This window comes from Arachis hypogaea, chromosome 14 (genome assembly GCF_003086295.3).
Source record: "Arachis hypogaea cultivar Tifrunner chromosome 14, arahy.Tifrunner.gnm2.J5K5, whole genome shotgun sequence".
In the NCBI taxonomy this organism is placed as follows: Eukaryota; Viridiplantae; Streptophyta; class Magnoliopsida; order Fabales; family Fabaceae; genus Arachis; species Arachis hypogaea.
The window spans coordinates 94,332,801-94,404,889 of NC_092049.1; the positions used below are offsets into that span (position 1 = coordinate 94,332,801).

At 38.6% G+C, this 72,089-nt stretch overlaps 1 protein-coding gene and 3 non-coding genes across 4 annotated transcripts; 3 read left to right on the top strand and 1 right to left on the bottom strand.

Moving 5' to 3' along the window:
* Nucleotides 1-15,222: 15,222 nt before the first annotated feature.
* On the top strand, nt 15,223-15,330 carry LOC112745219 (small nucleolar RNA R71). The gene has a single exon (XR_003173157.1). It is a non-coding gene; the product is annotated as a small nucleolar RNA R71 (small nucleolar RNA).
* Nucleotides 15,331-28,014: 12,684 nt separating this feature from the next.
* On the bottom strand, nt 28,015-28,122 carry LOC112746428 (small nucleolar RNA R71). Its single transcript, XR_003174314.1, has one exon. It is a non-coding gene; the product is annotated as a small nucleolar RNA R71 (small nucleolar RNA).
* A 12,606-nt stretch (nt 28,123-40,728) lies between these two features.
* Nucleotides 40,729-40,836, top strand: LOC112745468 (small nucleolar RNA R71). Its single transcript, XR_003173396.1, has one exon. It is a non-coding gene; the product is annotated as a small nucleolar RNA R71 (small nucleolar RNA).
* An 11,522-nt stretch (nt 40,837-52,358) lies between these two features.
* Nucleotides 52,359-54,979, top strand: LOC140178635 (uncharacterized). The gene is made up of 2 exons (XM_072215842.1): nt 52,359-53,275; nt 53,488-54,979. Exons 1-2 carry the CDS (start codon nt 52,359-52,361, stop codon nt 54,977-54,979), a joined length of 2,409 nt encoding a protein of 802 aa, XP_072071943.1.
* Nucleotides 54,980-72,089: the final 17,110 nt, after the last annotated feature.

Here is a 72,089-nt window from a genome sequence, read left to right on the forward strand (position 1 = left end):
ACCTTGGGCCACTAGTCTAGCCTTGTTACGAACAACTTGTCCATCCTCACCAAGTTTATTTTTAAACACCCACTTAGTACCCGTAACTTTCTTACCATCCGGATGAGGTACTAGTGTCCAAACCTCATTCTTGTCGAATTGAGCAAGCTCTTCTTGCATGGCTTTGACCAATGATGGATCTTCAAGAGCTTGTTTCACATTATTGGGCTCCATTTGTGACAAGAGTGCAAGGTTGCTTGGTTCGGATTGTCTTTTGGTTGAGGATCTTGTTGTCACTCCTTGGGAGGGATCACCAATGATGAAGTCATGAGGATAACCCCTCATTGACTTCCATTCTCTAGGCTTCCTTTGTGGTGTTGAGCTTTGATGAGTTTCTGTTGGTCTCACTGTTTCAGTTTCTCGTGCTGGTTCAGGAGACAAAATGGAAATGTCTCCTCCAATCTGACGAGACAAAATTGGACTGGCAGATTCTTCAATTTGGGTAGACTTGGGATTCTCTTTGCTTGTTCCAGCTTCTTCACAATCTGAATCATTATCTATCACAGTGCTGGGAATTAAATTAGAATCACAAAAAGTAACATGTATGGATTCCTCTATGGTTCTATGTTCTTTAAGGTAAATCCTATAGGCCTTGCTAGTGGTGGAGTATCCAACAAATATTCCTTCATAAGACTTTGGATCAAACTTACCAAGATTTTCTTTGTTGTTAAGCACAAAACATTTGCATCCAAAAACATGAAAATACTTAAGATTTGGAGGGGTTCCTTTCTATAGTTCATAAGGAGTTCTTTTCAACCCTTTTCTAATTATTGTCCTATTCAAAATATAGCATGCTGTATTTAAAGCTTCAGCCCATAGAAATTTAGGAACCTCATTCTCACATAACATAGCTCTTGTCATTTCTTGAAGGCTTCTATTCCTTCTTTCAACAATCCCATTTTGTTGAGGTGTTCTAGGACATGAAAAGTTATGAGAAATTCCTAAGTCATCACAGAATTTTTCAAAATCTTGGTTTTCAAATTCTCTTCCATGATCACTTCTCAAATGGAAAATTTTTAAATCCTTTTCATTTTGAATTTTCTTGCAAAGAGTTGAGAAGGCATGAAAAGCATCATTTTTATGAGCAAGGAAGAGTACCTAACCAAATCTAGAGTAATCATCTACCACCACAAGACCATAGTGTTTACCTCCTAAACTTTGAGTTCTTGTTGGGCCAAAAAGATCAATGTGCAACATCTCTAATGGCCTTTTGGTTGAGATTCCATCTTTAGGTTTAAAAGAGGATTTTACTTGTTTGCCCAATTGGCAAGCATCACAAGTGAGATCCTTATCAAATTTGATATTTGGAATTCCTCTAACCAAATTTTTCTTGACTAGCTTGGAAATTTGGTACATGCTTGCATGACCCAACTTTCTATGCCATAGCCATTTTTCAGATTCAAGAGATGTAAAACTTGTCACATTTTGTTCTTTCAAGTCCTCAAGAGTCAATCCATACACATTATTGCACCTTTTAGCTTCAAATAAAATATCTCCAATTTTCTCACAAACAACTAAACATACAGACTTCCTAAAAATAACTTCAAAGCCTAAATCACACAATTGACTAACACTAAGTAAATTATGTTTCAAACCATGTACAAGAAGAACATCATACAAGATGAAAAGCTTTTACCAACTTTTCCAACGGCCACTATCTTTCCTTTACCATCATCACCGAAAGTGACAAGTCCTCCATCATATTCATTAAGCTTTATGAAGAAGGTTGTCTTTCCGGTCATGTGCCTAGAGCATCCGCTGTCCATGTACCACATATTTTCCTTCCGTTTGGATGCTAGGCATACCTACAAAATAAGCTCAAGTGACCTTAGGTATCCAAATTTTCTTGGATCTTTTCACGTTAAACCATCTCCTATGTCTCAAACCATTATAATCAAAAACAACTTTGTAAACTTTATCACCAATCATTCTTTCACCAAAAAAACATTGAATGGGAAAGTGTCCATTTCGGTTGCATAGTCTACAAAACCTTGGAGTTGCTGATTTGTTAAAGTAGGTGGGATCTTGAAACCTTGTGTCATTAGAAGATGAAGCTTTATTTTCAAAAGAAGGTTTCTCATTTGATTTGTAAAACCCCAAACCAGCTTTATCAAAGAGTGGTTTTTGACTAGCCAATATTTGATTTAAATTTCCAGAACTTTGAGTAAACTTGGCTAAGTCATTTTCCAGATTTTTAACCTTTTTTAGCAACTCTTCATTCTCCTTAAAACAATTTACATATGCAACAACAGAATGGTTACTTTCACAACTTCTAAGTTGGGCTTTTAGCTGCTTATTTTCTTCAACAAGTTCACAAGTAGTTTCGGCCTCCCTTAGCTTTTCTTTAAGAAAACTGTTTTCAGTTTTAAGAATGATAATTTGTTGTTCAAGATCTTGGTTATCAAGCAGAAAACATCTTATTTTTTCAGAAAGGTGGTCTATCATAAGATGAAGATCTTCGGTGTTAGGATTGTGAAAGACTACCTGATCTATGTGATCCGCCATGAGACATGGTTGAGACTTGGTCTTGGATTCCTCATCATCATCATCTGAGTCATTTTCTAAATCCTCCCATGAAGCCATCAGCCCCTTCTTCTTTCCTCTTTTTGATTTTTCCTCCTTCTTTAACTTGGGACAATCGGATTTGAAGTGCCCCATTTCCTTGCAGTTGTAACAAGTTACTTTGCTAAGGTCTTTCTTCATTTTTCTTGAGCTGCTGCCTTTGCCTTTGAGCTTCACCATTTTCCTGAATTTTTCGGCAAACAACACAAATTCATTTTTAGAGGAGTTATCACTGGATTCATCATCCAAGGGGTTAGTTACAGAAGAAAAAGCAATTCCTTTCTTTTTTGACTCTTTTTTCAAATAAGTATTTTCAAAAGCAAGAAGGTTTCCTCTCAAATCATCAACTGTCATGGAATCAAGGCTACTGCTCTCAGAAATAATTAAAGCTTTTGTTTCCCACTCTTTAGTGAGACATCTCAGCACTCTTCTCACAAGCACAGAATCAGAATGTGTTATTCCCATAGCATCCAAGCCAACAATGATGGTGTTGAACCGTTCAAACAGTTCATCAATGGATTCTCCTTCCTTCATTGTAAACATTTCATACTCCCTGTTTAACATGTCTATCTGAGTCTTCTTTACAATGGTGGTTCCTTCATGAGTGATTTGCAATTTATCCCAGATTTTCTTTGCCATTGTGCATCGTGATACCCGTCGGTATTCCTCAAAGCTGATAGCACAATTGAGAAGATTTACAGCCTTGGCATTTAGCTCCACCTTCTTTCTATCTTCCTCGGTCCAACTTGCTTCTGGTTTAAGAGTGACTACTCCTTCAACATTTGTGTTAGTTGGAAACTGAGGACCCTCTAGGATGATCTTCCAAAGCCTGTAGTCTACTGCTTGCACAAAGATTTTCATTCTCTCCTTCCAATAGGTATAGTTTTTCCCATTGAAAAAAGGCGGTCTGTTGCTTGACTGTCCTTCTGTAAGGTTGTAGGACACTAGATTTGAGCCACTGCTTTCTACCATCTGGATCTTTTCTCCAAGCTGCAAAGCTTGATCTCTTTGAGACCAAGCTCTGATACCAATTGATGGTTTCAGTGGCTAAGAGAAGGGGGTTGAATCTTAGCCCCCTTTTTGCTTGATTACACTTGCTGATTTCTGGAGACCTTTTTTATTTTTGTCTCGTCCCTAACCACGAGACTTTTCTTTTTGTCTTATCACTTGGCACAAGATATTTTTTAGTTTTAGCTCCTGTGCAGTAGAAACAGAAATGGAGTAGAAGAGAGAGAAAATTACACCCAGATATATCCTGATTCAGCTGTTAAGTGCAGTGCAGCCTACATCCAGTCTCCGTCATAACAATGATGAAATTTCACTATAATCAACCTGATTACAAACTGTAAAGTGCTAACCCAACTTACAAGGGGATTCCCACAGAATCATGATACACAACACAAATGTACAAAGGAACTCTAAGGACATCTATGGCTTTTTCTTTTAATTTTGCACTCTCTGCCTTTTTCCGCTCTATGGATTTTTCATACAAACCTCACTGTTTGCCTTTTTCCATGAGACTCAAGACATGACAAAATTAAACAGAAAAATACTAAACAGAATACATTGAAGGAGAAGAAAATCTGTAAGCTTAGGTAGCTCTGAGAATCCTGTGTCTTGCACTCTCACTGCTTACTTCTAACTCCTTGCTCCAAACCGTGGCTGTTCACTCTTTTTATAGAAGAGAGAAGCCTCCACACTTGAAGCCAAAACCCAAGCCAACTTCTTCTTCCTTCAAGAAACAGATCCGGTTCGGCCATACAGAGAGAGAAGAGATAGCCATGCAATAACCAACATGCAATTACCTCTAGTCCTTCCTTAGTCATCACTCTTCATCAATCCGAGCTCTCCATCCTTGGCTTGCTCTCCAAGATGGATTTCTGGCCCTTGATGCTTCATGATGATGATGACTTCATCTGTTTCAATCTCTACCTCTACCATCACTTCGTCACTCTAGCTACTTCCTGTGGTGGTTGAGTAGAATCAAAGACAAGCCATGCCTCCAAGAATCTCTTCCTTGCTGGCCGAATCTTCTTCTTTCTTTTTGAGTATGAAGAGCTCGAGATTACCTCACCAAATCTTACCATATTTGGTGAAAATCTCAGCCACAGCATACTTTTATTTTATTTTTCGTGCCATTATTTTGATGGTCTTGTAGCGTGCTTCTTTTTCTCTTCGGTGGCTATGCTTAGCTTCCATGGTTTCTCTGTGTTATGACCGAAGGTTAGAAGCAAAAGAGAGAAGAAAGGAAGGTATGAACATTAACTAAAGGATTTAGACAAAATAAATTAAATGTCCACTTCCTTTTTGTTTCTTGGTAGCGTGCCTTCCATTAAAGGCCATCAATCAAATCAATGAAACTTTCTCTCTCATATTTCCCACGCATTTATTAGCTTTACTTAATAAAATTTTGAATTCCACTTCATGATGAGTAAAGAAGTTCCGTTGGAAGCAATGGAACTTTGCTTTCTATGCTTAGTGGATTCGGATCATGCATTGGGTCTTGTAGCATCAATATTAATTTGGGCTTGTAGCAATAATAACTTTAATTTGGCCCAAATAATATCACAACAATTCAGCCATACTTCTTTGAACATTTTTTGAATCAAAGCTGAATTAGAAATAAAATCACACTTGGGCTTGTAGCAATTATATTTTATTTTCGGCCTAATCATAAAACCTACAAAATTATTAATTAACATATGTTAAATGAAAATCAAATTAATTATTTTGTAATTAATTATTTTAATAATGTTTAGTCATCACAAATATTAATTTAGAGTTTTCTAAACTCATCATCTTGTATTAATAAATGCTAAAATAATCCAATAGTAAAATTAAGTAAATTAAGGAACATGGAAATGTAAGAGACAAGTAAAGAGAACGAACTTGAATTTCGAAGTCTTGATGAGGCAATAACTCTTCTCAATATCCCAATGCAAAATCAATGAACATAACAAATCCTAAAAACTATGAATGTGTAGAGAGAAAACCTAGAGGAGAGGAAAACTAGATCTAAAAACTTAAAACTATGCGGAATGAATGTCTCCCTTGGTTTCTGCATGTTCTCTGGCTCTAGTCTGCTTTTTTGGGCCAAAAACTGGGTCAAAATAAGGCCCGAAATCGCCCCCAGCGATTCTGCAGATTATGCAGATCGCGCATGTCACGCGGACGCGTCGCCCATGCGGCCGCGTCACTGCGATTTCCTCTCTTTCGTGCGGTCGCGTCATCCATGCGGCCGCGTCGCTTCTCGCTGGTCATTTCCTCAATTTCTTGTGTTCCTTCCATTTTGCAAGCTTCCTTTCCAATCTCTAACTCATTCATGCCTTATAATGCCTGAAACACTTAACACACATATCACGGCATCGAATGGAATAAAGGAAAAATAAAATACATAATTAAAAGTCTCTAGGAAGCAAGTTTTCAATCATGTAATAAATTTAGGAAGGAAATATAAATGCATGCTTATTTAATGAATAAGTGGGTAAAGATCATGATAAAACCACACAATTAAACGCAATATAAACCATAAAATAGTGGTTTATCAACCTCCCCACACTTAAACATTAGCATGTCCTCATGCTTAGTTGAAGGAGATAAAATAAATGAGTAAGAACATGTAAAACCTGTGCAATGCAATGCAACCTATATATATGAATGCAACTATATGATTTTTGTCCACTTGATCAAAAGTAAGTAAGCTCTTCAAAATAATTACAAATCAAATTCTACTAACTCAATTCTTATATAGTAAGAACAGATAAAAATGCAAGAAGATAGCTCATGAAAGCAGGGAACATAGAAATTCAAGCATGGAACCCTCACTGATGGTGTATGTACACTCTAGTCTCTCTAGTGTATAGGGTCATCACTCTATCTTTCTCTAATCATGCTCTCTAATTTTTGTTCTTCTCCTAACCAATCAACAACATTTAATATACCAATGCAAACATCATGAGGTCTTTTCAAGGTTGTAATGGGGCCAAGGTAAGGGTAAGGATGCATATATGGCTAAGTAAGCTTATAAATTGAATCTTTAATTAACCCAAGCTTTAACACAACCTATATATATTCTATATGACTTTAGAATTCATACCTAGCTACCCAGAAATCTCTTTCACATCCATACTCATGTATCAATCTTTTATTTTGATTTTATCATACATGCATTGATCTTTGAATGCTTGACTTAGCATTGGGGTAATTTTGTCTCCTTATTTATTTGTTGAATATTTTTGGATATATATATATATATTTTTTTTTTTTCATAGAAACATAAAAATAACATAGCTTATCAATGCACATAGAGTTTTAATTCTTATAGTTTCACATGAGTAGGTATCCAAATTCCCATTATATTATCATGACTCATTCCCTTATTATCCTTTGTTCCCACAATTTCCCATACTTGATTGACACACACAATTCTATCTTAAGCTAACCAAAGATTCAATTTGGGATATATACTTGTTTTTCCGCTTAAGGCTAGTAATGTGGTAAAATATAGAACAAATGGGATTTAAAGGCTCAAAGTGGCTAACAAAGATAATTGAAAGGGTAGGCTTAATTTGGATAAGTAAGCTCAACAAATAATGGCTTCAATCATGTGCAAACATATAAATATAATAAACATTGGACATATAGGATGAAACAAAATGTAGATTATAATCATAGAGAAGTAAACACACAAGAATAAAATAATTATGGTTAAATAATGTAACCATTCATAAAGGCTCAAATATCACAGGTTGTGTGTTCTTTAGCTCAAAAATCATGTTCCAAATACAACTTCAAGCAAATTTAACATAAAATTTTTAATTAAAATTAGTGAAATTTTGTTCCAAGGATAGAGTCTTAGAAGAAACTCATTGTCTTTTCAATCAAGCAGAACATGCATGCAACTAATCTATTACTATGCAATTTATCCTATTCTATAAAAGAAAAATCTAATTAAATATCCTAATTTATTGGTGCTAGGGAAGAGAAATTACCTCCGGAAGTCAGGTACTGACCGACCTCCCCACACTTAAGGCTTTGCACTGTCCTCGGTGCCATCTGTCAGGAATAAAGGTGTGCTGGTAGCAGTATCTCCATCGTCGGGGCCATTGTGGCTCCCTGTGCTGGTAAAGGAAGTGGAGTCCGGGGTGTCTGAGTCCTTGAATTTTTCCATGATCAGCTCCTTGAAGTATGTGAATCGGCGCTTGTTACGGCGCTCTCTCATCTTAGCTTTGTGTTCTTGCCGATCCAACCTTGCAAGTATCTGCTGGAGCAGTTGGTCTGTAGTAGGTGCTTGTGGTGTTGAAGAAGGAATATCTTCAACTGTTTCAGTAGGATGGCTGATAGTGGCTGCTGGAAGTCTAAGGTACTTCCTGTTAGGGATATACTGATCATCCCGGGAGAGCATGGCTTTGGTGTCCCCAGCTCTGTAGGAGACTCCGGCGGCTAAGATAAGATCTGAGACCAAGGCAGGGAAAGGTAAGTTGTCCGCAATTTGTACGTGTCCCATGGCATTCCGGATGTGTCTTGGTAGGTTCAGAGGCTGGTCTGTAAGGATGCACCATAGTAGAACGGCCATGTCCGCAGTGAAGGAGGATTCATGAGTGCTCGGAAAGACGTAATGGGACATGATCTGTGCCCATACGCGAGCCTCCAAGGTAAGTGCTGAAGCCAAAATTCCCTTAGGGCGGGTACGATGGTATCCGTAGTTCCAACGGCTGCCAGGTAGTGCGATAACTCTGAGAACAGCGTCCCAGTCAAATTGGTACATCTGGCGCTTGAGTACGGCTTCTTGAAAGGCATCCAATCCTTCTAGAACAAGGGGAAGACTTAGAACTTTTTGAATGGCCTCTTCTGTAATGGGGACTTGCTTCTGACGGACGTAGACAGACTGCAGGGTTGGTAGGTGGTAGTTGGAGTAGAACTCGACTACCCAAGAAAGATTGACCTGCCTTGGCTGTCTTTGTAGGAAACCCCATTGTCTTCGGGCAATCTGCGGCTCAACAAATGTAGCAATGTGGTTTGGGAGGAGAAGAAGGTATTCATTGTTGTAACTCCTTTCTACCAGGATGGAGAACTTCTGCTCACAGTAGCGATTGGGAAATCGCACAGTGTCCTTTGCTGGGAAGGCTCTTTCTTTATCATCAACCTTTATAATCCTCTTAATCTTTTTTGTTGAGGGCTTTACTGCGGTGGAAGAAGGCTCTGCCACTAATGCTCTCTTCGTTCCTCTCCTTGCTGTTGATTTGGGAATGGCTTTCTCTTTTCCTTTCTTGATGGCCATCCTAAAAAAGGGAAGAGAAAGTAAATTAAATTCAAAGAGATAGAGCAAGGAAGAGAATGAAAAAGGATGGTTATAGGTTCACATTAAAAGGTAAATGATGTTAACACACGCTCATGAGTACATGTGAAAACTCATTAATGGAAAATAGCTAGTGCATATGATGACAAGTGAATGCAAGGTGTTTATTGGCATGCCGGCAAAGGGCATGAGTAGCATAGATCAAGCATCACTCGTAACAAACCATCACGTTGGTATTGACAATTAAATTCAATAAATAAAATAGTAAAGGGAATTTGTGAAAAGCAAGCATTGAATATTAGAGTAGAAAAATGTAGAGAAGTTCATAATTCCATATGGCTTTTTCACAAACACATAGCATGCATGTAGAAGAAGCTTTTGAAAATAAGGATTTGAACATGCAAGTGATCCCTTAAAAAGCAATATATAATTGTCAAACAAATTTATAACAATCCACAAGCATATAGTAATAAATAAGGACTCACATAAATTGATAACACCAAGTAAAAAGGAAAAAAAAAAGAAAAAGAAAATATGAATAATGAAGGTAAAAAGAAAAGAAAAGAAGATGGCATATAAAAATAAGAAGAATAATAGAAAAGTAGGGAGAGGAGAAGAAAAGAAAACCTTGTTAATGGAGGTGAGAGAGAGAGTAGAAAGTGTAAAAAGTGAGAGAGAATAAAGAAGGAAGAAGGGGAAATTAAGGAGAGAAAAAAGAAAAATAGGATTTGGGGAGAAAAAGATAAGATAGTTGGCAAATCAGGGAAGCTGTGCGGCGCAATCGACGCGGTCGCATGGGGCATGCGGTCGCGCGACTTGCGCTGATACTAATTGACGCGGTCGCGTCGGTCACGCGATCGCGTGACCCGTTTTAGGCTAATGGCACGAGGGTAGCCTCGCACTCGCACAACTCTCTGTTCAAAATCATACAATGCCAAATTTTAAGTGACGCGATCGCGTGGGGCATGCGATCGCGTGAGTGGGCTTTCAGAAGGATGTGACGCAGACGCGTGAGGCACGCGATCGCGTGAGAGGGATTGCGCGTCCAGTGCCAGTCCAGCACCACTCTAGCACAACTTTCGGGTGTACACCACTTTGACGTCGAAATCCTAGTCAAGCGTGTCGCGTGGGAGGCCATTAGTCCCATATGACGCAGTCGCGTCAGCGACGCAGTCGCGTGGGGTGATTTGTGTCATTGGCACGCCTCCAGCCCTGCTTCTGCGTAACTCTCTGTTCATATTATTATTGTCTCCCATATCCTTGCGACGCGGACGCGTCAATGAGGCGGTCGCGTCGCATGATGATTTTTTTTTTTTTTTGAAAATAAAAGTATGTAAATGCAGATGCACGAAATGTACTAATGAAGAGAAGGGTTATTGAATAAGAAAACTAAGAATAAAGAAAAGAACGATCATACCATGGTGGGTTGTCTCCCACCTAGCACTTTGCTTTAACGTCCGTAAGTTGGACGCTCCACTAGCTCAGTCTTTGGCTATGTGGGGATCTTCCAAGAGGAAGATCTCAAGCTCCTTGTTTTTCTTCAGCTTCTCGTCATGGTACAGCTTTAAACGATGTCCATTAACTTTGATAAGTTTAGAGTTTGAAGGATAGCTTAGGTGATAAACTCCGTACGGTTCGGCCTTCTCTACTCTGTATGGACCTTCCCATCTCGATCTCAACTTACCTGGCATGAGCCTTAGTCGAGACTTGTAAAGGAGGACTAAGTCCCCAGGTTGGAACTCTTTCCTCTTGATGTGCTGATCATGTAAAGCCTTCATCTTCTCCTTGTATAGTCTTGAGTTCTCATAAGCTTCTAGGCAAAGGCTCTCCAGTTCCTGCAGTTGCAACTTCCTTTCAGCTCCGGCTTTGTCAATTCCCATGTTGCATTCCTTTACTGCCCAGAAGGCTTTGTGCTCTACTTCAACAGGGAGATGACAAGCTTTTCCATAAACTAAGCGGAAAGGACTCATCCCAATGGGTGTTTTGTATGCTGTTCTGTATGCCCAGAGTGCATCTTGTAGCCTGGTGCTCCAATCTCTTCTATGAGGTTTGACTATCTTCTGCAAGATACGCTTTATCTCTCTATTTGACACCTCGGCTTTCCCATTAGTCTGAGGATGGTAGGCTGTTGCAACTTTATGAATTATCCTATGCTTCTTCATTAGTCCTGTTAGTCTCCTGTTACAAAAATGGGTGCCTTGATCGCTCACGATTGCTCGTGGGGATCCAAAGCGACAAATAATATGGTTTCTCACAAAGGAAACAACAATGTTAGCATCATCATTGCGGGTAGGAATTGCTTCCACCCATTTGGAAACGTAATACACAGCTAACAATATATAGAGATAACCATTAGAATTCGGAAATGGACCCATGAAGTCAATGCCCCAAACATAAAAAATTTCACAAAAAAGCATAATTTGTTGAGGCATCTCATCCCTCCTGGATATATTACCAAATTTCTGGGATGGGAAACAAGATCTACAAAATTCAGCAGCGTCTCTAAAAAGAGTATGCCACCAGAATCCACAGTCTAAGATTTTTCTAGCAGTTCTTTGAGGGCCAAAATGTCCTCCACTCTCAGATGAGTGACAGGCCTCTAAGATGGACTGGAATTCTGATTGAGGTACACACCGTCTAATTACCTGGTCAGCGCCACATCTCCATAAATATGGGTCATCCCATATATAATATTTAGACTCGCTTTTCAGCTTGTCTCTCTGATGCTTAGAAAAGTTTGGAGGGAAAGTGCGACTAACTAGATAATTAGCTACAGGTGCATACCAAGGGACTATCTCAGATACTGCTTGCAGGTTATCAAATAGAAAATTATCAGCTATAGGAGTGGAGTCATCCTTAATGTGCTCAAGGCGACTCAAGTGGTCTGCCACTAAATTTTGGTTACCATTCCTATCCTTAATTTCTAAATCAAATTCTTGTAATAGCAGTATCCAACGTATAAGCCTTGGTTTGGACTCCTTTTTAGATAATAAATACTTTAGAGCTGCGTGGTCTGAATACACTACTACCTTCGTACTAAGTAAATAGGCCCGGAATTTATCCAGAGCAAAAACAATAGCAAGAAGCTCTTTCTCAGTAGTAGTGTAATTCGACTGAGCGGCATCTAAAGTTTTAGACGCGTAAGCAATAACAAAAGGATCTTTACCTTCACGCTGAGCCAGTGCTGCTCCTACGTCATGGTTGGAAGCATCACACATTATTTCAAATGGTTGGCTCCAATCTAGTCCTCTCACAATTGGGGCTTGAGTCAATGCAGTTCTCAGCTTATCAAATGCTTGTTTGCAATTTTTACCGAACTCGAACTCAATATCTTTCTGCAGTAATCTGGATAAGGGAAGTGCTACCTTACTGAAGTCCTTAATGAATCTCCTGTAAAAACCTGCATGGCCAAGGAAAGAACGGACCTCCCTCACAGAAGAGGGGTAAGGTAAACTAGAAATAGCATCCACCTTTGCTGGATCTACAGAAATGCCAGTATTAGACACAACATGTCCTAGGACAATCCCTTGTTTAACCATAAAGTGACATTTTTCAAAATTTAATACAAGGTTTGTACTGACACATCTATCTAATACTCTAGATAATCCATCTAAGCAAAGGCTAAAGGAATCACCATAAACACTAAAATCATCCATAAAAACCTCCATACAGTCCTCAATAAGATTAGAGAAAAGACTCATCATGCACCTTTGGAAAGTAGCTGGTGCATTGCACAAGCCAAAAGGCATTCTCTTGTAAGCATAAGTCCCAAAAGGACATGTAAAAGTAGTCTTTTCCTGATCCTCAGGAGCTATATGAATCTGGAAATAACCTGTGTAACCATCTAGAAAACAATAATGCGATTTACCTGATAGGCGATCCAGCATTTGATCAATGAATAGAAGAGGATAGTGATCCTTACGGGTTGCTTGGTTGAGGCATCTGTAGTCAATGCAGACCCTCCAGGCGTTCTGAACTTTGGTTGTCAGGAGCTCTCCATGCTCATTCTTCACTGCAGTGACTCCAGACTTCTTTGGCACCACTTGTACTGGACTTACCCATTCACTGTCTGAGATAGGATAGATGATATCTGCCTCTAATAGTCTGGTCACTTCCTTTTTGACAACCTCTAGGATAGTGGGGTTCAGTCTTCTCTGGGGTTGACAGACAGGTCTTGCTCCCTCTTCTAAAAATATCCTATGCTCACAGACTTGGGGATTTATGCCTACTATGTCTGCCAAACTCCAATCAATTGCCTTCTTGTGCCTCCTCAGCACACCAAGTAGCTGCTCTTCCTGTTGAGAAGTGAGTTCCCTTACAATGATAACCGGAAACTTCTGCCCGTCTTCAAGGTAAGCATATTTGAGGTGTGGAGGAAGGGATTTTAATTCTAACTTCTGATCATGTTCAGGCTCTGGGTTGTCTGGAGCTGGTAATAGTGGTAAGGCACTGTCATTGTCCTCTGAGAGTGTCCCCACACTTGGACCTTGTCCTGTGTGCTTCTCTTCAAATTCCTCTTGGTGAAATTCAGCCACGGTTTCATCTATAATGTCACACTTGAGGATAGAGTGATCCTCTGGAAGATGCTTCACAACTCCATTCAGATTGAAAATCACTACTCGGCCATCTATTTCAAAAGAGTATGTTCCTGAGAAAGCATCTAATTTAAACTTTGAGGTCTTTAGGAATGGTCTTCTGAGTAGGATTGATGATGGCTTGTCTGAGTCATTCTGGGGCATCTCCAGGATATAAAAATCAATGGGAAATGTGAGCCCTTTAATGCCCACTAAGACATCTTCAGCAACTCCAGCCACTGTAATAATGCTTTTATCTGCTAACACAAAACGAGCTGCCAACCTTTTTAAGGGAGGGAGCCTCAAAATATCATATATAGACAAAGGCATTATACTTACACATGCTCCTAAATCACACATGCAATCAGAAAACACTACACCACCAATAGTACAATTAACCATACAAGGACCTTGGTCACTACACTTTTCAGGTAAACCTCCCATTAAAGCAGATATGGAACTTCCTAAAGGAATAGTTTCTAATTCATTAATTTTGTCTTTATGGATACATAAATCTTTTAGAAACTTTGCATACTTAGGTACCTGTTGAATAATATCAAATAGAGGAACAGTTACCTCAACCTTTTTGAATATCTCTACCATTTTCGGATCAGGTTCCAGCTGCTTCCTGGGCTTCCTTGCAAGTTGTGGAAATGGAATAGGAGTAGTGTCTTCTGCAATGTCTGCACCTTGTAATGCTTTCTCTTGTGGTTGCACTTCTTCTTTTTCAGCTATGTCCTGTATGTCCTCTTCCTCTTCAACATCTTCTATTTCCACTACCTCTTCAGCTGAGGCGTGTTCTGGTGGGTTTGGCTCCTCTTGTTTCCTCTCCTGCAGTGTGGTTTTGGACCTTAGGGTGATGGCATTAATACCACCCTTGGGATTGGGTAATGGTTGAGAGGAAATTTCACTGGAGCTCAAAGGTTGGTTATTGGAGTTGTTCATTGATCCAATCTGGGAGACAAGAGCCTGCAACGTAGCGGTCAGACCATTTAGAGTGGCATTAATGTTATTTTCCATGGTCTGCTTTCTCTGATCAATAGATTGTAGTAAGTCATCATTGGCAGATGAAGAAGGATAGGTAATTTGAGAGGTCTGCTGTAGGGTATTCTGTGGTCCTTGGGATTGCCTTAGGTGAGGTGCTCTGTAAGGCTGATTCTGATTCTGCTGCCTGTTGTTGTTATTATTCTACCTTTGATATCCCTGATTATCTTTGCCTTCTCTATTGTTGTTGTCCCTCCAATTCTGGTTAGAATTGTCCTGCCATCCATGGCTGTAGTTGCCACCTTGATTGTACCCTTGGTTGGGGCGGTCATAGAAGTTATGAGTGGCTGCCACGGTGTTGTCTTCCTGCTGGAGCTGCGGACATTCGTCAGTATAATGGCTATAATCAGCACAAATTCCGTAAATTCTCTGTGGGACTAACTGTTGGTTTTGCTGTGGTGGAGAAGGTTGAGCTTGCTGAACTTGTTGTTGATTCAATTGCATCTACTTTAGCAAGTTGGTCATTTCACAAATACTCTGAGTTAGAGCAGTAGTCTCTCTGCTAGAGGATACTTCTGCAACGGCTTTTGAACAGCCTTGGTTCTGCCTGTGATTCCTAGTAGATTCAGCTAAGTCACTGATTAATTGCCATGCCTCATCAGTGGTCTTGTACTTTTTCATAGACCCATTGCTAGCACTTTCCAATGTGGTATTATCTTGGGGCCTCATGCCCTGTGTGACATAACCGAGTAATACTATCTTGTCAATCATATGGTGGGGGCAAGCTTCCAGAAGATTATTGAAGCGCTCCCAGTACTCATAGAGAGTTTCAGAATCATCCTGAACAATCATGGAAATATCTTTCCTCAGTTTATCAGTAACTTTAGCTGGAAAGAACTTTTCGAAGAATTCTCTTCTCAGTGTATCCCAGTTGGATACAGTTGCTGCAGGTTGAGTGTAGTACCACTCTCTTGCCTTTCCCTCAAGAGAAAATGGGAAGGCTTTCAACGAAATCAAAGTTTTATTTGCACCATCACGCCTGACAGTAGAACAGGCTGCTTGAAAATCTCTCAGGTGCTTGATAGGCTCTTGAGCAGGTAAGCCATGAAACTTGGGCATCAAATTAAGCAGTGCGGTCTTTATCTCAAAGTCTGTAGCCACTGCTGAGTGATGCGCTTGAAACGGTTGCATTGTAAAATCAGGGGCTCCTTCCTCCTGGATAGTAACTCTTCTGGCTGCTGCCATGTTACCTATACGTAAATCAACCGAGTCAGTAAAATGGGAGCTGATTTCTTTCTCAAGTGGCGTTTCAGATCCGCCCTCAGAGAGGACTAACCGACGCCGAGCTTGCCTTATTCGTGAAATAGTTCTTTCAATCTCAGGATCGAATACTTGCAAGCTTGGATCAGGAAGTGAACGCGTAATCTAACGAAAGAAACAAGCAACTCATAGTAGCAAAATAAAATAAAATGTAAATAAATAAATTCCAATTAATAACTTTAGCACTCTATTACAACTCCCTGGCAACGGCGCCAAAAATTGATGGGGGCGGAAATTGGCGAGTTAAGAATGATTATAAAATATGCGTTGCAAGTATAGTTCTCAACCAACCAGAAATCCGCTTATCAATTTAGAAGGGTGTCACAGAAATTAAAATTAAAATACTAGGAGTATGGATCCCAGGTCATCTCCCAACGAGTTGCAGAAAAGTGTGCTATTTTATTAATCATATGTTTTCAAAAAGGTTTGAGTTGAATGGCAGAAAATTAAATTAGAGAATTTATATAAATTTAAATAAAAGCCTTGACTGGGAGTTGATTAGTTGGAAGCCCTATTCTTGTTGCAGTACTCTCCAGATTAATTGATAATTGGGGGTTATTCTATTTAGTTGTCCCTTCCTAAGTAAGGAAAAGTTAAACAAGTTGGAATGTTGTTTCTATCCACAAGTTCCAATCCGCTCTTGGGGGGATTGGTGTTAGTGACTAGAGAGCAATCCAACAATAAACCCAATTACAATCTTTCTCTTGAGCATCCCAACTTCAAGGGTTTCTTTCAATCAACTCCCCATCAAGTTAGGGAACTACTTGCTCATGGTAAATGTAAAATTCATTACATAAGAAAAGGAATTAAAGAAAGACATGATAAATAATGATTAAAAGATTAATTAAAAATAAAAGTAATTCTTGTATTAATAAATGCTAAAATAATCCAATAGTAAAATTAAGTAAATTAAGGAACATGGAAGAGTAAGAGACAAGTAAAGAGAACGAACTAGAATGTCGAAGTCTTGATGAGGCAATGACTCTTCTCAATATCCCAATGCAAAAACAATGAACCTAACAAATTCTAAAAACTATGAATGTGTAGAGAGAAAACCTAGAGGAGAGGAAAACTAGATCTAAAAACTTAAAACTATGCGGAATGAATGTCTCCCTTGGTTTCTGCATGTTCTCTGGCTCTAGTCTGCTTTTATGGGCCGAACCAGAAATCGCCCCCAGCGATTCTGCAGATTATGCAGATCGCGCATGTCACGCGGACGCGTTGCCCATGCGGCCGCGTCACTCGTGCTATTCCATGCTGCGCGGTCGCGTCGTCTATGCGGCCGTGTCACTGCGATTTCCTCTCTTTCGCGCGGTCGCGTCATCCATGCGGCCGCGTCGCTTCTCGCTGGTCATCTCCTCAATTTTTTGTGTTCCTTCCATTTTGCAAGCTTCCTTTCCAATCTCTAACTCATTCATGCCTTATAAAGCCTGAAACACTTAACACACATATCACGGCATCGAATGGAATAAAGGAGAAATAAAATACATAATTAAAAGTCTCTAGGAAGCAAGTTTTCAATCATGTAATAAATTTAGGAAGGAAATATAAATGCATGCTTATTTAATGAATAAGTGGGTAAAGATCATGATAAAACCACACAATTAAACGCAATATAAACCATAAAATAGTGGTTTATCACATCCCATATATAATATTTTGACTCGCTTTTCAGCTTGTCCCTTTGGTGCTTAGTAAAATTAGGAGGGAAGGTATGACTAACTAAATAATTGGCTATAGGTGCATACCAAGGAACTATCATAGATATTGCGTGCAAGCTATCAAATGGAAAAGCATCATTGATAGAAGTGGAGTAATTCTTAATGTGCTCTAGGCGACTCAAGTGGTCCGCCACTAAATTCTGGGAACCACTCCTATCTTTAATTTCTAAATCAAATTCTTGCAGCAACAATATCCAACGTATTAACCTTGGTTTGGACTCTTTTTTAGCTAACAAATATCTTAGAGCTGCATGGTCTGAGTATACTACCACCTTAGTACCAAGTAAGTAGGCTCGGAATTTATCCAGAGCAAAAACAATAGCCAGAAGCTCTTTTTCAGTGGTAGTATAATTAGACTGAGTAGCATCTAAGGTCTTAGAAGGATAAGCAATTATAAAAAGGTCCTTACCTTCGCGCTGGGCCAGCGTCGCTCCTACTGCATGGTTGGAGGCGTCACACATGATCTCAAATGGCTGGCTCCAGTCGGGTCCTCTCACAATCGGAGCTTGAGTTAAGGCGATCTTCAGCTTATCAAACGCTTCCACGCAGTCCTCACTCAGCTCGAACTCAACATCCTTCTGCAGTAGTCAGAATAAAGGCAATGCTACCTTACTGAAGTCCTTGATAAATCCCCGGTAGAAACCTGCATGACCAAGGAACGAACGGACTTCCCTCACGGAAGAGGGGTAAGGTAAACTAGAAATCACATCTACCTTTGTTGATCTACAGAAATACCAGTATTAGAAACAACGTGTCCTTGAACAATACCTTGTTTTACCATAAAATGACATTTTTCAAAATTTAATACAAGGTTTGAACTAACACACCTGTCTAATACTCTAGCTAAACTATCCAAGCAAAGGTTGAATGAATCACCATACACACTAAAATCATCCATGAAAACTTCCATACAGTTCTCAAGAAGATCTGAGAAAAGGCTCATCATGCACCTTTGAAATGTAGCCGGTGCATTACATAAGCCAAAAGGCATCCTCTTGTATGAATACGTTCCAAAGGGACATGTAAAAGTAGTATTTTCCTGATCTTCAGGAGCTATATGAATTTGAAAATAAACAGTGTAACCATCTAGAAAACAGTAGTGTGATTTACCTGACAGGTGATCAAGCATTTAATCGATGAAGTGCAGAGGGTAGTGATCCTTGCGAGTAGCCTGGTTGAGGCGCCTGTAATCAATGCATACCCTCCAGGAATTCTACACTCTAGTTGTCAGGAGCTCTCCATGCTCATTCCTCACTGTTGTGACTCCAGACTTCTTTGGTACCACCTGTACTGGGCTAACCCATTCGCTATCTGAGATGGGGTAGATGATGTCAGCTTCAAGCAGTCTGGTCACTTCCTTCTTGACAACCTCTAGAATGGTGGGCTTCAGCCGCCTTTGAGGTTGACGAACAGGCCTTGCTCCCTCTTCTAAAAATATCTAGTGCTTACAAACTTGAGGGCTGATGCCTACTATATCTGCTAAGCTCCACCCAATTGCTTTCTTGTGTCTTCTCAGCACACTAAGCAGCTGCTCCTCCTATTGGGAAGTGAGTTTTCTTGCAATAATAATTGGGAGATTTTGATTATCCTCAAGGTAAGCATACTTGAGGTGGGGTGGAAGGGGCTTCAACTCCATTTTCTGCTCGTGGCTAGGCACTTGATTCATCTGGAGCTAGTGATGGTGGCAAGGTGTCTTCATCTTGTTCAAAGGGCTTCCCCACACTTGCACCTTGCTCCATGTGCACCTCTTCTACTTCTTCTTGGTGAACTGCAGCTATAGTTTCATCAATGATGTCACACTAGAAGATGGAATGATCTTCCGGAGGGTGCTTCATAGCTTCATCCAAGTTGAAACTCACCGCTCTGCCGTCTATCTCGAAAGAGTAAGTTCCTGAGAAGGCATCCAACTTGAACCTTGAAGTTTTCAGAAATGGCCTTCCAAGGAGGATGGAAGATGGTCTTTCTGAGTCATTAGGGGGCATCTCGAAGATGTAGAAGTCAATAAGGAATGTGAGCCCCTTAATGCTCACCAGCACGTCCTCAGCAATTCCTACCACCGAGATTATGCTTTTATCTGCCAAAATAAAATGTGCTACCGACCTTTTTAAGGGAGGGAGCCTCAAGGCATCATATACAGATAATGGCATAATACTCACACATGCGCCTAAATCACACATGCAGTCAGAAAATTTTACACCCTCTATAGTAATAGTAACCATGCATGGACCCGGATCACTACATTTTTCTGATATATCACCCATTAAAGCAGAAATAGAGCTACCTAGAGGAATAGTTTCTAAATCATGTATTTTATCTTTATTCGTGCATAAATCTTTTCGAAACTTTGCATATTTAGGTACCTGGCGAATCGCATAAAAAAGGGGAATAGTTACTTCAACCTTTTTAAAGATCTCCACCATCTTGGGGTCGAGCTCCATCTGCTTTCTGGATTTCCTAGCAAGGTGTGGAAATGGAATGGGAATGGCTTCTCTTGTAACTTTATCTTCTTTTGGTGCTCCATTCCCTGGTTGAGCTGCTTCTTCTTCAACCATGTTTTGTACTTCATCTTCCTCTTCAACATCCTCTACCTCAACAACGTCTTCAACTTGAATGTCTTCCTTTGAACTTGACTCCTCATGACTCCTCTCTTGCAGTATGGTTCCGGACCTCAAAGTGATGGCATTGATTCCACCCTTGGGGTTGGGTAAAGGTTGAGAAGGAATTGCACTAGAGCTTGAAGGTTGATTATTGGGTGTAGATAATGAATCCATCCGAGAGACGAGCGCTTGTAAAGTAGCGTTCGGACCGTTTATAGTAGAGTTAAGTGTATTCTGAATGTCTTGTTGTCCTTGCGCAAGAGAGCGAAGTATCTCATCATTAGAAGAGGAAGGGGGTAAGTGATTTAAGGGGCCTACTTTCTGAGGTGCTTGGGACTGCCTTAGGTGAGGTGCTTGGTAAGGCTGGTTTTGGTTCTGTTGTCTGTTGTTGTTGTTGTTCCACCTCTTATTTCCACCGTTGTCTCTGCTTCCTCGGTTGTAGTTGTCCCTCCATCCTTGGTTGAAATTATCTCTCCACCCTTGGTTGGAATTGTCTCTCCAGCCTTGGTTGGAGTTATCTTCCCAACCTTGATTGTAGTTCCCACCTTGGTTATAATTACTGCCTTGTTGATAGTATCTTTGATTCGGGCGGTCATAGAAATTATGGGTAGCTGCCAAGGTGTTGTCTTCTTGTTGGAGCTGCAAACACTCATCAGTTTAATGAGTATAGCAGGCACATATTCCGCACACTCTTTGAGGAACCAACTGTTGACACTGTTGTTATGGGGGAGGCTGAGGTTGTTGTTGATTCAGCTGTAGCTGCTTCAGTATGTTGGTCATCTCTCCTAGATTTTGTGTGAGAGCAGCAATCTCACTACTAGAGGAAACCTCCGTAATAGCCTTGGGATGGTTGTTTCTGTGCTTTGCATTTCGGGTAGACTCAGCTAGATCGGTGATCAGCTGCCATGCTTCTGTCGCTGTCTTGTACTTCTTTAGAGAGCCATTACTTGCAGCATCTAATGTAGTCTTATCTTGAGGCTTCATGCCTTGTGTGAAGTAGCTAATCAACACCAACTAGTCAATCTTGTTGTGGGGGCATGAGTCTAGGAGATTCCTGAAGTGTTCCCAATACTCATAAAGAGTCTCTGATTCGCCTTGAATAATGCAGGAAATTTCTTTCCTCAGTCTATCTGTAACTTCAGCTGGAAAGTATTTCTCCAGGAATTCCCTTCTGAGAAGGTCCCAATTAGTAACAACTTCTTCAGGTTGGGTGTAGAACCACTCCCTTGCCTTTTCCTTAAGAGAAAACGGGAAAGCATATAGCCAAATAGTAGTCTCATCTGCACCATGATGCCTAGCAGTTGAATAGGCTGTCTGAAAATCTCTGAGGTGCTTGATAGGCTCTTGAGCAGGTAAGCAATGAAACTTGGGTATTAGGTTAATCAGCGCAGTCTTCAGTTCAAAATCTACAGACAAATTTGGATGACGCGCTTGATACGGTTGCAGTGTAAAGTCTGGAGCTCCTACTTCTTGGAGAGTAAATCAACAGAATCAGTAGAAGAGGAGCTTGTTTCTTCCTCAAATGGCACTTCAGATTCGCCTTCAGAAGAGACTGATGAATTGGTAGTAACCACTTCACCATCCTCAGAGGCTAACCGACGCCGAGCTCGCCTAATACGTGAAATAGTTCTTTCAATTTCAGGACCAAACGCGGCTAAGCTCGGATCAGGCAATGAAGGCGTCATTCAATGAAAGAAACATACAGCTCATGGTAATAAAATAAAATAAAATAAAATATGCAAATATGTAAAATTAAATATTTACACAACCAATAATTTAGCACACTGTTGCAACTCCCCGACAACGGCGCCAAAAATTGATGTGTGGAAAATTGCCGATTAAGAATTTATAGTGAAAATAGCGTTGCAAGTACAGTTATTAACCGACGAAAATTCTGCTTATCAATTTAAAAGGGTTGTCACAAATTAAGAATAAAATACTGGGAGTAGAATTCCCAGGTCGTCTCCCAACGAGTTGACAAAAGAGTGCTATTTTATTAGTCAGGAATTTTTCTGAGAAATTTTAGAGTTGGAGAACGAGAAATTAAAATAATTATGAATTAAAGCAATAAAAATTAACGAGAGAATTTATATAATTAAAATAAAAGCCTTGACCGGGAGAAGATTAATCGGAAGTTCTATCCTTGTTGGATTTTCTCAAGTATGATAGTAAGAGGTTGTTGTTTTTACATAGTTAACCTTTACCGAATAAAGGAAAGTCAAGTAATTGAGCCAACTCTGATTCACAAGTTCTAATCCTCTCCTTATAGAAGGATTAGCATTAGTGACTAAAGAATTGGCAAACAATTTTCAATTAAAATCAACACTTGAGTATTCCAACTCAAGGGTCTCCTTTTAATCAACTCCCAAGTCAAGTTGGAAGTCTACTCCATTAACATGAATGCCATTTTCCTAAACGATAAAAGGGGAAGAAAAGAAGACATGGAAATTCAAATAAAATAATAACAGAAAATTAATTAAAGATAAAAATAGTTCTTTTTGCATTAATAAATTCCAAAACCATAAACATCCATATCTGAACAGGGTTAATGGGTGATTAAAAGAGTAAGAGAATATGGAAACAAACTAGAATAATAGAAACTTCAACGGAGGTAGTAACTCTTCTCAATATCCAAATCAAAAGCATAAAACTAGAAATCTATGAATGTGAAGAAAACCTAGAGGAAGTAGTATTCTCTCTCTAAGATTCAAAACTAAAACTAAAAACTGTGTAAAAGTAAATGTGTGTTGAGTTTCTGCTTGTCCCCTGGCTCAAGTCTGTGTTTCTAGGCCGAAAACTGGGTCCAAACTCAGCCCAAAATCGTCCCCAGTGTCTTCTGCGTTTTCTGCACGTGGCGCACGTCACGCGTACGCGTCCATCACGCGTACGCATTAGGTACGCGCATGCGTTGCTGTGCAATCTCGCTTATCACGCGTACGCGTCAGGTACGCACATGCGTCGCTGTAAAAATCTTCAATCACGCGCATGCAGAGCCATGCGTGCGCGTTGATCCTCGCTGGTTATCTCTTTTATTTCTTGTACTCCTTCCATTTTTGCAAGCTTCCTCTCCATACTTTAAGCCATTCCTGCCCGATACAGCCTAAAAACACTTAACGCATGGATCACGGCATCGAATGGTATAAAGGGTACTTAAAATTGACAGTTTAAAGACTTAGGAAGCAAGTTTTTAACTATAGAACAAAATCGGGAAGGAATTGTAAAATCATGCAAATTATATGAATAAGTGTGCAAAGACTTGATAAAAACCACTCAAATTAGCACAAGATAAACAATAAAATAGTGGTTTATCAAGCTTTAAGCATGAAAATTAAAAATATTGGAATGTAAGTGTTGCTTGAAAGATAAACTTGCTTGATAGATACAATTTGCAGGAAATGTAAATGGAAAGTAAAAACATGTGGAAGGAACCCTACAGAAAATTGACTCGAAGCAGACTCAGAAAGTCCCTGGGATGTGAGTATGCGTGAGTAATTTCTGAAGTAAAATTCCAACCCTCATTTCCTAAAGCTTTCTAATATTTATAGCCTATTTCTATAACTGATCATTAATGGCATAATGATATCCCGTACGCACACTCTCAAGTAACCGTTCCTGCTCTCTTGTTAATAAACGTTACTCATCAATTCATCACATGGTGGAAACCTTCAACTTCTCGCCACAATATAACTGTCTGATTTTTCTTTTGTGCTCTGATGAGCGGATAATTTATACGCTTTTTGGCATTATTTTTACATAGTTTTCAGTATAATTTAGTTAGTTTTTGGTATATTTTTATTAGTTTTTAATTAAAATTCACATTTCTGGACTTTACTATGAGTTTGTGTGTTTTTCTGTGATTTCAGGTAATTTCTGGCTAAAATTGAGGGACCTGAGCAAAAATCTTATTCAGGCTGAAAAAGAACTGCAGATGCTGTTGGATTCTGACCTCCCTGCACTCAAAGTAGATTTTCTGGAGCTACAAAACTCCGAATGGCGCGCTCTCAATTGCGTTAGAAAGTAGACATCCAGGACTTTCCAGCAATATATAATAATCTATACTTTGCCCAAGTTTAGATGACTCAAACTGGCGTTGAACGCCAGTTCCATGCTGCATTCTGGAGTTAAACGCCAGAAACAGGTTGCAAAGTAGAGTTAAACGCCAGAAACAGGTTACAAACTGGCGTTCAACTCCAAGAGAAGCCTCTACATATGTAAAGCTCAATGCTCAGCCCAAGCACACAACAAGTGGGTCCCGGAAGTGGATTTCTGCATCATTTACTTATCTCTATAAACCCTAGTAACTAGTTTAGTATAAATAGGACTTTTTACTATTGTATTTACATCTTCGGATCATTTTAAGTCTTGGTTACTCCGGTTTCCCTCTGGGGCCGAGACCAATGAACTCCATTATCACTTATGTATTTTCAACGATAGAGTTTCTACACACCATAGATTAAGGTGTGGAGCTCTGCTGTTCCTCATGAATTAATACAAAGTACTACTGTTTTTCTATTCAATTCAAGCTTATTCCGCTTCTAAGATATTCATTTGCACCCAAGAACATGATGAATGTGATGATTATGTGACGCTCATCATCATTCTCACTTATGAACGCGTGCCTGACAAACACTTCCGTTCTACATGCAAACAAGCTAGAATGAATATCTCTTAGATATCTAATACAGAGGACCGAGTCCGAGATATTAGAATCTTCATGGTATAAGTTAGAACCCATGGACGGCCATTCTTGAGATCCGGAAAGTCTAAACCTTGTCTGTGGTATTCCGAGTAGGATCTGGGAAGGGATGGCTGTGACGAGCTTCAAACTCACGAGTGCTGGGCGTAGTGACAGACGCAAAAGGATAGTAAATCCTATTCCAGTATGATCGAGAACCGACAGATGATTAGCCATGCAGTGACAACGCGTTGGACCATTTTCACAGAGAGGATGGGATGTAGCCATTGACAACGGTGATGCCCTACATAAAGCTTGCCATGGAAAGGAGTAGGAATGGTTGGATGAAGACAGCAGGAAAGCAGAGGTTCAGAGGAACGAAAGCATCTCTATACTCTTATCTGAAATTCTCACCAATGAATTACATAAGTATCTCTATCCTATTTTAATTATCTTTTAGTACACTATAATCTCTTAATACATTTGAATCCGCCTGACTAAGATTTACAAGGTGACCATAGCTTGCTTCAAGCCGACAATCTCCGTGGGATCGACCCTTACTCACGTAAGGTTTATTACTTGGACGACCCAGTGCACTTGCTGGTTAGTTGTGCAAAGTTGTGACAAAGAATTATGAGTATGAACGTGCGTATAAAGTTTTCAGCGCCGTTACCAAGGAATGGAACCGTCACGATTTCTGCGCACCAAGTTTTTGGCGCCGTTGCCTGGGATTGTTCGAGTTTGGACAACTAACGGTTCATCTTGTTGCTCAGATTAGGTAACTTTATTTTAATTTTAACCTTTTTGTTTTTATTATTTTTATTTTCGAAAAAATTTTCAAAAAAAAATATATTTTCAAAAAAATATATTTTTCTTCAGAATTTTTAAGAATGAATTCTAGTGTTTCATGATGATTTGTTGAATCCTGGCTGGCTGTAAAGCCATGTCTAAATTCTTTTGGACTGAGGATTCAACTAATCACTTCAATGCATGTAATATCCTGCTGAAGCTTGGCTGGCCATTGGCCATGTCTAGTGTTTTGGACCGAAGTTTTCACTGAAAGCTTGGCTGGCTAGTAAGCCATGTCTAATTCCTGGACTGGAGCTTTAGACTAACAATGCAAGATTCCTAAAATTCTTATTAAAAATTTTGAAATCCTTATTTTCTTTTTCAAAATTTATTTTCAAAAAATACAAAAATTTAATAAAATCATAAAACCTAAAATATTTGATGTTTCTTGCTTGAATCTAATGTCAAGTCATAAGTTTGGTGTCAATTGCATATTTATCTCTTTCTTGCATTTTTCGAAAATCCATGCATTGCATCCTTCATGATCTTCAAGTTGTTCTTGGTAAGTCTTCTTGTTTGATCTTTAAAATTTCTTGTTTTGTGTCTTTTCTTGTTTCTCATATGCATCTTTGAATTATCAATGTCTCAACATTGAAAATTTCTAAGTTTGGTGTCTTGCATGTTTTTCTTTTCCTAGAAATTTTTCAAAAATAAGTTCTTGGTGTTCATCTTGACATTCATAGTGTTCTTGGTGTTCATCTTGAGACCCATAGTGTTCTTGCATGCATCTTTTATTTTAATCCAAAATTTTTATGTTTTGCATCAATTTTATGTTTTTCTCTTTCTTCATTAAAAATTCAAAAATCAAAAAAATATCTTTCCCTTATTTCACTCATAATTTTCGAAAATTTGATTTGATTTAGTCAAAAGTTTTTAAAATTTAGTTGTTTCTTATGAGTCAAGTCAAATTTTCAATTTAAAAATTCTATCTTTTTCAAATCTTTTTCAAAAATCAAATCTTTTTCATTTTTCTTTCATAATTTTCGAAAATTTTAAATTGATTTCCAAAAATCTTTTCCTTATTTTGTTCATAATTTCAAAATCTTTACTAACCATTAATGTGATTGATTCAAAAATTTTAAGTTTGTTACTTGCCTAGTAAGAAAGATTCAATCTTTAAACTCTAGAATCATATCTTTTTAGTTTCTTGTTAGTCAAGTAATCAACTTTAGTTTTCAAAATCAAATCTTTTTAAATTTCTTTTTCAAATCTTTTTCAAAATAAATGTCAATCACATCTTTTTCAAAATTAATTTCAAAATCTTTTCTAACTTCTTATCTTTTCAAAAATTAATTTTCAAATCTCTTTCAATTAACTACTTGATTTTTTTTTTGTTTGATTTTAAAAGTTTACTATTTCAATCATATCTTTTTCAATTTCAATCATATCTTTTTCAAAAACAATTTTCAAATCTTTTTCAATCAATCTTATCTTTTTGTTTCAATTATATCTTTTTCAAAACTACCTAACTAACTCTCTCTTTCTAATTTTCGAAAATACCTTCCTTCTTTTTCAAAATTCCTCTTTAATTAACTAATTGTTTTAAACTTTAATTTAATTTAATTTAATTTTTCTTTTTTTTAAATTTTCGAATTTCAATTTTAATTTTAAAATTAAAACCAAAACTATTTTTCTTTTCTTTTCAACTATTTTCGAATTCTTCTCTTCCTCACCTCCTTCTATTTATTTATTCATCTACTAACACTTCTCCTCCACCCAAAAATTTGAACCCCATCCCCCTCTCTGTGTTCGAATTTTTCCTCTTCTCCTTCTTACATTCTTCTCTTCTTATACTTGCATAAGGAATATCTATACTGTGACATAGATGATTCCATGTTTTCTTTTGTGTTCTTCTCTTTTTCATATGAGCAGGAACAAGGATAAGAACATTCTTGTTGAGGCTGATCCTAAACCTGAAAGGACTCTGAAGAGGAAGCTAAGGGAAGCTAAAGCTCAACTCTCTGGAGAAAATCTGACAGAAATTTTCGAAAAGGAAGGAGACATGGCAAAAAATAATAACAATACAAGGAAGATGCTTGGTGACTTTACTGCACCAAATTCCAATTTACATGGAAGAAGCATCTCAATCCCTGCCATTGGAGCAAACAATTTTGAGCTGAAACCTCAATTAGTTTCTCTGATGCAACAGAACTGCAAGTTTCATGGACTCCCATCAGAAGATCCTTTTCATTTCTTAACTAAATTCTTGTAGATCTGTGACACTGTTAAGACCAATGGGGTTGATCTCGAGGTCTACAGGCTTATGCTTTTCCCGTTTGCTGTAAGAGACAGAGCTAGAGTATGGTTGGACTCTCAACCTAAAGATAGCCTGAACTCTTGGGATAAGCTGGTCAAGGCTTTCTTAGCCAAGTTCTTTCCTCCTCAAAAGCTTAGTAAGCTTAGAGTGGATGTCCAAACCTTCAGACAGAAGGAAGGTGAATCCCTCTATGAAGCTTGGGAGAGATACAAGGAACTGACCAAAAAGTGTCCTTCTGACATGCTTTCAGAATGGACCATCATGGATATATTCTATGATGGTCTGTCTGAGCTATCAAAGATGTCACTGGACCACTCTGCAGGTGGATCTATTCACCTAAAGAAAACGCCTGCAGAAGCTCAAGAACTCATTGACATGGTTGCAAATAACCAGTTCATGTACACTTCTGAAAGGAATCCTGTGAGTAATGGGACGCCTATGAGGAAGGGAGTTCTTGAAATTGATACTCTGAATGCCATATTGGCTCAGAATAAAATATTAACTCAGCAAGTCAATATGATCTCTCAGAGTCTGAATGGATTGAAGGAATCATCCAACAGTACTATAGAGGCATCTTCTGAAGAAGAAGCTTATGATCCTGAGAACCCTGCAATAGCAGAGGTGAATTACATGGGTGAACCCTATGGAAACACCTATAATCCCTCATGGAGAAATCATCCAAATTTCTCATGGAAGGATCAACAAAAGCCTCAACAAGGCTTTAACAATGGTGGAAGAAACAGGTTTAGCAATAGCAAGCCTTTTCCATCATCCACTCAGCAACAGACAGAGAATTCTGAGCAGAATCCATCTAGCTTAGAAAATATAGTCTCTGATCTATCTAAGGCCACTTTAAGTTTCATGAATGAAATAAGGTCCTCCATTAGAAATCTGGAGGCACAAGTGGGCCAGCTGAGTAAAAGAGTTACTGAAACCCCTCCTAGTACTCTCCCAAGCAATACAGAAGAGAATCCAAAGAGAGAGTGCAAGGCCATTGATTTAACCATCATGGCCGAACCTACAAGGGAGGGAGAGGACGTGAATCCCAGTGAGGAAGACCTCTTGGGACGTCCAGCAATCAATAAGGAGTTTTCCTCTGAGGAACTAAAAGAATCTGAGGCTCATCTAGAGACCATAGAGATTCCATTAAACCTCCTTATGCCCTTCATGAGCTCTGATGAGTATTCTTCTTTCGAAGAGAATAAGAATGTTACTGAAGAGCAAGTTGCCAAGTACCTTGGTGCAATCATGAAGCTGAATGCCAAATTATTTGGTAATGAGACTTGGGAAGATGAACCTCCCTTGCTCATCAATGAACTGAGTGATCTGGATCAACTAACATTACCTCAGAAGAAACAGGATCCTGGAAAGTTCTTAATACCTTGTACCATAGGCACCATGACCTTTGAGAAGGCTCTATATGACCTTGGGTCAGGGATAAACCTCATGCCACTCTCTGTAATGGAGAAACTGGGAATCTTTGAGGTGCAAGCTGCTAGAATCTCATTAGAGATGGCAGATAACTCAAGAAAACAGGCTTATGGACAAGTAGAGGACGTACTAGTAAAGGTTGAAGGCCTTTACATCCCTGATGATTTCATAATCCTAGACACTGGGAAGGATGAGGATGAATCCATCATCCTTGGAAGACCCTTCCTAGCCACAGCAAGAGATGTGATTGATGTGGACAGAGGAGAATTGATCCTTCAACTGAATGAGGACAATCTTGTGTTTAAAACTCAAGGATCTTCTTCTGTAACCATGGAGAGGAAGCATGAAAAGCTTCTCTCACTGCAGAGTCAACCAAAGCCTCTAAAGTCAAACTCTAAGTTTGGTGTTGGGAGGCCACAACCAAACTCTAAGTTTGGTGTTGGGAAGTTCTAACCTTGCTCTGATTATCTGTGAGGCTCCATGAGAGCTCACTGTCAAGCTATTGACATTAAAGAAGCGCTTGTTGGGAGGCAACCCAATGTTATTTAATCATATCTATTTTATTTTCTCTTTGTTATTTCATATTTTATTAGGTTGATGATCATGTAAAGTTACAAAAACTACTGAAAAATCAAAAACAGAGTGAAAAATAGAATGAAAAACAGCACACCCTGGAGGAGAACAGTCTGGCGTTTAAACGCCAGAAACAAGCATCTGTCTGGCGTTTAACGCCAGAAACAAGCATCTACCTGGTGTTAAATGCCAGAACAGAGCATGGAAGTGGCGTTTAACGCCAGAAACAGGCAGCAGTCTGGCGTTAAACGCCAGGATTGCATGTATAGGGCGTTTTACACATCTGAAAGGTGCATGGATGAACAATCCTTGACACCTCAGGATCTGTGGACCCCACAGGATCACCACAGGATCTGTGGACCCCACAGGATCCCCACCTACCTTTCTTCTCTTCACACCTTTTCATAACACTCTTCCCCAAATACCCCTCACCAATCAACTCAATCACTCTTCCCCATCACCTCTTCACCACTCACATCCATCCTCTCTTCCCCAAAAAACCCACCTACCTTCTAATTCAAAATATTTTCCCTCCCAAACCCAACCCTAAATGGCCGAAACCTAAACCCCTCCCCACTTCTATATAAACCCCTCATTCCTTCTTCTATTTCACACAACACAACCCTCTCTTCTTCCCCTTGGCTGAAACCATATCTTTCTCCCTCTCCTCCATTTTTCTTCTTCTTCTACTTCTTTCTTTCTTCTTTTGCTCGGGGACGAGCAAATATTTTAAGTTTGGTGTGGTAAAAGCATAGCTTTTTGTTTTTCCATAACCATTTATGGCACCTAAGGCCAGAGAAACCTCTAGAAAGAGGAAAGGGAAGGCAATTGCTTCTACCTCTGAGCCATGGGAGATGGAGAGATTCATCTCAAAGGTCCATCAAGACCACTTCTATGAAGTTGTGGCCAAGAAGAAAGTGATCCCTGAGGTTCCTTTCAAGCTAAAAAAGAATGAGTATCTGGAGATCTGACTTGAGATCTAAAGAAGAGGTTGGGAAGTTCTCACCAACCCCATTCAATAAGTCGGGATCCTAATGGTTCGAGAGTTCTATGCAAACGCATGGATCACTAGGAACCATGATCAAAGTGTAAACCCGAATCCGAAGCATTGGCTTACCATGGTTCGGGGGAAATACTTAGATTTCAATCTGGAAAATGTAAGGCTGGCGTTCAACTTGCCAATGATGGAAGAAAATGCACGCCCCTACACAAGAAGGGTCAACTTTGATCAAAGGTTGGACCAAGTCCTCATAGACATATATGAGGAAGGAGCTCAATGGAAAATTGACTCAAGAGGCAAGCCGGTTCAACTAAGAAGGCATGACCTCAAACCAATGGCTAGGGGATGGCTAGAGTTCATTCAACGCTCAATCATTCCTACTAGTAACCGGACTGAAGTTACTATAGACCGGGCCATCATGATCCATAGTATCATGATTAGAGAAGAGGTGGAAGTTCATGAGATTATACCTCAAGAACTTTACAAGGTGGCTGACAAGTCCTCCACTTGGGTAAGGTTAGCCTTTCCTTACCTCATTTGCCACCTCTGCAATTCGGCTGGAATTGACATAGAGGGAGACATCCTCATTGAAGAGGACAAGCCCATCACTAAGAAAAGGATGGAGCAAATAAGAGATCATGGACCTCAACATGAGCATGAGGAAATTACTCACCATAAAATCCCTGAGATGCCTTAGGGGATGCACCTTCCTCCACAAAACTATTAGGAGCAAATCAACACCTCCCTAGGAGAATTAAGTTCCAACATGGGACAACTAAGGGTGGAGTATCAAGAGCACTCCATCATCCTCCATGAGATTAGAGAAGATCAAAGAGCTATGAGGGAGGAGCAAGAAAGACAAGGAAGAGACATAGAGGAGCTCAAAAGCACCATTGGTTCTTCGAGAAGAGGAAGATGCCACCCTCACTAAGGTGGACTCATTCCTTAATCTCCTTGTCTATTTATTTTACTATTTTTCGGTTTTTGAGCTTTATGTTTATTTATGTTTGTGTCTTTATTACATGATCATTAGTGTCTAAGTGTCTATGCCTTAAAGTTATGAATATGAATCCATCACCTCTCTTGAATGAAAAATATTTTAATTACAAAAGAACAAGAAGTACATGGTTTCGAATTCATCCTTGAAACTAGTTTAATTATTTTGATGTGGTGACAATACTTTTTGTTTTCTGAATGAATGCTTGAATAGTGCATATGTCTTTTGAAGTTAATGTTTATGAATGTTAAATATGTTGGCTCTTGAAGAATAAGGAAAAATGAGAAATGTTATTTGATAATCTAAAAAATCATAAAAATGATTCTTGAAGCAAGAAAAAGCAGTAAATACAAAAGCTTGCGAAAAAAAAAAGCCAAAAGCCCTTAAAATCAAAAGGCAAGGGTAATAAAAAGGATCCAAGGCTTTGAGCATCAGTGGATAGGAGGGCCTAAAGGAATAAGATCCTGGCCTAAGCAGCTAAACCAAGCTGTCTCTAACCATGTGCTTGTGGCGTGAAGGTGTCAAGTAAAAACTTGAGACTGAGCGGTTAATGTCAAGGTCCAAAGCAAAAAGAAGAGTGTGCTTAAGAACCCTGGACACCTCTAATTGGGGACTTTAGCAAAGCTGAGTCACAATCTGAAAAGGTTCACCCAATTATGTGTCTGTGGCATTTATGTATCTGGTGGTAATACTGGAAAACAAAGTGCTTAGGGCCACGGCCAAGACTCATAAAGTAGCTGTTTTCAAGAATCAACATACTGAACTAGGAGAATCAATAACACTATCTAAATTCTGAGTTCCTATAGATGCCAATCATTCTGAACTTCAACGGATAAAGTGAGATAACAAAACTATTCAAGAGGCAAAAAGCTACAAGTCCCGCTCATCTGATTGGAGCTAAGTTTCATTGATATTTTGGAATTTATAGTATATTCTCTTCTTTTTATCCTATTTGATTTTCAGTTGCTTGGGGACAAGCAACAATTTAAGTTTGGTGTTGTGATGAGCGGATAATTTATACGCTTTTTGGCATTATTTTTACATAGTTTTCAGTATAATTTAGTTAGTTTTTGGTATATTTTTATTATTTTTTAATTAAAATTCACATTTCTGGACTTTACTATGAGTTTGTGTGTTTTTCTGTGATTTCAGGTAATTTCTGGCTGAAATTGAGGGATCTGAGCAAAAATCTGATTCAGGCTGAAAAAGGACTGCAGATGCTGTTGGATTCTGACATCCCTGAACTCAAAGTAGATTTTTTGGAGCTACAGAACTTCAAATGGTGCGCTCTCAATTGCGTTGGAAAGTAGACATCCAGGGCTTTCCAGCAATATAGAATAGTCCATACTTTGCCCAGGTTTAGATGACGCAAACTGGCGTTGAACGCCAGTTCCATGCTGCATTCTGGAGTTAAACGCCAGAAACAGGTTGCAAAGTGGAGTTAAATGCCAGAAACAGGTTACAAACTGGTGTTCAACTCCAAGAGAAGCCTCTACACGTTTAAAGATCAATGCTCAGCCCAAGCACACAACAAGTGGGCCCCGAAAGTGGATTTCTGCATCATTTACTTATCTCTGTAAACCCTAGTAACTAGTTTAGTATAAATAGGACTTTTTACTATTGTATTTACATCTTCGGATCATTTTAAGTCTTGGTTACTCTGGTTCCCCTCTGAGGCCAAGACCAATGAACTCCATTATCACTTATGTATTTTCAACGGTAGAGTTTCTACACACCATAGATTAAGGTGTGGAGCTCTGCTGTTCTTCATGAATTAATACAAAGTACTACTGTTTTTCTATTCAATTCAAGCTTATTCCGCTTCTAAGATATTCATTCGCACCCAAGAACATGATGAATGTGATGATTATGTGACGCTCATCATCATTCTCACTTATGAATGCGTGCCTGACAAACACTTCCGTTCTACATGCAAACAAGCTAGAATGAATATCTCTTAGATATCTAATACAGAGGACCGAGTCTGAGAAATTAGAATCTTCGTGGTATAAGTTAGAACCCATGGACGGCCATTCTTGAGATCCGGAAAGTCTAAACCTTGTCTGTGGTATTCCGAGTAGGATCTGGGAAGGGATGGCTGTAATGAGCTTCAAACTTGCGAGTGTTGGGCGTAGTGATAGACGCAAAAGGATAGTAAATCCTATTCCAGTATGATCGAGAACCGACAGATGATTAGCCATTCAGTGACAGCGCATTGGACCATTTTCACAGAGAGGATGGGATGTAGCCATTGACAACGGTGATGCCCTACTGGTGCACGAAATTGTGATGTCCAGGCTCGAACAATCCCTGGCAACGTGAGCAACTTGGTACGCGTAATCGTGATTACACTTTAATTATGTAAAATTTATGGCTCTTTCTTTCCCTGGCAATGGCGCCAAGAACACGGTGCCAATACCATGGTTCACAACTTCGATACAACTAACCAGCAAGTGCACTGGGTCGTCCAAGTAATACCTTACGTGAGTAAGGGTCGAATCCCACGGAGATTGTTGGTATGAAGCAAGCTATGGTCACCTTGTAAATCTCAGTCAGGCAGATATAAAATAATTATGGAGTTTCGAATAATAAATAATAGAATAGGGATAGAGGTACTTATGTAAATCATTGGTAGGAATTTCAGATAAGCGAATGGAGATGCTTTTCGTTCCTCTGAACCTCTGCTTTCCTGCTATCTTCATCCAATTAGTCTTACTCCTTTCCATGGCTGGCTTTATGTGATACATCACCACTGTCAATGGCTACTTTCGGTCATCTCTCGGGAAAATGATCCAATGCCCTGTCACGGCACGGCTAATCGTCTGGAGGCATCACCCTTGTCAATGGCTTCATCTTATCCTCTCAGTGAATAATATGCTCACGCACCCTGTCACGGCACGGCTATTCATCTGTCGGTTCTCGATCATGCTGGAATAGGATTTACTATCCTTTTGCGTCTGTCACTAACGCCCTGCAATCGCGAGTTAGGAGCTCGTCACAGTCATTCAATCATTGAATCCTACTCGGAATACCACAGACAAGGTTTAGACCTTCCGGATTCTCTTGAATGCCGCCATCATTCTAGCTTACGCCACGAAGATTCTGGTTAAGAGATCTAAGAGATATTCATTATAGCTTATTTCATGTAGAACGGAAGTGTTTGTCAGGCACGTGTTCATAAGGGAGAATGGTGCTGAGCGTCACACATAATCATCACCTTCATCACGTTCTTGGGTGCGAATGGATATCTTAGAAGCGAAATAAGATGAATTGAATAGAAAACAGTAGTACTTTGCATTAATCTTTGAGGAACAGCAGAGCTCCACACCTTAATCTATGGAGTGTAGAAACTCTACCGTTAAAAATACATAAGTGAAGGTCCAGGCATGGCCGAGATGGCCAGCCCCCTAAAACGTGATCAAAGGATCATAAGGTAATCCCCAGATGTCAAATACAATAGTAAGAGGTCATATTTATAATAAACTAGCTACTAGGGTTTACATGAGTAAGTAATTGATGCATAAATCCACTTTCGGGGCCCACTTGGTGTGTGCTTGGGCTGGGCTTAAGTGTTGCACGTGTAGAGGTCCTTCTTGGAGTTGAACGCCAGCTTTTGTGCCAGTTTGGGCGTTCAACTCTGGTTTTGGCTCCTTTTCTGGCGCTGGACGCCAGGTTTGGGTAGAAAGCTAGCGTTGAACGCCAGTTTACATCATCTATTCTTGGCCAAAGTATGGACTATTATATATTTCTGGAAAGCCCTGGATGTCTACTTTCCAACGCAATTGGAAGCGCGCCATTTCGAGTTCAATAGCTCCAGAAAATCCACTTTGAGTGCAGGGAGGTCAGAATCCAACAGCATCAGCAGTCCTTTTTCAACCTCTGAATCTGATTTCTGCTCAAGTCCCTCAATTTCAGCCAGAAATACCTGAAATCACAGAAAAACACACAAACTCATAGTAAAGTCCAGAAATGTGAATTTAACATAAAAACTAATGAAAACATCCCTAAAAGTAACTAGATCCTACTAAAAACATACTAAAAACAATGTCAAAAAGCGTATAAATTATCCGCTCATCACAACACCAAACTTAAATTGTTGCTTGTCCCCAAGCAACTGAAAATCAAATAGGATAAAAAGAAGAGAATATACTATAAATTCCAAACTATCAATGAAACATAGCTGCAATCATATGAGTGGGACTTATAGCTTTTTGCCTCTTGAATAGTTTTGGCATCTCACTTCATCCATTGAGGTTCAGAATGATTGGCATCTATAGGAACTCAGATTTCAGATAGTGTTATTAACTCTCCTAGTTCAGTATGATGATTCTTGAACACAGCTTCTTTATGAGTCTTGGCCATGGCCCTAAGCACTTTGTTTTCCAGTATTATCACCGGATACATAAATGCCACAGACACATAATTGGGTGAACCTTTTCAGATTGTGACTCAGCTTTGCTAAAGTCCCCAATTAGAGGTGTCCAGGGTTCTTAAGCACACTCTTTTTTTGCTTTGGACCTTGACTTTAACCGCTCAGTCTCAAGTTTTCACTTGACACCTACACGCCACAAGCACATGGTTAGGGACAGCTTGATTTAGCCGCTTAGACCAGGATTTTATTCCTTTAGGCCCTCCTATCCACTGATGCTCAAAGCCTTGGGATCCTTTTTATTGCCCTTGCCTTTTGGTTTTAAGGGCTATTGGCTTTTTGCTCTTGCCTCTTGGTTTTAAGAGCTTTTGGCTTTTTCTGCTTACTTTTTCTTTTTCTTTCTATATTTTTTTTTTGCCCCTTTTTTTTTTCTGCAAGCTTTGTTCTTTGCTGCTTTTTCTTGCTTCAAGAATCATTTTTATGATTTTTCAGATTATCAAATAACATGTCTCCTAGTCATCATTCTTTCAAGAGCCAACATATTTAACATTCTTAAACAACAACTTCAAAAGACATATGCACTGTTCAAGCATACATTCAGAGAACAAGAAGCATTGTCACCACATCAATATAATTAAGCTAAGTTCAAAGTTAAATTTGAAACTCATGTACTTCTTGTTCTTTTGAATTAAAACATTTTTCATTTAAGAGAGGTGATGGATTCATAGGACATTCATAACTTTAAGACACAGTTACTAGCTACTAATGATCATGTAATGAAGACACAAACATAGATAAGCACATAACATAGAAAATGAAAAACAGAAGAAACAAGAACAAGGAATGAATCCACCTTAGTGATGGTGGCGTTTCCTTCTTGAGGAACCAATGATGTCCTTGAGCTCTTCTATGTCTCTTCCTTGTCTTTGTTGCTCCTCCCTCATTGCTTTTTGATCTTCTCTAATTTCATGAAGCATGATGGAGTGCTCTTGATGTTCCACCCTTAGTTGTCCCATATTGGAACTCAATTCTCCTAGGGAGGTGTTGATTTGCTCCCAATAGTTTTGTGGAGGAAAGTGCATTTGAGGCATCTCTGGGATCTCATGGAAATGAGCTTCTTGCGCCTCTTGAGCTCCATGACTGGGCTCTCTTGCTTGCTCCATCTTTTTCTTAGTGATGGGCTTGTCCTCTTTAATGAGGATATCTCCTTCTATGAAAGCTCTAGCTGAGTAACATAGATGGCAAATGAGGTGAGGGAAGGCTAACCTTGCCATAGTGGAGGACTTGTCAGCCACCTTGTAGAGTTCTTGAGGTATAATCTCATGAACTTCCACCTCTTCTCCAATCATGATGCTATGGATCATGATGGCCCGGTCTATAGTAACTTCAGACCGGTTGCTAGTGGGAATGATTGAGCATTGAATGAACTCCAACCATCCTCTAGCTATAGGCTTGAGGTCCAATCTTCTTAGTTGAACCGGCTTGCCTTTGGAGTCAATCTTCCATTGAGCTCCTTCTACACATATGTCCATAAGGACTTGGTCCAACCTTTGATCAAAGTTGACTCTCCTTGTGTAGGGGCGTGCGTTCTCTTCCATGTTTGGCAAGTTGAACGCCAACCTCACATTTTTCAGACTAAAATCTAAGTATTTCCCCCGAACCATTGTAACATAGTTCTTTGGATCCGGGTTCTTACTTTGATCATGGTTCTTGGTGATCCATGCATTAGCATAGAACTCTTGAACCATTAGGATGCCGACTTGTTGGATGGGATTTGTTAGAACTTCCCAACCTCTTTTTTGAATTTCATGTCGGATCTCCGGATACTCATTTCTTTTGAGTTTGAAAGGGACCTCGGGGATCACCTTTTTCTTGGCCACAACATCATAGAAGTGGTCTTGATGGGCTTTGGAGATGAACCTTTCCATCTCCCATGACTCGGATGTGGAAGCTTTTGTCTTCCCTTTCCCTCTTCTAGAGGATTCTCCGGTCTTAGATGCCATCAATGGTAATGGAAAAACAAAAAAGCTATGCTTTTACCACACCAAACTTAGAATATTGCTCGCCCTCGAGCAATAAACAAAAGAATAGAAGAAGAAGAAGAAGAAATATGGAGAGGGAGAGGGAGATGTGGTTTCGGTCAAGAAGGGTGTAGAGGGGTGTGTTGTGGGAATTTGATGAAGAATGGAGGGTTTTATATAGGGAAGGGAGGGGGGTTAAGGTTCGGCCATATGGGTGGGTTTGGGTGGGAAATTGGTTTTGAATTTTGAAGGTAGGTGGAGTTTGTGAGGTAGGTTTATGGGGAAGAGTGGATGGATGTGAGTGGAGGTAGGTGGGGATCCTGTGGGGTCCACAGATCCTGAGTGGATCCTGTGGGGTCCACAGATCCTGAGGTGTTCAAGGAATTACATCCCTGCACCCATTAGGCATGTAAAAATGCCTTTGTACCCAACTCTGGGCGTTCAGCGCCAGGTTGGTGGCCATTTTGGGCGTTCAGCGCCCATTTGTGTGCCATTTCTGGTGTTGAACGCCAGAACCATGTCTGTTCTGGCGTTCAGCGCCCAGAAGCTGCCCATTTTGGGCGTTCAGCGCCAGAACCATGCTCTGTTATGGCGCTGAACGCCAGACAGATGCTCCTCTAGGGTGTGATTTTTCTTCTGCTATTTTTGATTCTGTTTTCAATTTTTATATTTATTTTGTGACTCCACATGATCATGAACCTAAGAAAACATGAAAAACAAGAATAATAGAGTTAGATAAATAAACATTGGGTTGCCTCCCAACAAGCGCCTCTTTAATGTCAATAGCTTGATAGTGGGCTCTCATGGAGCCTCACAGATGTTCAGAGTATTGTTGAGACTCTCCAACACCAAACTTAGAGTTTGGATATGGGAGTTCAACACCAAACTTTAGAGTTTGGTTGTGGTCTCCCAACACCAAACTTAGAGTTTGACTGTGGGGGCTCAGGTTGACTCTGCTTTGAGAGAAGCCTTTTCTGCTTCCTCTACATGGTTGCAGAGGGAGATCCTTGAGTTTTAAACACAAGGGATTTCTCATTCCATTGAAGGACTATTTCACCTCTGTCAACATCAATCACAGCTCTTGCTGTGGCCAGGAAAGGTCTTCCTAGGATGATGGATTCATCCTCTTCCTTTCCAGTATCCAGGACTATGAAATCAGCAGGGATGTAAAGGCCCTCAACCTTTACTAACACGTCCTCTACTTGTCCATATGCCTGTTTTCTTGAACTGTCTGCCATCTCTAATGAGATTTTAGCAGCTTGCACCCCATAGATTCCCAGTTTCTCTATTACAGAGAGGGGCATGAGGTTTATTCCTGAACCAAGGTCACACAGAGCTTTAAAGATCATGGTGCCTATGGTACAGGGTATTATGAACTTTCCAGGATCCTGTCTCTTCTGAGGCAATATCAGTTGATCCAGATCACTTAGTTCATTGATGAACAAGGGAGGTTCAGCTTCATGATTGCACCAAGAAACTTGGCAGTTTGCTCTTCAGTAACATCCTCATTCTCTTCTGAAGAGGAATACTCATCAGAGCTCATGAAGGGCATAAGGAGGTTCAATGGGATCTCTATGGTCTCTAGATGAGCCTCAGAGTCCTTTGGTTCCTCAAGGGGAAGCTCCTTATTGATCACTGGACGTCCCAGGAGGTCTTCCTCCTTGGGATTCACGTCATCTCCTTCCCTTACAGGTTCGGCCATGGTGCTTATGTCAATGGCCTTGCACTCTCCTTTTGGATTCTCTTCTGTATTGCTTGGGAGAGTACTAGGAGGGATTTCAGTGATCCTTTTACTCAGCTGGCCCACTTGTGCTTCCAGATTTCTAATGGAAGACCTTGTTTCATTCATGAAACTTACAGTGGCCTTAGACAGATCAGAGACTAAGTTTGCCAAATTAGAAGTATTTTGTTCAGTGTTCTCTGTCTGTTGCTGAGTTGATGATGGAAAAGGCTTGCTATTGCTAAACCTGTTTCTTCCACCATTATTAAAGCCTTGTTGAGGCTTTTGATCCTTCCATGAGAAATTTGGATGATTTCTCCATGTTGAGTTATAGGTGTTTCCATAAGGTTCACCTAAGTAATTTACCTCTGCTATTGCAGGGTTCTCAGGATCATAAGCTTCTTCTTCATAAGAAGCCTCTTGAGTACTGTTGGATGCAGCTTGCATTCCATGTAGACTCTGAGAGATCATATTGACTTGCTGAGTCAATATTTTATTCTGAGCCAATATGGCATTCAGAGTATCAACTTCAAGAACTCCCTTCTTCATAGGCGTCCCATTACTCACAGGATTTCTTTCAGAAGTGTACATGAACTGGTTATTAGCAACCATGTCAATGAGTTCTTGAGCTTCTGCAGGCGTTTTCTTTAGGTGAATGGATCCACCTGCAGAAGTGTCCAGTGACATCTTTGATAGCTCAGATAAACCATCATAGAATATATCCAGGATGGTCCATTCTGAAAGCATGTCAGAAGGACACTTTTTGGTCAACTGTTTGTATCTTTCCCAAGCTTCATAGAGGGATTCACCTTCTTTCTGTCTGAAGGTTTGAACATCAGCTCTAAGCTTGCTCAGCTTTTAAGGAGGAAAGTACTTGGCTAAGAAAGCCGTGACCAGCTTATCCCAAGAGTTCAGGCTGTCTTTGGGTTGAGAATCCAACTATAATCTAGCTCTGTCTCTTACAGCAAAAGGGAAAAGCATGAGCCTGTAGACTTCAGGATCTACTCCATTAGTCTTAACAGTATCACATATCTGCAAGAATTCAGTTAAGAACTGAAAAGGATCTTCAGATGGAAGTCCATGAAACTTGCAGTTCTGCTGCATCAGAGAAACTAATTGAGGTTTCAGCTCAAAGTTGTTTGCTCCAATGGCAGGAATGGAGATGCTTCTTCCATGTAAATTGGAATTTGGTGCAGTAAAGTCACCAAGCATTCTCCTTGCATTGTTGTTGGGTTCGGCTGCCATCTCCTTTACTTGTTCGAAATTTTCAATCAAGTTGTCTCTGGATTGTTGTAATTTAGCTTCTCTTAATTTCCTCTTCAGAGTCCTTTCAGGTTCTGGATCAGCTTCAACAAGAATGTCTTTTTCTCTGTCCCTGCTCATAAGAAAGAGGAGAGAAAAAGAAAAGAAGAGGAATCCTCTATGTCACAGTAAAGAGGTTCCTTATTGTTAGTAGAAGAAAAGAAGAAGAAATTCGAACACAGATAGAAGAGGGGGTTCGAATTTGGTGATGATTTGAGGAAGAGATGTTAGTAGATGAATAAATAAATAAAATAAGATGAGAGAGAAGGAGGGAATTTTCGAAAATTATTTTTGAAAAGGAGTTAGTGATTTTTGAAAATAGTTTTTGAAAAATGTTAGTAATTTTCGAAAATTAAGATTTAAAAATTAAAATAATTAATAAAATAAAGAAATTTTGAAAAAGAGGGAAGATATTTTCGAAAATGAGAGAGAGAGAGTTAGTTAGGTAGTTTTGAAAAAGTTAAGAAACAAACAAAAAGTTAGTTAGTTAGTTGAAACAAATTTTGAAAACCAATTTTGAAAAGATAAGAAGTTAGGAAGTTAGAGAAGATATTTTGAAATCAAATTTTTGAAAAAAGATAAGAAGATATTTTTGAAAAGATATGATAGAAATTAGTTTTTGAAAAAGATTTGATTTTTAAAATCACAATTAATGACTTGATTCACAAAAAATCACAAGATATGATTCTAGAACTTAAAGTTTGAATCTTTCTTAACAAGCAAGTAACAAACTTCAAATTTTTGAATCAAAACATTAATTGATTATGTTATTTTCGAAAATTTGGTATAAGAAAAAGATTTTTGAAAAATATTTTTGGAATTTTCGAAAATAACTAAGAATTTTGAAAAAGATTTGATTTTTGAAAAAGATTTTGAAAAAGATAGGATTTTCAAATTGAAAATTTGATTTGACTCATAAGAAACAACTTGATTTTAAAAATTTTTGAAAAAGTCAATCCAAATTTTCGAATTTGATGAGAGAAAAAGGGAAAGATATTTTTTTGATTTTTTGAATTTTTATGATGCAAGAGAAAAACACTAAAAAGATGCAATGCATGAAATTTTTAGATCAAAACAATGAATGCATGCAAGAATGCTATGAATGTCAATATGAACACCAAGAACACTATGAATGTCATGATGAACATCAAGAACATATTTTTGAAAAAATTTTAATGCAAAGAAAACATGCAAGACACCAAACTTAGAATTCTTTAATGCCTAGACACCAAGAATTCAAGAATAAATATGAAAAACACTATACAGCACAAAACAAAAAATCATCAAGATCAAACAAGAAGACTTACCAAGAACAACTTGAAGATCATGAAGAACACTATGAATGCATGAAATTTTCGAAAAATGCTACATGCATATGCAATTGACACCAAACTTATAACATGACTCAAGACTCAAACAAGAAACACAAAAATATTTTTGATTTTTATGATTTTCTAATTTTTTTGGTATTTTTCGAAAATTATATGTAAAAGAAAAATAAGGATTCCAAAATTTTTAATATGAATTCCAGGAATCTTGCATTCTTAGTCTAAAGCTTCAGTCCAGGAATTAGACATGGCTCACTAGCCAGCCAAGCTTTCAATGAAAGCTCCGGTCCAAAACACTAGACATGGCCAAAGGCCAGCCAAGCTTCAGCATGTAATTCTGACATGACACGCCTGACATACTCATTCCCAAAGGAATAGGACATGGCTTTACAGCCAGCCAGGCTTCAACGTGCTTCATGAAACACTAGAATTCATTCTTAAAACTTTTGAATCTAAAATTTTTTGAAAACATTTTTATATTAAATTTTTTTTTTTCGAAAACAAAGGAGAAAATTTTGAAATATTTTTTTGAAAAATTTTTGAAAAGAAAACAAAAAGAAAATGACCTAATCTGAGCAACAAGATGAACCGTCAGTTGTCCAAACTCAAACAATCCCCGGCAACGGCGCCAAAAACTTGGTGCACGAAATTGTGATGTCCAGGCTCGAACAATCCCTGGCAACGTGAGCAACTTGGTACGCGTAATCGTGATTACACTTTAATTATGTAAAATTTATGGCTCTTTCTTTCCCTGGCAATGGCGCCAAGAACATGGTGCCAATACCATGGTTCACAACTTCGATACAACTAACCAGCAAGTGCACTGGGTCGTCCAAGTAATACCTTACGTGAGTAAGGGTCGAATCCCACGGAGATTGTTGGTATGAAGCAAGCTATGGTCACCTTGTAAATCTCAGTCAGGCAGATATAAAATAATTATGGAGTTTTCGAATAATAAATAATAGAATAGGGATAGAGGTACTTATGTAAATCATTGGTAGGAATTTCAGATAAGCGAATGGAGATGCTTTTCGTTCCTCTGAACCTCTGCTTTCCTGCTATCTTCATCCAATTAGTCTTACTCCTTTCCATGGCTGGCTTTATGTGATACATCACCACTGTCAATGGCTACTTTCGGTCATCTCTCGGGAAAATGATCCAAGGCCCTCTCACGGCACGGCTAATCGTCTGGAGGCATCACCCTTTTCAATGGCTTCATCTTATCCTCTCAGTGAATAATATGCTCACGCACCCTGTCACGGCACGGCTATTCATCTGTCGGTTCTCGATCATGCTGGAATAGGATTTACTATCCTTTTGCGTCTGTCACTAACGCCCTACAATCGCGAGTTAGGAGCTCGTCACAGTCATTCAATCATTGAATCCTACTCGGAATACCACAGACAAGGTTTAGACCTTCCGGATTCTCTTGAATGCCGCCATCATTCTAGCTTACGCCACGAAGATTCTGGTTAAGAGATCTAAGAGATATTCATTCTAGCTTATTTCATGTAGAACGGAAGTGTTTGTCAGGCACGTGTTCATAGGGGAGAATGGTGATGAGCGTCACACATAATCATCACCTTCATCACGTTTTTGGGTGCGAATGGATATCTTAGAAGCGAAATAAGATGAATTGAATAGAAAACAGTAGTACTTTGCATTAATCTTTGAGGAAAAGTAGAGCTCCACACCTTAATCTATGGAGTGTAGAAACTCTACCGTTAAAAATACATAAGTGAAGGTCCAGGCATGGCCAAGATGGCCAGCCCCCTAAAACGTGATCAAAGAATCATAAGGTAATCCCCAGATGTCAAATACAATAGTAAGAGGTCCTATTTATAATAAACTAGCTACTAGGGTTTACATGAGTAAGTAATTGATGCATAAATCCACTTCCGGGGCCCACTTGGTGTGTGCTTGGGCTGGGCTTAAGTGTTGCACGTGTAGAGGTCCTTCTTGGAGTTGAACGCCAGCTTTTGTGCCAGTTTGGGCGTTCAACTCTGGTTTTGGCTCCTTTTTTGGCGTTGGACGCCAGGTTTGGGTAGAAAGCTAGCGTTGAACGCCAGTTTATGTCGTCTATTTTTGGTCAAAGTATGGACTATTATATATTTCTGGAAAGCCCTGGATGTCTACTTTCCAACGCAATTGGAAGCGCGCCATTTCGAGTTCTGTAGCTCCAGAAAATCTACTTTAAGTGCAGGGAAGTCAGAATCCAACAGCATCAGCAGTCCTTTTTCAACCTCTGAATCTGATTTCTGCTCAAGTCCCTCAATTTCAGCCAGAAAATACCTGAAATCACAAAAAAATACACAAACTCATAGTAAAGTCCAGAAATGTGAATTTAACATAAAAACTAATGAAAACATCCCTAAAAGTAACTAGATCCTACTAAAAACATACTAAAAACAATGTCAAAAAGTGTATAAATTATCCGCTCATCACCTACATAAAGCTTGCCATGGAAAGGAGTAGGAATGGTTGGATGAAGACAGCAGGAAAGCAGAGGTTCAGAGGAACGAAAGCATCTCTATACTCTTATCTGAAATTCTCACCAATGAATTACATAAGTATCTCTATCCTATTTTAATTATCTTTTAGTACACTATAATCTCTTAATACATTTGAATCCGCCTGACTGAGATTTAAGCTTGCTTCAAGCCGACAATCTCCGTGGGATTGACCCTTACTCACGTAAGGTTTATTACTTGGACGACCCAGTGCACTTGCTGGTTAGTTGTGCGAAGTTGTGACAAAGAATTAAGAGTATGAACGTGCGTATAAAGTTTTCAGCGTCGTTACCAAGGAATGGAACTGTCACGATTTCTGCGCACCATGCTCCTGTTCGATATCTCAACTGATCTCTCATTCGATTTACAAAGATGACTAAATCGAATACATGCAGAATAACTCCCAATAAATGCCTGGACACGTGTCATTTAATTGACCTTTATTCTCACCTTAACCTCTTTTCGAAGCTTCGAATTGGCTTGTCCTAGTCAAAAATATTTTCGACTAAAAAGTACTAAATGAACGGAATATTATCCATTATATAAAATCAAAATCAAATTCAAACATCTTTTTGCAAAATGAACTGAACATGTTATTAAGGTGAAACAATTGCATAGTACTAAATGAATGGAACATTATCCATTATAAAAAATCAAATTCAAAACACCTGTGTCTACAATTTAGAGATTATCAATTCAATTCAATTCAGAACATCTGCGTCCATTCAATTCGATTGAAAAAATAATCTATTAACAAAATGTTGGTGTTGTTGGTGATGACGATAATGAAAGAAGAGGAGGAGAAGAAGAAGAAGAAGAGAAGGAGGAGGAGAAGCAGAAGAAGAATCTGCGTGTGTGAAGAAGAAGGAGGAGGAGAGGAGAAGGAGGAGGAGGTATGTGTGAATTTGAAAGAAGAAGAAGAGGACGTATGCGTGTATTTGAAAGAAGAAGCACGTGTAATGACCCTCTTTTAATGAGAGTGACTTTTGCTGGTGTTAGACCTACTTAGATAAATTTGGATAAAAAAATACTTGAATGTGTAGCAATCCTGAATATGATAATTGAGAATATTAAATAAAGATAAAAAATAATTAGTTATTCTACTATAAATTTTAAACTTTAAATTTTAAATTTTGATAATATCCTAACTGAATTTATTTTAAATTAAGATGTGATATGATTCAATTTGAAATAAGATAAAATTCAAATTTAAAATAAGAAACAATACTATATTATATGACACATTGACACTAGTAAAAATAAAACAGACACATTTTGTTCGGTTATTTCTATATACATAAATATATATGATTCTAATTCTTGAAAAGAGAATTTTGGTTGCAAGAAGTTGCAAAATAATTTTTTAATTTAAATTTGACTTTTATTGATCAAATAGTTAATAACAAAAATTAGACTCATTGTAAATGCACATAGGGTCTTTGTACAATCTAAAACAAAAGTTTTTATTAATAATTATTAAAATATCTTCAAATATTTGGTTTAATAAAATCTTAAACCCAAAATAGATCACTATATATTCCTTTATTATTTTCGTCGGGTGTTATTACGAATACTAGTAATCGTTAGTCGAAAATCGAAATTGATCAAATTTCTATATTAATACGTAGATACCAATATATAGTTGAATATACGAAGGGAAAGAAACGCTTGCAGTTGCAGGTACTTGAAAGAGCTTAATTATTTAGAAGAGAAATTCTCCACATACAAGCGTTTTTTTATACAAATCTTTATAAGTATACCTTCTTCTTCTTCTTGCGCACGTTCTTCTTCCTCTTTTTCTTCTTTTTTTTCTTTCGTTTCTTGCCTTCTCTTTCTCCTTCTTCAACCATTACTGCACGTTTTCACTGCACCTTCTTCTTCTTCTTACTGCACGTTCTTCTTCCTCTTCCTTTTCTTCTTCTTCTTTTCTTTCGTTTCTTGCTTTCTCTTTCTCATTCTTCAACCGTTACTGCACGTTTTCACTGCACCTTCTTCTTTTTCTTGCTGCACGTTCTTCTTCTTCTTCTTCTTTTCTTTCGTTTCTTGCCTTCTCTTTCTCCTTCCTCATTTATGCGCTTTTCTCTCTGTTTTCTTTCTTCGTTATTCTCGATTCCCATTATTTTTTAATATCAAGCTCTGAAATCGTTTTTGAAGAAGAAGAAGTAGTAGAAGATGAGGAGGAGAAAGAGAAAGAATTCTGAATTATGCATAAGGTGTACTTCAACGAATTTTGGTGTATTTCTTAAATCTTTTGGGTGTAGTTTTTGTAATCCTTTTGGTGTATTTCTGTAATCCTTTGGGTGTATTTCTATAATCGTTTGGGTGAATTCCTTTAATCATTTGAGTGTATTTCTATAATCCTTTGGGTGTATTTCTGTAATCGTTTGAGTGTATTTCTGTAATCGTTTGGGTGTATTTCTGAAGTTCCATTATCTTCAAATTTAGCAAGAAACTCGTTTTCATAGAGGAGGAAGAAGAAGAGTCGTTTATAATGTATGGTGAGTAGCGCGCTTTGGAAACAGGAAGTGGTTGAATAACGTGCGTTTATTTACTCTTGAATGTGGGAGTGTAATGCGTGTTTTTTGTTGAGTTTGTGCCAACTTGTAAGACTTGTAAGCCAAAAAGACTTGTATGTGTAGCAGGCCTCTATTTAGAATAGTTCAGAATTTAGATAGAGTCCAATAATTATAAAAAACTTATTTATTTACGTAATAGGAACTTTTAATATCTTTCTAATTATTAATTGAGGGAAAATTCGACTATTTTTGAAAGGTTTCAAATATGAAAGTGTCTATTTATTTTATTTTTGTAGGGTCTTTGTTTTATTTCATTTAATATTTTGAAGAATGAATTTTTTCAAGACAATATCATAATCTATAAAGCATAAATTAAATTTGGCTCTAGATCACTAAAGTGTAAAATCTAGCAGCTGGTTAAATGGGTGGTTTATAGTAGATTAAAAATTTAGTCTTCAATAGAGAGTAGAGACGGAGTAACATGAAATATGATCACATTTCAATTACAATTTTTGACTCCCTCAATATGAGTAATTGAAAAAGAAAAATGAGAAAATTAATAAAATTACCTAATTAACATAGAGTTTCATATTTTGACTAGCGACTCTTAGAAATCGTACTCGAAATGAAATTGGAAACTTTCAGTCTTGCTATAAAACAACAAAGCCAACGCTGAATTATCAAAACTTTGACCAAATAAAGTTCATGATCAACCTTATTAGCTTGAAACTATAGTGCTCCACAAGATTCTGAAAACCGAATCGATCATCGAATCGTCCTAAATATGGATTTATTAATTTATTGGTTTAATCAGTTCGATTATGATTTAACTAAAAAATCGTTTTATAATAAAATAATAAATAAAATATAAATAAACACATTAAAATATAATTATAGTCTAATATAATTTTAAAAATATCATCTAAATTAAAGTACTACATAAACCACAATATTATGATCTCATTCAAATATAAATTCAAAAGTCAAATAACAAATACAAGTATACAACCAACCAAACATAAAATACCAATATCAAAATTTATCATCAATCATCAAAATCCGCCATAACTTACTGGAGATTTGAAGCAATAGAATTCGAAACCGAATTATTTTCTCTAGGTGTTTCTTGGTTGATACTCTCGTCCATACCTAAAAATTACTAATAATAATAATCCAATAATAATACAATCCAATTACATTATCACATGCAGCAACCCACTCCAACCCAATAATCTCAGCAGACAACAGTCAAAATTATTTAAAATTATTCAACAATTATCCAATTATTTAATTATTAATCAATTATTCAACAATTAATTAACGCTTCAACAGCAAGATTTAGCACCCAACAACTAATCAATGTTTCAACAATTAATCAATAATTAATGCTTCAACAGCAAGGTTAACTAACAACAATTAATCAATTATTCAACAGTTATTATTATAAAGAAAAAATTAATACCTAGGAAAGCTGGAAGCCTGAAAAAAAAGTAGATCTAACGGGGACAGTGGCTGACAAGAGTTAAGATAGTGACTGACGGGGTGGAAGTGTGGAACAGAGTTGGCGTTGGCAGGAAGTGGCTACACGACGGAAAGTGACGCTAGCGGTGGTATCAATTTTCGAAGATCAAACAGAACTGGCTGCGCGACGGAAAGTGGCCGCTGCGCGAACAGAGCTGGCTAAGGTTGACTGGACGGAAATTGCACCAGAAGTTCGAGGTCCAGTCGTCCAGGTGAGTGCTGCTTCGTGTTCTACTTCTACCTATTGTGAAGACTGGAAAAGAGAGGGGTAATTGATAGGAAACTTAGAGAGTTGGGGAAATAGGATTCAGCAACCAAAACATAACCATTTTTGACACAATTTAAAAACCGGTTGAGTTATAGTTCAGTTCGACCGACCGATTTTCAACTAGTTTGGCAATCTAATATCGGTTTTTTAATTTGACAATTTTGACTCAACCGTATTTAGTAACAGTTCACAATTTGACCGGTCCATCCAGCCGACCCGAACCAATTTTTAGAACCTTAGTACTCCATGTTTCACTATATTTGTTCCGAAAAAAAAAAGGTGTAACAACCACCCCTTCTAGAAACAAAATTAAATTCGAAGTTTGAAAATCGGTTAGGAGATAAGATTAGAATTTTGAAATTTCGGATAGGAACCTAGTAACCACCCTCAGTTTGAAATTTAAAATACCCCAACCACCCCATCCCCAAACGTATATAAATAGGGGAGCACCCATAGGTAGAAAATCACTCCTCTCAAATACTAATCCTCTCCCTTCTCTCTCTACAAAAAAATAATATTCCGTGGGCAAACACAAGAGGCAAGCTCGAAGAAACGTTAGGAAAAAGTGTAGGGAATTATGTTTTTAAAATGCTTGGCATGTGTTATGTTCCATTTTTATTTTTCTTCCATTCACGAATGTTATCATGGCATTTATTATCTTTCACTCATCCTTTATTCATGTTGATCATGTCTGTCCACCATGTCATTCATATCTTCTTGAATCATTAGTATATGTCTCCTTGTGATGTTCATTCAATTATTCACTATACTCATTTTGTGCTCTTTCATATGATTATATTATTAATATCCCCTTAGGGCCGAGAGTACATGCCTTCTTATACTGTCTTGTTCAACATACCATATTCTATTATATGCATATGTGTGATCTCTTACATTATTATATTATTATTTATAATATTTTATTCAAATATTTAATATACCTTATTCTATCTTGTGCATCTATGTGACCTGTTATATCATTATGTCATTATTACTCTTTTAAAGTCAAGAGTACATGCTTTCTTAAATATTTTATTCAAATATTTAATATACCCTATCCTATTATGTGTATATCATTATGTTATTATTACTCCTTTAAAGTCAAGAGTACATGCTTTTTTAAATATTTTATTCAAATATTTAATATACCCTATTCTATTGTGTGCATATCATTATGTCATTATTACTCCTTTAAAGTTAAGAGTACATGCTTTCTTAAATATTTTATTCAAATATTTAATATACTCTATTCTTATTATGTACACCCATATGATCGTTTGCACCATTATATTATTCCTTTAGGATCGAGAATACATAATTTCTTTAATATTTTGTACAATTATTTAAAATGCCCCCTATTTTCTGCACTTTGATAGGACCTCTTTCAATCCATGTTATTATATTACCAAGATCTTTTAATTAGAAAATCCATACACATGCTAGAGACTCATGATTTTCATATATCGCTTTATTATCACAGTTGTCCCTTTTCTTGCATGATCTCTTCTTATATGATTTTTCTCTCGTATATGTTTAAACAACCTAATTGTAAATCGAACTGAGGGAATGATCCTTCGGTAAGGGAAGGTGACCCCCAAAGACAAGATATCGATATGATCCTTCGGTAAGGGAAGGTGATCGATCGAGATGATCCTTCGGTAAGGGAAGGTGATCGAAAAACGTTTGAGATAAGAACCTTCGGTAAGGGAAGGTGACTATCCCATCAATTTTATATAATAATATATCTTTTTTATATGACTCTCTTCTTGTGTATGTCTAAATAACCTTGATTGTAAATTAAACTGAGGGAATGATCCTTCGGTAAGGGAAGGTGACCCCCAAAGACAAGATATCGATATGATCCTTCGGTAAAGGAAGGTGATCGATCGAGATGATCCTTCGGTAAGGGAAGGTGATCGCCAAAACGTTTGGGATAAGAACCTTCGGTAAGGGAAGGGGACTCCCACTTATACCGGTTTGAGCTCAATACCCTCCATAAAAGTTATAAATTAAGAAAGGAGAAGGCACGAATGAAAGTTTGATTTCTATGTTTTTCTTTTATATTTAATTATGATTATGTTGATGTCACTTAAGATGTTATCCTTCTATTTTCCTATATGCTTTCCTTTTTTTTTGCACACATGTTTTACAAGAAAGATGCATATTACATGCCATGTTATACGCACGTTTTTTTAAAATCCCGCACGTGGGCTGGAGATGGATATGGAGGTGTTGCATAGCACTCCCACTGAGACGTTAGGTTCTCACTCCCTTTCTTTTCCCATACTGTCTCCAGAGGAACATGGCACAGCGGATAGAGACGACGCAGTGCCCCCCGAGGGTAACTTCTGAGTATGATCCCTCGAAACACGCGTGGGTAGTTACGACCACTACTACCGTACTCCAAACTATCTACTTAGGTCGAGAGTTCGTGGAAGGAGAATCCCAGCTGCCCATCGAGTCCTAGTTCATCCCACACAACGAAACCAGATCTTCACTGCGTGAAAAGGTGTTGGAAGAAAACCCTTGGTACCTCGATTCATGAATAACTGAAGAGTCCTGATCAAGGATAGGATAGGATGCAAGTATGGGGGCCTCTTCGACGAGATTAGTTTAGGATGTAATTAGTTTCTTTTCTTGTTTCCTATAAGTATTTTGAAACGTACTCATGGTTAAGATGTTATTTCACTTTTATTCAAATTCCAACGTTTTAGTGCTACTCATCTTCCGCTCTACGCGCATTTACTCCTTCCTTGCGCAATGATTAAGTCAATATTTTTCTTGATCAAGTGTGGCACCTTATTTAAAGACCCTCAATGATAGGATATGACTTAGGTTGTTACATTAATGGTATCAGAGCGAAGTCAATCCTAGGAGATATGACCAATGAAACCTCTTCCTATGGTTATCCATAAACAGGGGACCCATGGCAAGTCGTGGACGCCCGCGTGGATCGAGCTCGAGCTCCTCAGCCCTAGCGAAGCAGATGAAGGAGATGGCCAAGGCAATGAAGGAGCAAGCCCAAGTCACTACTCTGATGGCTCATCAACTGTCCACTGGGGACAGGGATCCCAATACTCCCAGACTGGAGGAGGGACAAACTCGTACGACTTTTGCTGATTTCAACAAGATTGGTCCGCCTGAATTCTGTGGGGCCCTCGACCCTGATAAGGCAGAGGAATGGCTGACAGAAATGGAGAAAGTATTCACAATTTTTCCATGCACTGAGGTGCAGCAAGTGAATTACGCTACCTTCATGCTCAAAGCTGATGCCGAATTCTGGTGGGATGGAGCAAGACGGTTGTTGGAGGATGCTGGAACAGATCTCAGCTGGGCCACCTTCAAGGAAGCTTTCTACAAGAAGTACTTCCCCCTTTCTGCTCGAGAGTCCAAGGAGATGGAGTTTCTTCAACTGAAGCAAGATAGGATGAGTATTGCAGAGTACACAGAGAAGTTCGAGAGGCTCTGCAAATTTTCCGCAATGTATAAGGCTAATCCAGATGAAAAGTGGAAATGTATGAAGTATCAAGGAGGGCTCAATACAGAGATCTTAACCGCAATAGTCCCACTGGAAATCCGGGAGTTCTCCTCCCTTGTTAGCAAGTGCCAGGTGATCGAGGAATGCACCAAGAAACTAGCGTCAGAAAGAAGCGAGGCTTTCAAGAACAGGCAGCTAAATCAAGGATCTTCTCAGCAGCTGTCGCAGAAGAAGGCCTTTCTTGGAAGACCTGCAGGAAGACAATCTCAACAGGGCACGAACCGCCAGAAACCTCCCACTGACACCTCACCAAAGGCCACCGAACTCAAGGAATGTGCCTCGTGTGGAAAGCAACATAGGGGCAGGTGCCTTGCTGGGAAAAATGTCTGCTTCCGGTGTTTCTAGCCAGGGCATATCGCCAGGGAATGTCCAGCAGTTCCCCCACCCTCTGCCGATGCACCCCAACGTCAAGGACGAGTCCTTGCCCTCAGCAGCGAGGAAGCCCACCAGTCAGAAGATCGAATCGAGGGTAAGTGCACAATTAATGGAGCTCCTTTAACTATCCTATACGATACAGGTGCTTCTCATTTATATCTCTCTCTGCTACTAGTAGAATCAGTTTATGCATGACCAAACTACCATATGTCCTACTAGTGACCACCCCAGCCGGTAAGAGTGTCGAAACTCAGCAGGTTTGTCAGAGGGTTTGCATCCTCATTTCAGATAGATCATACCTTGCTGACCTAGTGTGCCTTCCTTTAGTAGGATTAGACATCATCCTAGGAATGGATTGGCTCAACGAAAATCGAGTCCTGTTAGATTGTTTTGAGAGAAAAGTCATCTTCCCTTCTCAATCCATACAAGACACACGTGATCTTCCAAGATCCTCCGAAGACACAAGTACGAGGCAAGAATATGCCTTGCTAAATTCGGTAAAAGCAGATTCCCATCGAGAGTTCTGTGAGATACCAGTAGTACAAGACTTTTCAGATGTCTTTCCCGAAGATATACCCTCGTTTCCCCCAACACGAGAGGTTGAGTTCTCCATAGAACTGATGCCTGGGACAGGGCCAATCTCCATAGCCCCTTACCGGATGGCTCCATTGGAGCTCACTGAACTGAAGAACCAACTAGAGGAGCTGCTGCAAAAAGGATTCATCCGACCAAGTGCCTCTCCCTGGGGAGCTCCAGTATTGTTTGTGAAGAAAAAGGACGGCAGCATGTGTCTCTGCGTGGACTATAGGCAACTCAACAAAATCATGGTGAAGAACAAGTATCCTCTCCCAAGAATAGATGACTTGATGGACCAACTACAAGGTGCAACAGTGTTCTCAAAGATTGACCTGAGATCAGGGGTATTGCAACCCCTTGGCATCCCGGAGTGGAAATGGGAGGACATATCAATGGATTTCGTCATGGGACTACCTCGTACTCAAGCAGGGCGTGACGATATATGGGTCATCGTGGACCGGCTTACAAAGACTGCCCACTTTCTACCAGTTAAGGCGACCGACTCATTGGAAAGACTAGCCACGCTATATATCAAAGAGATCGTAAGGTTACATGGGGTACGAACAACCATAGTCTCGGACAGAGACCCAAGATTCACCTCGAGGTTTTGGAACGCACTGCAGAAGGCATTCGGGACAAAATTGTGCCTGAGCACGTCATACCACCCGGAAACAGATGGACAAACGAAGAGGACCATCCAGACGTTGGAAGACATGTTACGAGCTTGTGTCCTGGACAGACCAGGAAAGTGGGAGAGTCACCTACCACTTATCGAGTTTGCTTATAACAACAGTTACCATGGTAGCATCGGGATGGCACCATATGAGGAACTGTACGGGCGAAGATGCCAATCTCCTTTATGCTGGTACGGACCAGAAGATAAAGGCTACTTAGGACCGGAGTTAGTAAGACAGACCACAGAAGATATCAAGAGGATAAGAGAAAGAATGCGCACCGCCCAAAGTCGACAAAAGAGTTATACAGATCAACGAAGAAAACCCCTCGAATTTCAGGAAGGCGATCACATATTCCTAAAAATCACCCCACCACCGGAGTAGGGAGGGCTCTTAAGGTACAAAAACTAAGCCCCCGGTACCTGGGTCCATTCCAAATCCTCCGGCGTATAGGAAAGTCGGCATACCAGCTTGCCCTACCACCAAATCTATCAAGACTACACAACATATTCCACGTGTCCCAACTCCGAAAATACCAGCACGATCCAAGCCATGTGTTGCAGCAAGAGGATGTAACACTCAAAGATGACCTGACTTTTGAACTACCGGTCATAGAGATTATAGACAGAAGCATGAAGCAACTAAGGAGCAAGACGATACAACTGGTAAAAATGGCATGGGGTAGCGGCAATTCCAGAGACTACACGTGGGAAAAAGAGGCAGACATGAGACAGAAGTTCCCGAACTTGTTTACAGGTAACAATCGTGGTGAGGATCTCCTTTTCTCCCCAACAATAGCAAATTTTAGTAAGACCCCTAAGTTATTTAAAACGACCCTTATCGACCAAGTTTAGACAGAAAATTTGGGGACAAATTCTTTTCTTACGGGGGTGATAATGTAACAACCACCCCTTCTAGAAACAAAATTAAATTCGAAGTTTGAAAATCGGTTAGGGGATAAGATTAGAATTTTGAAATTTCGGATAGGAACCTAGTAACCACCCTCAGTTTGAAATTTAAAATACCCCAACCACCCCATCCCCAAACGTATATAAATAGGGGAGCACCCATAGGTAGAAAATCACTCCTCTCAAATACTAATCCTCTCCCTTCTCTCTCTACAAAAAAAATAATATTCCGTGGGCAAACACAAGAGGCAAGCTCGAAGAAACGTTAGGAAAAAGTGTAGGGAATTATGTTTTTAAAATGCTTGGCATGTGTTATGTTCTATTTTTATTTTTCTTCCATTCACGAATGTTATCATGGCATTTATTATCTTTCACTCATCCTTTATTCATGTTGATCATGTCTATCCACCATGTCATTCATATCTTCTTGAATCATTAGTATATGTCTCCTTATGATGTTCATTCAATTATTCACTATACTCATTTTGTGCTCTTTCATATGATTATATTATTAATATCCCCTTAGGGCCAAGAGTACATGCCTTCTTATACTGTCTTGTTCAACATACCATATTCTATTATATGCATATGTGTGATCTCTTACATTATTATATTATTATTTATAATATTTTATTCAAATATTTAATATACCTTATTCTATTTTGTTCATCTATGTGACCTGTTATATCATTATGTCATTATTACTCTTTTAAAGTCAAGAGTACATGCTTTCTTAAATATTTTATTCAAATATTTAATATACCCTATCCTATTATGTGTATATCATTATGTTATTATTACTCCTTTAAAGTCAAGAGTACATGCTTTTTTAAATATTTTATTCAAATATTTAATATACCCTATTCTATTATGTGCATATCATTATGTCATTATTACTCCTTTAAAGTCAAGAGTACATGCTTTCTTTAATATTTTATTCAATTATTTAATATATTCTATTCTTATTATGTACACCCATATGATCGTTTACACCATTATATTATTCCTTTAGGATCGAGAATACATAATTTCTTTAATATTTTGTGCAATTATTTAAAATGCCCCCTATTTTCTGCACTTTGATAGGACCTCTTTCAATCCATGCTATTATATTACCAAGATCTTTTAATTAGAAAATCCATACACATGCTAGAGTCTCATGATTTTCATATATCGCTTTATTATCACAATTGTCCCTTTTCTTGCATGATCTCTTCTTATATGATTTTTCTCTCGTATATGTTTAAACAACCTAATTGTAAATCGAACTGAGGGAATGATCCTTTGGTAAGGGAAGGTGACCCCCAAAGACAAGATATCGATATGATCCTTCGGTAAGGGAAGGTGATCGATCGAGATGATCCTTCGATAAGGGAGGTGATCGAAAAACGTTTGGGATAAGAACCTTCGGTAAGGGAAGGTGACTATCCCATCAATTTTATATAATAATATATCTTTTTTATATGACTCTCTTCTTGTGTATGTCTAAATAACTTTGATTGTAAATTAAACTGAGGGAATGATCCTTCGGTAAGGGAAGGTGACCCCCAAAGACAAGATATCGATATGATCCTTCGGTAAGGGAAGGTGATCGATCGAGATGATCCTTCGGTAAGGGAAGGTAATCGCCAAAACGTTTGGGATAAGAACCTTCGGTAAGGGAAGGGGACTCCCACTTATACCGGTTTGAGCTCAATACCCTCCATAAAAGTTATAAATTAAGAAAGGAGAAGGCACGAATGAAAGTTTGATTTCTATGTTTTTCTTTTGGATTTAATTATGATTATGTTGATGTCACTTAAGATGTTATCCTTCTATTTTCCTATATGCTTTCCTTTTTTTTTGCACACATGTTTTACAAGAAAGATGCATATTACATGCCATGTTATACGCACGTTTTTTTAAAATCCCGCACGTGGGCTGGAGATGGATATGGAGGTGTTGCATAGCACTCCTACTGAGACGTTAGGTTCTCACTCCCTTTCTTTTCCCATACTGTCTCCAGAGGAACATGGCACAACGGATAGAGACGACGCAGTGCCCCCGAGGGTAACTTCTGAGTATGATCCCTCGAAGCACGCGTGGGTAGTTACGACCACTACTACCGTACTCCAAACTATCTACTTAGGTCGAGAGTTCGTGTAAGGAGAATCCCAGCTGCCCATCGAGTCCTAGTTCATCCCACACAACGAAACCAGATCTTCACTGCGTGAAAAGGTGTTGGAAGAAAACCCTTGGTACCTCGATTCATGAATAACTGAAGAGTCCTGATCAAGGATAGGATAGGATGCAAGTATGGGGGCCTCTTCGACGAGATTAGTTTAGGATGTAATTAGTTTCTTTTCTTGTTTCCTATAAGTATTTTGAAACGTACTCATGGTTAAGATGTTATTTCACTTTTATTCAAATTCCAACGTTTTAGTGCTACTCATCTTCCGCTCTACGCGCATTTACTCCTTCCTTGCGCAATGATTAAGTCAATCTTTTTCTTGATCAAGTGTGGCACCTTATTTAAAGACCCTCAATGATAGGATATGACTTAGGTTGTTACATTAATGGTATCAGAGCAAAGTCGATCCTAGGAGATATGACCAATGAAACCTCTTCCTATGGTTATCCATAAACAGGGGACCCATGGCAAGTCGTGGACGCCCGCGTGGATCGAGCTCGAGCTCCTCAGCCCTAGCGAAGCAGATGAAGGAGATGGCCAAGGCAATGAAGGAGCAAGCCCAAGTCACTACTCTGATGGCTCATCAACTGTCCACTGGGGACAGGGATCCCAATACTCCCAGACTGGAGGAGGGACAAACTCGTATGACTTTTGCTGATTTCAAGAAGATTGGTCCGCCTGAATTCTGTGGGGCCCTCGACCCTGATAAGGCAGAGGAATGGCTGACAGAAATGGAGAAAGTATTCACAATTTTTCCATGCACTGAGGTGCAGCAAGTGAATTACGCTACTATCATGCTCAGAGCTGATGCCAAATTCTGGTGGGATGGAGCAAGACGGTTGTTGGAGGATGCTGGAACAGATCTCAGCTGGGCCACCTTCAAGGAAGCTTTCTACAAGATGTACTTCCCCCTTTCTGCTCGAGAGTCCAAGGAGATGGAGTTTCTTCAACTGAAGCAAGATAGGATGAGTATTGCAGAGTACACAGAGAAGTTCGAGAGGCTCTGCAAATTTTTCGCAATGTATAAGGCTAATCCAGATGAAAAGTGGAAATGTATGAAGTATCAAGGAGGGCTCAGGGCAGAGATCTTAACCGCAATAGTCCCACTGGAAATCCGGGAGTTCTTCTCCCTTGTTAGCAAGTGCCAGGTGATCGAGGAATGCACCAAGAAACTAGCGTCAGAAAGAAGCGAGGCTTTCAAGAAAAGGCAGCTAAATCAAGGATCTTCTCAGCAGCTGTCGCAGAAGAAGGCCTTTCTTGGAAGACCTACAGGAAGACAATCTCAACAGGGCACGAACCGCCAGAAACCTCCCACTGACACCTCACCAAAGGCCACCGAACTCAAGGAATGTGCCTCGTGTGGAAAGCAACATAGGGGCAGGTGCCTTGCTGGGAAAAATGTCTGCTTCCGGTGTTTCCAGCCAGGGCATATCGCCAGGGAATGTCCAGCAGTTCCCCCACCCTCTGCCGATGCACCCCAACGTCAAGGACGAGTCCTTGCCCTCAGCAGCGAGGAAGCCCACCAGTTAGAAGATCGAATCGAGGGTAAGTGCACAATTAATGGAGCTCCTTTAACTATCCTATACGATACAGGTGCTTCTCATTTATATCTCTCTCTGCTACTAGTAGAATCAGTTTATGCATGACCAAACTACCATATGTCCTACTAGTGACCACCCCAGCCGGTAAGAGTGTCGAAACTCAGCAGGTTTGTCAGAGGGTTTGCATCCTCATTTCAGATAGATCATACCTTGCTGACCTAGTGTGCCTCCCTTTAGTAGGATTAGACATCATCCTAGGAATGGATTGGCTCAACGAAAACCGAGTCCTGTTAGATTGTTTTGAGAGAAAAGTCATCTTCCCTTCTCAATCCATACGAGACACACGTGATCTTCCAAGATCCTCCGAAGACACAAGTACGAGGCAAGAATATGCTTTGCTAAATTCGGTAAAAGCAGATTCTCATCGAGAGTTCTGTGAGATACCAGTAGTACAAGACTTTTCAGATGTCTTTCCCGAAGATATACCCTCGTTTCCCCCAACACGAGAGGTTGAGTTCTCCATAGAACTGATGCCTGGGACAGGGCCAATCTCCATAGCCCCTTACCGGATGGCTCCATTGGAGCTCACTGAACTGAAGAACCAATTAGAGGAGCTGCTGCAAAAAGGATTCATCCGACCAAGTGCCTCTCCCTGGGGAGCTCCAGTATTGTATGTGAAGAAAAAGGACGGCAGCATGCGTCTCTGCGTGGACTATAGGCAACTTAACAAAATCACGGTGAAGAACAAGTATCCTCTCCCAAGAATAGATGACTTGATGGACCAACTACAAGGTGCAACAGTGTTCTCAAAAATCGACCTGAGATCAGGGGTATTGCAACCCCTTGGCATCCCGGAGTGGAAATGGGAGGACATATCAATGGATTTCGTCATGGGACTACCTCGTACTCAAGCAGGGCGTGACGCTATATGGGCCATCGTGGACCGGCTTACAAAGACTGCCCACTTTCTACCAGTTAAGGCGACCGACTCATTGGAAAGACTAGCCACGCTATATATCAAAGAGATCGTAAGGTTACATGGGGTACCAACAACCATAGTCTCGGACAGAGACCCAAGATTCACCTCGAGGTTTTGGAACGCACTGCAGAAGGCATTCGGGACAAAATTGTGCCTGAGCACGTCATACCACCCGGAAACAGATGGACAAACGGAGAGGACCATCCAGACGTTGGAAGACATGTTATAAGCTTGTGTCCTGGACAGACCAGGAAAGTGGGAGAGTCACTTACCACTTATCGAGTTTACTTATAACAACAGTTACCATGGTAGCATCGGGATGGCACCATATGAGGCACTGTACGGGCGAAGATGCCAATCTCCTTTATGCTGGTACGGACCAGAAGATAAAGGCTACTTAGGACCGGAGTTAGTAAGACAGACCACAGAAGATATCAAGAGGATAAGAGAAAGAATGCGCACCGCCCAAAGTCGACAAAAGAGTTATACAGATTAACGAAGAAAACCCCTCAAATTTCAGGAAGGCGATCACGTATTCCTAAAAATCACCCCCACCACCGGAGTAGGGAGGGCTCTTAAGGTACAAAAACTAAGCCCCCGGTACCTGGGTCCATTCCAAATCCTCCGGCGTATAGGAAAGTCGGCATACCAGCTTGCCCTACCACCAAATCTATCAAGACTACACAACATATTCCACGTGTCCCAACTCTGAAAATACCAGCACGATCCAAGCCATGTGTTGCAGCAAGAGGATGTAACACTCAAAGATGACCTAACTTTTGAACTACCAGTCATAGAGATTGTAGACAGAAGCATGAAGCAACTAAGGAGCAAGACGATACAACTGGTAAAAATGGCATGGGGTAGCGGCAATTCCAGAGACTACACGTGGGAAAAAGAGGCAGACATGAGACAGAAGTTCCCGAACTTGTTTACAGGTAACAATCGTGATGAGGATTTCCTTTTCTCCCCAACAATAGGAAATTTCAGTAAGACCCCTAAGTTATTTAAAACGACCCTTATCGACCAAGTTTAGACAGAAAATTTGGGGACAAATTCTTTTCTTAGGGGGTGATAATGTAACAACCACCCCTTCTAGAAACAAAATTAAATTCGAAGTTTGAAAATCGGTTAGGGGATAAGATTAGAATTTTGAAATTTCGGATAGGAACCTAGTAACCACCCTCAGTTTGAAATTTAAAATACCCCAACCACCCCATCCCCAAACGTATATAAATAGGGGAGCACCCATAGGTAGAAAATCACTCCTCTCAAATACTAATCCTCTCCCTTCTCTCTCTACAAAAAAAATAATATTCCGTGGGCAAACACAAGAGGCAAGCTCGAAGAAACGTTAGGAAAAAGTGTAGGGAATTATGTTTTTAAAATGCTTGGCATGTGTTATGTTCCATTTTTATTTTTCTTCCATTCACGAATGTTATCATGGCATTTATTATCTTTCACTCATCCTTTATTCATGTTGATCATGTTTGTCCACCATGTCATTCATATCTTCTTGAATCATTAGTATATGTCTCCTTGTGATGTTCATTCAATTATTCACTATACTCATTTTGTGCTCTTTCATATGATTATATTATTAATATCCCCTTAGGGTCGAGAGTACATGCCTTCTTATACTGTTTTGTTCAACATACCATATTCTATTATATGCATATGTGTGATCTCTTACATTATTATATTATTATTTATAATATTTTATTCAAATATTTAATATACCTTATTCTATCTTGTGCATCTATGTGACCTGTTATATCATTATGTCATTATTACTCTTTTAAAGTCAAGAGTACATGCTTTCTTAAATATTTTATTCAAATATTTAATATACCCTATTCTATTATGTGCATATCATTATGTCATTATTACTCTTTTAAAGTCAAGAGTACATGCTTTCTTAAATATTTTATTCAAATATTTAATATACTCTATTCTTATTATGTACACCCATATGATCGTTTACACCATTATAATATTCCTTTAGGATCGAGAATACATAATTTCTTTAATATTTTGTGCAATTATTTAAAATGCCCCCTATTTTCTGCACTTTGATAGGACCTCTTTCAATCCATGCTATTATATTACCAAGATCTTTTAATTAGAAAATCCATACACATGCTAGAGTCTCATGATTTTCATATATCGCTTTATTATCACAATTGTCCCTTTTCTTGCATGATCTCTTCTTATATGATTTTTCTCTCGTATATGTTTAAACAACCTAATTGTAAATCGAACTGAGAGAATGATCCTTCGGTAAGGGAAGGTGACCCCCAAAGACAAGATATCGATATGATCCTTCGGTAAGGGAAGGTGATCGAAAAACGTTTGGGATAAGAACCTTCGGTAAGGGAAGGTGACTATCCCATCAATTTTATATAATAATATATCTTTTTTATATGACTCTCTTCTTGTGTATGTCTAAATAAACTTGATTGTAAATTAAACTGAGGGAATGATCCTTCGGTAAGGGAAGGTGACCCCCAAAGACAAGATATCGATATGATCCTTCGGTAAGGAAAGGTGATCGATCGAGATGATCCTTCGGTAAGGGAAGGTGATCGCCAAAACGTTTGGGATAAGAACCTTCGGTAAGGGAAGGGGACTCCCGCTTATACCGGTTTGAGCTCAATACCCTCCATAAAAGTTATAAATTAAGAAAGGAGAAGGCATGAATGAAAGTTTGATTTCTATGTTTTTCTTTTAGATTTAATTATGATTATGTTGATGTCACTTAAGATATTATCCTTCTATTTTCTTATATGATTTCCTTTTTTTTTGCACACATGTTTTACAAGAAAGATGTATATTACATGCCATGTTATACGCACGTTTTTTTAAAATCCCGCACGTGGGCTGGAGATGGATATGGAGGTGTTGCATAGCACTCCTACTGAGACGTTAGGTTCTCACTCCCTTTCTTTTCCCATACTGTCTCCAAAGGAACATGGCACAGCGGATAAAGATGACGCAGTGCCCCCCGAGGGTAACTTCTGAGTATGATCCCTCGAAGCACGCGTGGGTAGTTACGACCACTACTACCGTACTCCAAACTATCTACTTAGGTCGAGAGTTTGTGGAAGGAGAATCCCAGCTGCCCATCGAGTCCTAGTTCATCCCACACAACGAAACCAGATCTTCACTGCGCGAAAAGGTGTTGGAAGAAAACCCTTGGTACCTCGATTCATGAATAACTGAAGAGTCCTGATCAAGGATAGGATAGGATGCAAGTATGGGGGCCTCTTCGACGAGATTAGTTTAGGACGTAATTAGTTTCTTTTCTTGTTTTCTATAAGTATTTTGAAACGTACTCATGGTTAAGATGTTATTTCACTTTTATTCAAATTCCAACGTTTTAGTGCTACTCATCTTCCGCTCTACGCGCATTTACTCCTTCTTTGCGCAATGATTAAGTCAATCTTTTTCTTGATAAAGTGTGGCACCTTATTTAAAGACCCTTAAAGATAGGATATGACTTAGGTCGTTACAAAAGGCACCAAGAAAATAAAGAAAACCATCTTGATAATAGTAGAAATTTGTATAACTACTAAATAGACTGAATTATATTAACTCTGTATAAAAAAACTTTGATTAATATAGTGTTAATAGTACTCTTATTTTCTTCTTAAAATTGCATCATCGTAGAAAAATTATAATAAATTTAGAAAAATAATGCTTATTAAATGTTATAAATGTGACAAATAATTGAAAACATTAAAATATGTAAACGGAACCTATTAGAAATCAAACACATGCACGAAGTAAAACATTGGCACTTTACAATTTACATAGTATATGATTCAGGATTGTTCAATACAACATTTTATGAATCATGCAATACAAAGAAATTTAAATGTTTTTAAAGTTTCAAAGTAACACTTATTCAAATGGATAATATGATATTCGAGAAGTATAGAAAATTTTCAAACGAGACTTGGTCATTCTTGCACATTGTCAACATTCTTGCACATTTTCAACAAAACCAATGCGCCACAATATTAGCAACTTGTGTTGCACAAATAAACAAAACACGATAACATATACATACATTTCAACGAGTTAGTTCCTTAAACACACAAGAAAACAATAGCACAAGAAAACGACCCTATGTTGACGAGGTAAACATATTGCGACTATAAAAGCAACTAAGATGAAAGAATGTTTTAAATTAACGTGCAACTGGGCAAATAGTATTATTTGAGAAGATGGAACCATTTGTAATATTCATCATCGTAGCTGTCTCAATATTCGCCTGTGTTTTAATGTTGAGTCTATTGTGCCGAGCAGTAGGAGCAAGTTTCGGATCTGATGGTGGTTGTTTTATTCATCGCAATAACCATCATCATCATATTCATGGTGGTATTGTAGCGGGTGGGATTATTGGGGTCGATGCTGGTGCTACTGGAGCTGGGGGTGGATGCGGTGGTGGCGGTGGCGGTGGCGGTGGCGGTGGAGGAGGAGGTGGGGGTGGATGTGGCGGTGGGGGAGGAGCTGGGGGTGGATGCGGTGGTGGCGGTGGCGGTGGAGGAGGAGGTGGGGGAGGAGCATGTTAAGCTTCAAAGTTTAAACAAAATTTGAAAGCAACATAGGTTATTTGTGATTCGGATGTGTTTATTAGGAATTGTATTGCCGCAAACCTTCAGCTTATTTTTCTTGAAGTTGTAAACTTGTAATTATCTATCTTATTTTTTGTTCAGGATTTTTTTCATTTAAATTAATTAAACATATTATTTACCAAAATTCATAACTCACACAATTATTTATTAATATATGCAATTTTACACGTTTCGAATACTGTGACCCAAGGCACAATAAACATTAAACACATATATGATTCAACAAAAATTGTACTTGAAATATGGCACAACTGCTAAGTTCCAATAAAGTGTTGTCTTTGTAAACAAACCGGTACAAGCATTATGATACGTATCCGGAGTATTATTATAACATTTAACTATAATATTATGTATTCGTATTATTCAACTTGTATATAATTAATTAAAAGGTTAAGTATGATTTTAATTCCTAAGGTATATGTTAAGATTTTTTTTTATTTTTAATTTTTTTTTTGCATACAAAATGATCCCTAAAGTTTAATTTGGTTTTAAATTTTTGGTGGCAGAAACGGAGACAGAAATGAATCGTGGATAGCTTCTTCTTCTTCCCTTTCCCATCTTCTTCTTCTCTTTCTCCTTTGCACGCAAAAACAGAAATACTCTCATTCTCTTATTATTTTTTTATTTTATAATTTCTTTGTTATGGATAATTTGGTCTAAAATTTTAAGGTTTAAGTAAAAAGGGCAACTTTAAACTTGGTTTTAAACCTTAAGGACGATTTTATGTACAAAAAAAGTTGAGGACAAAAAAAATTTTCAACCTAAACAAAAATCGTACTTAACCCTTAATTAAATATTCAATTTAAAAAAAAGGATTTAAATTTTTTATATTAAAAAATGATATATACAAAATCTCTTTGATACATCGAAATAATGGTATTCGTATATATAAAAAAGTTAATTCTAAAATAAAAAACAGACATTTATGGTATAATTTGTTACGAATTAAATAGTATTTATTTAATTTTATTTACCAATTTAATTAAATTTTATTTAAAGATATCAATTTAAATTTAATTTTGAATTTGGTCTAATTTAAATTATTGGGATTAGATTGAATCTATTTAAATTTAAGATTTATGAAAAAGAAAAAATGGTAACGAAACTTGTAGTTATTTAAATTATTTAGAAAAATAACAGCTCATTTAAATAATTGCAAGCTTTGTTGTCATTTTCTCTTTTTTATAAATTTTAAATTTAAATAGATTCAATCCAATTACAATAATTTAAATTACACCAGATTCAAAAATAAATTTAAATTGATATCCTTGAATAAAATTTAATTAAATTAATAAAAAATTAAATAAATACTTTTAAATTTTAACAAATTATACCATATAATCTTTTTTATATTTTGGAATTAAATCTTTTTATACCTATATATATCATTATATCGACATATCAAGAGATTTTGCGCTTATCGTTTTTTAATTTAAAAAAATTAAATTGTTAATTTTTAATTTAAAAATTTAAATCATTATTTTTAAATTGAATATTTAATTAATCATACGAGTAGAATAATATGAATATGTAATATTATAGTTAAACGTTATGTTGAGTTTAGAACAAAATTAATTTAATGATAATGACAAGCATTGATTAGTTGGGCTAAACATCTAATTGGTTTTGATTGCTTTGATTAGTGATACAGGCCCAAAAACAAAGGTTGTAGCAACCCAACAAATTAAAACAGAAAAAATAATAATAAAGGCTGCTGAAGATTAGTTGATCCACAAACAAAGCCCATCAAAAGAAAACAAAGAAATCTAGTGGGCTAAATGAATTGTGATCCACCAATCAAGCCCAATGTATCTCAAGAGAAAGGTAACTACAATGCTAAGTCCCAGCATTGTTTCCATTCGGACAAATGCAATAGATAGAGAGAGAAAGCTTCTTCTTCTGGTTCATACACTAGAGAAGAAAGAAAGAGAAAGGTTAAGTAAGAAAGCGTTGTCAAATCATACTAATCAAAGACATGTTAAGCTAAGTCAACGGTTAAAGGTAAATAATTTTTTTTGCATATAAATTGATTTCTTCACTTCTTCTCCTACTCTCTGCAATACCATTTTAAAAAAATTAAAGAAAATAGTGGCTGAACATTCCTACTGTATATCAATGGTCAAAAATATTTTTTAGGGTCAAAGCACAAATCTAATGGTTTTTATTTTGATAAGTTTATTGAAAAAGTTGATTGGTGATACTACTGTGTCTGCTACGGTGATATGATCAATTTCAAAATTCCTAATTTTTGGGGTTGATTGAAGAAAGAGAAGGCATGATCTCTGAAATCTCAAAGTCCAAGAACTTGACTTTGAAGGAACTCAAGCCATGATCCAGAATAAGGTACAAAAAGAAAAATGATTCTGGTTAGAAGACAAGGAGAGAGAACTCGAATAGAGAGCTGTGTGTGAAACCTCACTACTGAGTTTGAAGTCTTGGAAGCATTGCACCTACACTAAAGGGAGCACTCCGCCAAGATGAAGAACAAAGTCCTGAGTTCTGTTGTTGGGTTATGTTCATAGTGTTAATGCTGTTATTCATCATCTCCTTCATGTTTTATGATTTTGTATTTCAGTTTCAATGTATACCTTTCTGTGTTTTCTTTGAGAGGTAAACGGCAAGAAAGAGAGACATTGAAAAAAAGCCAATGAGTGAAAAAAAGACTAAGAGAAATACTTGAGAGAAAAGCCAAGAGTGATTTCAGATTTCTTTTGGTTGTAATTTTCTGTCTTGTACCTGAGAGGTGTCTCTTGCTAAGTTGGGTAATCACTTATTGTAAAGAGTTTAGGTATTAACATTACTAAGTCAAGTTTAGGTTGAAACTTGTGTACCCAGATAGGATTATGTGAGTCCTAGGAAATTGGTGTATGTAATACTTTGATTATAGTGAAAATTTCACCAACGTTGTGGTAGAGACTGGATGTAGGTTGCATTACACAAGACAATCGAAGCAGGATACATGACTGTGTTAACTTCTTCCTTTTTGTTTTATTCTGTTTTTTGAAATTTATGAGACAAAAAGAAATTGTCTCCTAAATATTCCGCTGCGCAGTTCATACAGAGTTCTGGTATTAAAGGCTTAATCTATTAAAGCAAAAGAAGGTCACAGATTCAACCTCCCTTTCTCTAAGCCTTCTGTAACCTTCAATTGGTATCAAGAGTCAAGGTCTCAAGAATCAAGCATCACAGCTTGGAGCAAAGGTTCAATGGTGAACAACTTGGGCATAACCATAATTGCCTGAAGAGTGAATATTTTATACCCTTTTATAGAATTTTCGAGTTATTTTTAGTTAGATTTTATTTATTTTTACTTGATCTTAGTGCAAAAATCCTCTTTAGATGCTACTTTGAGTTGTTTTGGAATTTTTATGATTTCAGGTGAAATTCGGGAGAATTTGGCAGAGTTTTGTGCAAAAACAAAGAAAGGATAGTAGATGTTGTCAACCCTGACCTCCTTGTATTCCAACGAGTATGCCTTGAGCTATAAATGTCCAATTGATGCGGCTCTAACGGCGTTAGAAAGCCAACTTCCCAAGCTTTCTAACGATATGTAATAGTTTATACTTTTCTTTTGGAATCACTGCCAAATCTGGCACTAAATACCAAGCCTGGCGTTTAGCACCTAATAGGGACATAACCAGCGCCAAAACTCGTCCTCCCTGGGCGTTTAACACCCAAACTGGCGTTAAACACTAGCAGCTGTCCGGAATCACCCTTTTTTGGGCCTCCAAGTGGATTTAGCATATATTAGTTATATTTTATTTTCTTTTTAATTTTTAATTACAAACAATATCTTTTAGGTTTAGAATTCAATATTTTATTTTAGTTTCAAATCAAAAGATTTGATTTGATCTAGATTTGATTTTGTTTTGATTTGGTTTGAATTTGAATTCTAGATTTAGTCTTAGAGAATTTTACTATAAATAGGGGACTTCCTTCCTCCCCAGAGGACACCCAATCTCTCCTCTAGGAGGGGGACTTCTCACTTTTGCATTTTCACATTTTTTCTTTGTAAGTCATGAGCCACTAAACCTCCTTGGTTAAGGTTAGGAGCTCTGTTTATTTCAATGGCTTAGAACTATTATTCTTCTATTTTAATTTATGTTTGATTCAATTCTAAGGATTGTTTTTGTTCTTAATCTTATGAACTGGGTGGAACAAGAGTATGACCATTTTCTACATGAGTTCTTGTGATTCTCGAGAGAGTTATCTCGCTTGAACTACAGCTTGAAAGCGCTCCTCTTAGACGGCTAATTACACAAACCGATGGGGATAAGTAACATCTATTTAGCCGGTTTGGGGGGTGGATAGTGTAAGACCCAAGACTTTGAAAAGTCTTTTTATGATCAAGTCTCAAATCATATAGTTATTTACAGCCTTAATTTCAGAAATTATTTTATTAAAGATAATTAAGGCAAGTTTTGATTTATTGGATTTGAGATAAGTTATGATTATTATCCAATTTTATAATTATTGGATTATTTTCTATATTTAAAGTATAAGGTTGATAGTTATGAAATAATAAGGATTTTATATGATTTGGATTAGATAAGTAATATTTTAAATATTATTACTGCTATTTTGGAAAATGAAGAAATTAAGTATATTACTTCTAATTATTTGATTTGGACATTTTATTGAAAATAATTTGTGAAATTGATGAGCAAATTGTATTTCCTGTATACAATTAGTGTTGGACTTAATTTGGGTTTCAATTACTATATTATTCCCAATTTTATGTGAAATTACCATAATGCCCTTAACCCTAATTTTTACTCTAAAAGCTAACCCTGAAACCCTAGCCACTTGACCCCTACCCAGCGCCGTTCTTTCCCCCAAGGTTTGAAATGTGTTGCCACCCAAAACCCCTCCAACGGAAATAGAAACAGAAAGGGAAGTGGGGTGAGGGATACACGGAGAAGGAAGGAAGGAAGAGGGGAGGGAGGAGCGTCGTCGGTGCGTCAGGCCTCACCACCGCCGTCGCGCCGCCTTGGAGTCCGCAGTCAGAGTCGTGTCGCGCAGAGAAGAGGAGAAGAGGAACTCATCGCGTCGCCGCCACCCACGGAGCTGCGAGCTGCGCCCAGTTGCCGTCGAGGTCACCGCGCCATCGTCCTTGCCAGCTCCAAACGAGAAGCACGATGGAGCTCCGCTTCTGCTTCCCTGGTTCGCCGTAAGTGAGCGTCGTGGGAGAGAGGACGACGCGAGTTGGAGGCTCGGTTGCTGCTGTGCTATGGAGTAGACTGAACCGCGCCGCGCTGTTGGGGTTCTCACTGTCGCCGGAAAAGGATTCCGGCCGCCGCAGGTGTCGCGGTCGGAAGAGAAAGCTGTGCCCCTGTGTTTTGACCGCCTGGAGTGGTTCTGTCACTTCCGGGATCACCGCCAGAGCTCCGGGCTGAGCCTCTGCCGCTTGAGACCCTGCTGTCGTCGCCAGAAAAGGCTGCCGGTAAGGCTTTTAAGTTGAGTTTCCTGGAACTTCATCGTCGCTGCGTGTGGTTCAGATCGCCGCTGCTGCTTGGGGCTGACTCCCGGGTTGTCGCCGAACCGGTTCGGAGACCGCCGCTGTTTCGGTTCAACCGTTTCTTCTTCGGTTCGGTAAGCGTTTCTATTTGAAAGCCCTTTAGTTACTGTCCTGTTATCATACGCTGAGGTTTGTGGCATTAATCGCTATACGATTGAGTTCTGGTTGTTGTATGTTGCGATTAGTGTTGCTATGGTTATTGTGAACGTGGCTGAGAGCTGAGGTTTTGGTTGCTGTCAGTTCGGGTTGAGGCGGAAATGGGCTTGATGAGGCGTTTGGATTATGGAATTGCGTTTTGAGGTAGGGGCGCTTTCCGAAACTATAGTTTATTATTGGAATTATTACATATGGGTACTAATGTGAGATATTGTGTATTTGGTGTTTGTATCTGCCTTATGTATTATTTGATTGACTCGAATGACTATGGATGTTGGTTTGGCTGAATTGTTGTGTGGCTTGTGAAATGTAATGTTTGAAGTTGATTCTTTAAAGATTTGAAATGAGTTTAATCCGTTGAGGATTGGTTTGAATGGAGTCAATTATTTTGATGATGTGAAAGATAGAATACTTTTGAAATTCAGCCTGGGTTGCTTTAATTGATTTGGTTTTGATAAATGATTTATTGTTGAACTGATTCTCTAAAGCTTTAGAAATGAGTTAAATCAGTTGGTATTGAGTTGATTTTTGAAATGGTTTCCTTGAGATATGCCACTGAGGCGACTGTTGGATTTAGCTTGCTTTTGAATTGATTTCTGGATTGAGCTGTTGAAAAGGAATGAGAAACGGTTTAGTTGGGACCCGAACCGGGTGGCAAAAGTCCAAGTTTTAGGGGAGGTGCTGCCGAAATTTCTATAAAATTCGAGTCTTTATTGAAATGTTGTCTAGAAAATGATGAGTTAAAGACTTCTGCTATTTTATTTGAATTATCAAGAAAAGGATGATTCATGCTTTCGAAATGAGTTAGTAAAGATGAAATTGTGATTTAGTCTTGCTTCTTAAGAAAGGTATTGTATCTCTTTCAAGAGAAAGTTATTTAGATGAAACTTGTGTTTTAAAGCTGTTTGAATGCGAAAAGGGTTTATGCCTTTGAATTTGACTTGGGGGTTTCAATTAAAGAAGTTTCAATGACTTTGAAAGAACCTGAATGTCTATTGACAAGTTTTATTTTGAAATGTTTTGAGAAAGGTTTTAAGTACACTTTGAACTCTGAACTTTTGCAAGACTAAAACAATTTTGAACAGTTGAAATGCTTTAGAATTTATCATGGGGGTTGAAGCTGGTTTTGCCTAAGTAAAGGAAACGGCTTTGAAAGAAGTAAATGATTACGTGACTCGGTTCGGCTTAGATCCTATTTTATTACTCAAATCGGAAAGCCAAGGTTTTAATGATTTTAAATGAATTCGGCGAAATGAGTTATGCTATTCTCCCCTAAAGACTTGGGACTCTGCCGAAAAACTTTGTTATAAAATCCCATTGTGGGATGGGTGATATTGAATGTTCCCAAATTGAATCTTTAACTTTCCATGGTTTTGGAAGTTTCGGAAAGAGGATGCCAAGAGCGGCTTTGTTTTAAAAAGGGAACTCACTTTGAGTAAATTTGGCTTATGCGCCTGAGATGATTTGAGACACGAGATTTCTAAAAGCCAAGGCTAAAAAGAGTTGAAGTTTGATTTCAAAGTGAAATGGCTTGAGAAAAGTGATTTGTGGCTAAAATGCCGGTTTTATGAATTTGATGATG

Bases quoted from the DNA above. Each gene is read 5' to 3' on its own strand.
- LOC140178635 (XM_072215842.1), top strand. From the start codon at position 52,359: ATGGCAAGTCGTGGACGCCCGCGTGGATCGAGCTCGAGCTCCTCAGCC. The intron at 53,276-53,487 runs GTGCCTTGCTGG...TATACGATACAG, and splicing joins GGAAAGCAACATAGGGGCAG to GTGCTTCTCATTTATATCTC.